This window comes from Ranitomeya variabilis, chromosome 4 (genome assembly GCF_051348905.1).
Source record: "Ranitomeya variabilis isolate aRanVar5 chromosome 4, aRanVar5.hap1, whole genome shotgun sequence".
NCBI lineage: Eukaryota > Metazoa > Chordata > Amphibia > Anura > Dendrobatidae > Ranitomeya > Ranitomeya variabilis.
The window spans coordinates 402,920,745-402,992,833 of NC_135235.1; the positions used below are offsets into that span (position 1 = coordinate 402,920,745).

A 72,089-nucleotide genomic window follows, 5' to 3' on the forward strand; every position below is an offset into this window, starting at 1 on the left:
TAAATAAGTAATATAAAGTGATCTAAAAAAATATACAGTATATCCCAATTATACAAAAGGTATAAGTGATCAGTAATTATTAGTTATATATAATGAAAATATAAATATACAGTATAAAATATATATAATATAATAAGGATAATACTAATTAGGACAATATATGTGATTATATATGTGATCACTATATGTGATCACTATATACTATGTATACTATATGTGATCACTATATGTGATGTGAAAAAAAAATAAAAAAAAAAAAAATATATATATATATATATATATATATATATATATATATATATATATATGCGTAAAGTGCCGATAGTGCTTAAAGATAGACATCAGTTAAAAAAAAAAAAAAAATTATAAAAAATAAATAATATAATGTAGGCAAAATTTCCTAATACTAAAACTGTACCATCAAATAAATGATAATGCATTGTATAATATAATATTTTAAATCTAATTTTGAACATGAACGTATCCAAAGTACCATCCATATCCGAAGGAGTTGGGTCACCGAAGACATCTTCAGATGCCAAGTCTTTGAAATGGTAGAAGAGTATAATACGAGCAAGACACAAGGTAAGGTATATAAGGCACTGTAATCTATAGATAATAAAATAGATATTGTTAAAATACAATTAAAAACAACAAGAAAAAATATATATTTACACCTAACTATTAACTGATAAATTACCTGATTTTCTGTGGGTGGTTGTCTTTGCAACTTTGTTCCCATCCATTTTTTGTTATGTATTTTTATGTGTTTCAACATTAATAAAATTATATCTTTTTACTTTGGTGTAAGCTTCCCTATTTTGTAGGTTATTACAGTTCTTTCAAGTTGGAGCTGTTAGCGTTGGTATGGGCTATGACTGAGAGATTTGTGGAATATCTGGCTCTGAAGTGCTGGTGAGGACAGATAACAACCAGCTTGCGCACCTGGAGAATGCAAGACTGGGGGCCTTGGAACAGCGGTGGGTAGCCAGTATGGTGAAATTCCGTTATCAAATCGCCTACAGGAGGGGAGCAGAAAATACCCACGCCGATGCCCTGTCCCGGAGGAAGAGTACCCGACCCGAGCGGGACAGAGATGAATAGCTAGAGGATGAAGAGGTCCCTAGATTTTGGAGTTCCACCAGGACGGTGATGGCAACACAGGGACAGATACATACCCCAGCCCAAGATGACATACTGGGACGAACTGGAGATGAGTGGGTTCAGCTTCAACAGGGAGATGGTGAACTGGCTTTACTAAGACGATGTGTGGCTTCTCAGAGACTACCAATCTCTTCGGAAAGTGGGACCTTGTCCCCGGAGGCGTTGCGGATCGTACGACAGTGGGAACAACTATGAATGAAGAACGGCTTGTTGTATTGAAAAGCACAACTGCGGACCGAGCCGGATGTGTCCTGGCAAGTCATCGTTCCAACAACGTCACTATCTGAAATTGCCGTTGCTGCACATGAGCAAGGAGCCCACTTCGGTCCAGAGAAAACCTTCCAATGGCTACAACGGTTCATCTTCCATCCTCAGTTGAAGGTGAATGTGCCGGTGAATGTGTGGAAAGTGCCGAACATGTGAGCTGGCTAAGCCGCCAGAACAGAAGGCTCCCATTCAGTCTATTATAACCTCCGCTCCTCTGGAATTCCTGACAATAGACTATCTGACCATCGGCCTGGCCCATCAGGGCTTCAAACACTGCCTGGTAATGGTGGATAATTTTACAAAGTTCGCCGTGGTGACTCCGACATGGGATCAGACAGCAGAGTCCGCTGCATATGCAATATGTAAGAACTTCATTCAACCCTATGGGTGTCCGAAGAGAATTCACTCTGATCAGGGAGCTTGTTTCTTGGGAAAAGTAATGGATAAATTGCACCGTCTGTACCAGATTGACAAATCCCACACCACACCGTACCACCCTCAAGGTAATGGTGCATGTGAACGATTCAACCGTACACTGATCCAGATGTTAAGGACTCTAGAGGAAGATCGGAAGGCCTGGTGGCCAGAATACGTCTCGGAACTGGTGTGGGTGTACAATAATCGATTACACCGAACCACGTGATATACACCTTATTCCCTTCTGTTCGGCAGAGACGGAAAAGGAATCACCGAGTTGGCATTGGACCCAGAAGAGGACTACCCAAGAATTGGGAACCTTGATACCTGGAGCGCTCCCGATAACCAGCTGTTCGGCACCGCAGCTGGATGTGTCACGGCTGTGTGACAGTCCCAACACATGCATAGAGAGCCTGTTTGTTAATCTAATAATTAGATTTAGGAAAGACTCAAAGATTCAGGATGAAAACCTTTGCTGATATCAGTTGTGTGATTAGTTGAAAACAAAATTACATATCAACAGACAATGGGAGCCAAGATCATTAACCAATTGTTTGCTGGTCTCCAAGTCACCCCGAAAATCATGGTAAAAAAATTTAAATTAGAGGTGTATCTAATTTACTTGAATTTCAAGAGAGCAAACTCATCATTTGACTCAGTGGTGTGTATGGCCTCACATGCTCATGACGATGGATGGGTATCCTATAGGATCTCCTCATAGACTTGAAACAGGGTATCAGTGGCTCCTGGCCAGCCTGTGAAGCAACTTGGTGATGTGCATTCTTATATGATGTCCCAGAAGTTCTCAAATGGATTTAGGTCTAGGAAACTTGAGGGTCAGTCAATGGCATCAATGCCTTCATCATCCGGGAACCTTGTATACACACTAGGGACATGAGGCAGGTCATTAACCTGTAATCTGAACTCAGGGCCCAGTGTCAGGTCTGATAATAATGCCTCTGAGAATTTCATTCCAGCTCCTTTCACATGGAGGTTTGGGTGACCCGCTAAACCAGTCATACTCGATTTTGCAGACAGCATAATATTCACCTCTTTTTCTTCAGACTCGTTCCCATCTATCATATGCTCTCACCAGGGGCCCGACATGCCAGTTCTGGTGTTTTTTTTTTGGCAAGTGAGGCTCCAATAAAGTTTTGAGCAGATGTTTCAGTCCAGGACATCAAGCCTTCAAAACACGCTCATAGAACTGGTTTCTAACAGTTTCAATCAAACACTTGCACACCAGTAGCTCACTGAAGGTCAGTCTGTAGGACTTTGGTGATGCTCCTCACGCAAATGAGCATATACCAGACTGGCTGCTTGGTTGATGCCATTCAATCGCCCACACCAGTCACTGCCTGAAAACCACTCACTATTTTGGGGTTGTGGTCTCTAATGCACCCGCTGTCACTTTCAGAAAGTGAAATTGAATCACGATCGTTTATGCTTCCTAACTGGACAGACTGATTCCCCTGACGTGTACGAGACCGGAGGCTACACTGTTATGTGCAGGCATTCTAAGTCTTCGTTGCTGCTCCCGGTGCCTATAATTGTCTACAGCCAACATAACCGCTCTGCCAGAGCCGAAAACAGGAGTCCTGAGCTCACTGATTGACTGCAGCGCTGCTGACTTGATGACAGCACTGCAGTCAATATCATACGCCAGGAGCAGTGATGGACCACAGCGCTCTTCCCAGGGAGGCAGAGTAAAGCATAGTTTGTTTTTTTAATATACAAATTGCACCTGTGAGGGGGGAGGTTCTGAAAAAGGAAAACCCCTTTAAATAGTTTTGAGCAGTGTGTACTCCCTGCAGGCTTTCCTCACTGTATATAACAAGGTAGGACACATTATGTGTACCAAGAGCTCATTACACACAATTCCACGGGTTTTTGAGATGGAGCTGGGCCTCCTTGGTGGGCCGCAAAGGTTGCACACGTAGTATGTCCGCCCCAGCACATAATGTACTCTGACTGCACTGTCCCCCAGTGAAGTATATCTACAGTATCTACAGGGAGCACAGTAGAATTTTCAGAAAACTGTATTTTTGACAACCCATGCTCCCTTTAAGCCCCAATCTGTACATGAACACATTTTATGTAAAAAAAAAAACCAAAACCCTTAAACTATTGAAAACTGGATGAAATGTAGATAATTTTAAAATTTAAATGGGATTTTTCTTTAGTTTGATGTAATTAAGCGTTTGCGTATTGAAACCAAAGTACAAAGTCTATAGTGGCTGCCATGTTGCTGTAGCCTTGCAGCTGCCTCTTCTGACCACTAGAGGGAGCACTGTCCACACACGACGTCATGTGTGTAGAAAAGCTGAACTGTCAGGTAACCAGTGAGGGGTGCCGGGTGTCTCCGGGTGGTCGCCGGGTGTCTCCGGGTGGTCAATGCGAAATCTGTCATTTTACGGAAGCTCTAGGAGGGACTGGAGTACAACACATCCATAGCCCCTCTCAACTGACAGTGCCAAAGATCACATGACTCCTCCCAGAATCCTCTGCACCAACTGTTACTTCCGTGTTCTAAGCTCACATCTACTGGAGCAAAGGACTGAGCTGAATGATAACAAAAGGTACAAAAACCTGTAATATAGTGTATAATGTGCACTGCTGTGTAATAACCTGTACTATAGTGTACACTGCTGTGTAATAACCTGGAATATAGTGTACACTGCTGTGTAATAACCTGTACTATAGTGTACACTGCTGTGTAATAACCTGGAATATAGTGTACACTGCTGTGTAATAACCTGTACTATAGTGTACACTGCTGTGTAATAACCTGGAATATAGTGTACACTGCTGTGTAATAACCTGTACTATAGTGTACACTGCTGTGTAATAACCTGGAATATAGTGTACACTGCTGTGTAATAACCTGTACTATAGTGTACACTGCTGTGTAATAACCTGGAATATAGTGTACACTGCTGTGTAATAACCTGGAATATAGTGTACATTGCTGTGTAATAACCTGTAACATAGTGTGCACTGCTGTGTAATAACCTGTACTATAGTGTACACTGCTGTGTAATAACCTGGAATATAGTGTACACTGCTGTGTAATAACCTGTACTATAGTGTACACTGCTGTGTAATAACCTGGAATATAGTGTACACTGCTGTGTAATAACCTGGAATATAGTGTACATTGCTGTGTAATAACCTGTAACATAGTGTGCACTGCTGTGTAATAACCTGTACTATAGTGTATACTGCTGTGTAATAACCTGTAATATAGTGTACACTGCTGTGTAATAACCTGGGATATAGTGTACACTGCTGTGTAATAACCTGGAATATAGTGTACACTGCTGTGTAATAACCTGGAATATAGTGTACACTGCTGTGTAATAACCTGGAATATAGTGTATACTGCTGTGTAATAACCTGGGATATAGTGTACATTGCTGTGTAATAACCTGGAATATAGTGTACATTGCTGTGTAATAACCTGTAACATAGTGTACACTGCTGTGTAATAACCTGTACTATAGTGTATACTGCTGTGTAATAACCTGTAATATAGTGTACACTGCTGTGTAATAACCTGGGATATAGTGTACACTGCTGTGTAATAACCTGGAATATAGTGTACACTGCTGTGTAATAACCTGTAACATAGTGTATACTGCTGTGTAATAACCTGTACTATAGTGTATACTGCTGTGTAATAACCTGGAATATAGTGTACACTGCTGTGTAATAACCTGGAATATAGTGTACACTGCTGTGTAATAACCTGGAATATAGTGTACATTGCTGTGTAATAACCTGTAACATAGTGTATACTGCTGTGTAATAACCTGGAATATAGTGTACATTGCTGTGTAATAACCTGGAATATAGTGTACATTGCTGTGTAATAACCTGTAACATAGTGTGCACTGCTGTGTAATAACCTGTACTATAGTGTATACTGCTGTGTAATAACCTGTAATATAGTGTACACTGCTGTGTAATAACCTGGGATATAGTGTACACTGCTGTGTAATAACCTGGAATATAGTGTACACTGCTGTGTAATAACCTGGAATATAGTGTACACTGCTGTGTAATAACCTGGAATATAGTGTATACTGCTGTGTAATAACCTGGGATATAGTGTACATTGCTGTGTAATAACCTGGAATATAGTGTACATTGCTGTGTAATAACCTGTAACATAGTGTACACTGCTGTGTAATAACCTGTACTATAGTGTATACTGCTGTGTAATAACCTGTAATATAGTGTACACTGCTGTGTAATAACCTGGAATATAGTGTACACTGCTGTGTAATAACCTGGAATATAGTGTACACTGCTGTGTAATAACCTGGAATATAGTGTACATTGCTGTGTAATAACCTGTAACATAGTGTATACTGCTGTGTAATAACCTGGAATATAGTGTACATTGCTGTGTAATAACCTGGAATATAGTGTACATTGCTGTGTAATAACCTGTAACATAGTGTATACTGCTGTGTAATAACCTGTACTATAGTGTACACTGCTGTGTAATAACCTGGAATATAGTGTATACTGCTGTGTAATAACCTGGAATATAGTGTATACTGCTGTGTAATCTGCTGTGTAATAACCTGGAATATAGTGTACACTGCTGTGTAATAACCTGGAATATAGTGTACACTGCTGTGTAATAACCTGGAATATAGTGTACATTGCTGTGTAATAACCTGTAACATAGTGTATACTGCTGTGTAATAACCTGTACTATAGTGTACACTGCTGTGTAATAACCTGGAATATAGTGTACACTGCTGTGTAATAACCTGTACTATAGTGTACACTGCTGTGTAATAACCTGGAATATAGTGTACACTGCTGTGTAATAACCTGGAATATAGTGTACACTGCTGTGTAATAACCTGGGATATAGTGTACATTGCTGTGTAATAACCTGGAATATAGTGTACATTGCTGTGTAATAACCTGTAACATAGTGTGCACTGCTGTGTAATAACCTGTACTATAGTGTATACTGCTGTGTAATAACCTGTAATATAGTGTACACTGCTGTGTAATAACCTGGGATATAGTGTACACTGCTGTGTAATAACCTGGAATATAGTGTACACTGCTGTGTAATAACCTGTAACATAGTGTATACTGCTGTGTAATAACCTGTACTATAGTGTATACTGCTGTGTAATAACCTGTAACATAGTGTATACTGCTGTGTAATAACCTGGAATATAGTGTACATTGCTGTGTAATAACCTGGAATATAGTGTACATTGCTGTGTAATAACCTGTAACATAGTGTATACTGCTGTGTAATAACCTGTACTATAGTGTACACTGCTGTGTAATAACCTGGAATATAGTGTATACTGCTGTGTAATAACCTGGAATATAGTGTATACTGCTGTGTAATCTGCTGTGTAATAACCTGGAATATAGTGTACACTGCTGTGTAATAACCTGGAATATAGTGTACACTGCTGTGTAATAACCTGGAATATAGTGTACATTGCTGTGTAATAACCTGTAACATAGTGTATACTGCTGTGTAATAACCTGTACTATAGTGTACACTGCTGTGTAATAACCTGGAATATAGTGTATACTGCTGTGTAATAACCTGGAATATAGTGTATACTGCTGTGTAATCTGCTGTGTAATAACCTGGAATATAGTGTACACTGCTGTGTAATAACCTGGAATATAGTGTACACTGCTGTGTAATAACCTGGAATATAGTGTACATTGCTGTGTAATAACCTGTAACATAGTGTATACTGCTGTGTAATAACCTGTACTATAGTGTACACTGCTGTGTAATAACCTGGAATATAGTGTACACTGCTGTGTAATAACCTGGAATATAGTGTATACTGCTGTGTAATCTGCTGTGTAATAACCTGGAATATAGTGTACACTGCTGTGTAATAACCTGGAATATAGTGTACACTGCTGTGTAATAACCTGGAATATATTGTATACTGCTGTGTAATAACCTGGAATATAGTGTACACTGCTGTGTAATAACCTGGAATATAGTGTACACTGCTGTGTAATAACCTGGAATATAGTGTATACTGCTGTGTAATAACCTGGAATATAGTGTATACTGCTGTGTAATAACCTGGAATATAGTGTACACTGCTGTGTAATAACCTGGAATATAGTGTACACTGCTGTGTAATAACCTGGAATATAGTGTACACTGCTGTGTAATAACCTGGAATATAGTGTACACTGCTGTGTAATAACCTGGAATATAGTGTACACAGTTGTGTAGTAACCTGTAATATAGTGTACATTGCTGTGTAATAACCTGTAATATAGTGTATAATGTACACTGCTGTGTAATAACCTGTAATATAGTGTACGCTATTGTGTAATAACCTGTAATATAGTGTACTCTATTGTGTAATAACCTGTAATATAGTGTACACAGCTATGTGATGATCCATAATACACTCGATGTAATAACTTATAAGTAATATGTAAACTGTACACTTCAGTGCAATAGTCCCTACTATGATATCCAGTATGTGCCACAGTGTAATAATATCCATATTACATTGTACAATATACGGTATGTGGAATGATAAATATGTTCTGGTATGTAGTATATGCTGCTGTGTAATATAATATAGGCTGTATATACCTATGGTGCTGAGTAATAATCTGAAATGATCCAGTTTTCACCATGTGTAATATTAATCCATCATATATGCTAGTACCCTCTGTTTTACATAGTATATGTGATGTTACATAGGTTCTGGTGTATAGTATACACTGCTGTGTAATAACATGTTATATGCCATATACTCCTCCTCACCAAGAAGGAAAAGTTGTGGAGATACGGAAATCGCAGGATGGATACACATGTTACTTATGTACAAATGGTGAAAAATGGAAACAACATTTTCAAAACATCTGGCTTTATTTAGTATGGAGTATGAGCACAACACGCAGAGATACACGCACACACCTGGACATCATATCAGTGAGGTTATTAAAGGGAACCTGTTGGCATGATTTTGTAATGTAGCATAAAGACATGGCTATAGTGGTGCTGTAATACTGATTATAATGACTCCTTCGGTGAAGAAATCCGCTTTTTGCTTCTTCTGTAATCACCATGAGAAGTTTTCATCTAATGCGCTTTTGGTGCACAGGGCCGGACTGTGCACTGGTCTTCTCCGCCTACCACCTGTGTTTCATCGACAGGTCACTGATTTCCCAGTCACCTGCCTCCTGTTAGATATCCTGCTCTCATACTCGGTGCTGATTATTGATATTTATATCATATCAGGAACGTGTGTATTCATTCTGTGAAGTCCATAATTCCACAACGTTTCCTGCTTGATGTTGCAGGTTCAGTGATCAGGAGTTTATATAGTTTAACGAGTCTGCAGTGCGCCATATAGTATATATCATGCCTAATAACCCATCATTATGCAGTACATGGCAGTATATTATATATATTCTATCTAATATGATTAATATGTTCATGGATATTGTATGCACGGTTATGCCATATATGAGTATACGTTTCCATATAACCCATAATATGCTGTATAGTATGTGTCTGTGTAATCCTCCGCCACATGCCATATACTATATACTGCTATGTTATAACCTGTTACATTAGGTACGTGTTATGTAATATTGAGTGGTTTGTGATGTATAGTTTCACAGATGCAAATGTCAAATATTTGCCCAGTATCCATACATATTAAAATCACTCCACCTTTATTGGTATCTTTTGAAAATAGATGAGCTTAAGGCTGAATTCAGATGTCCGATATTTATGGTCCATGTTCGGAGCAGACACGCGTCTCCTGGCCCTTATGTTATTTGCAGTATCTCAAATTTGTAATACTGAGTAGTACATAATGACGAAAGCTTCTTATTTATGCATGGAAATATTACTTTATCTTATAACGATTCCAAACTTAAAGGGAATCTGTCAGTAGGATCAGCCCTCCTAAGCCATTTATATGGGCATGTAGGTCCTAGGAAGCTGAATAATATGATTCCTTGATTTCTGTGATCCAGTGTCTTATTCCAGAGAAATCCACATCGTTCTTTGTATGTAAATGAGCTGCTAAGACCTATGGGCTGGACATAGATCTCCCTGAGAATCTGCCTCCAGAGCTTATTTTATATGAAAGGGGGCATTACCAGTGTGAGACATGTAATGACTGCTCTCAGCTCTCCACATGTCAAATGCAGAGCTGTGTGTGATTATAACTAACCCAGTAAAGCAGAGCTGAGCTTTGTCTCATTACAAACATATCCCTGTTTCCAGCAATGTGTCACTTACTGGCTTGCATGCTGATATTTTGATATAGCTACTGTTTTCTCTGCTGCACACCCAGCAGTAAGCTGAGCTCTTTGTTACCCCGCCCCCACCACTGATGCAGCTTCCTGTGTACGCTGTACATGTATAGAAAGCTGCTAATCAATGGTGGGGGCGGGGTTATACAGAGCAGGACGACTACATGGCAAGTGACATCTAGTCCTCTACTAATAATCTCCCGCTGATAAAACATTGATTTTTTTTGAAGCACACAACCCAGTAAGTGATGCATCGCTGGAATCAGGGTCTCAGCCACTACATCATGCTGCTCTCAGATTAAGTAGCAAAAACCTGCTGACAGATTCCCTTTAAAATAAGCTCTGGTTGCAGATTCTCAGGCAGATCAGTGTTTCGGCCATAGATCATAACAGCTCATTTACATATAAGAAAAAAGTGGCTATCTCTGGAATAAGACAATATGAAGGAATCATTTTATTCAGCTTCCTATGACCTACATGCACATTTAGAAGGACTGATCCTAATGAGATTCCCTTTAAATAGACAACTGAGGCCATTCTAAACCAATATTACATCATACACTAAATATAAGTAGAATACAGTGGGCTTCATTGTCGGAGCCTGTATTCATGGTGGTCCGAGTCCCCTGCGGGCTGTTTGAGGGTTACTGGTGTATGTGCTCTGCTTGGTCATAGGAGCAGAACAACTATAAATGTTAGCCGCGAGATCAGTCTCATGACAGACCCTAGTGGCACCAGACGGACTCCATTGACTATGATGTGATCAGGTTTCGATCATGGTGTCTATCCATTTACCAAGCAATATACTGTATTGTATTTTTACTCTTCGCCACGACAGCACCCCACTGGAGAGAGGGATCCGCCCCGCAGGAACAGGAAACCTACAGAGAAATAAAAGGGGGCGGTCCGCCTCTCCTGCTCAGTTTAGGTTTCCTGTTCCTGCGGGAACAACAGGATTGCTATGAAGAAAATACCTGGGCATGCACGCCGCCTGTGCGGTATCTTTAAGAACGGCAGGGGCTGCAGTCCAGAGGCAGCGTCGGGGGAGATCCGTTTGACGGCTCCCTCCTCGTCTGACAGAAGCCCGGATGATGACCAGGTCCGGGTGAGGCCGCCTGGCATCATTTCCGAAATGGGTGGCGGAAGCAAGCGCCAGAGTCCTCGCTGATCAGGTGAGGACAGCGTTCCGGAAGTAAGTCCGAGGCAAAATCCCGGACTGCGCATGCGCTGACCGCCACCAATGATTTACCCGGAAGTATAGGTTTGAACTTCTGGGGCATCCAGGCTGCGGCCAGCGGCGGGGGGAGGCGCGGCCTTCGCGCATGCGCAATGCCGCAAAAAAAAAAACGCCCTATATAAATCAAACGGGCACCATTATTTGGCGATGCAAGATGTCATCCCCAGGTGCCATGGACCCTGAAACAGGAGACCAAGTACCCCCCCTCCAAGGATCGTCCCAGCAAAGGATCTTCAGACACCGGTTATAAGAGCGGCTCAGTGGTTAGATCCAGGACAGGATCTCGGGCTTCTGATCCGGTATTAATAGCTTCACTGGGTGAGTGTGAGTAAACTCTACCTATTAAGCTAATGCTATCTCCCCTCTCTCTCTCTTCCTCCTTCTCTCGTCAGCGCACCACGGGTCAGGTTAAAAAGCGACAAAAAACAAAACATAGGGAGTGCGCCTTATGTAGCCAGCCCCTACCCGACTCATACCCCAAAAAACTCTGCAAGGGCTATGTCCCAAGATAAACCTCATAAAACCAAACCCACAACACCCTCGTCGGATTCAGATAGTGACCAGGCTGTATGTTCAGACGCCTCCCTATCGTCATCATCATCATCTGAAATTGAGGGACGTTCTTGTTTCCCGGTGGAAAGTGTGGACAATTTAGTGAAATCAATATGAGACACTATGGGGTGTGAGGAGACAAAAGGTGCACAAACCACGCAAGACATAATGTTTGCGGGTTTGGCAGAGAGAAAAAGGAGATGTTTTCCAGTCATACCGGCAGTAAAAGCATTAATAGGAAGGGAGTGGGAAAAGCAGGATCAGAGAAGCTTTCTACCCTCAGCGTCAAAACGAAAATATCCGTTTAGTGACGAGGAGCTTCTTACATGGACTAAAGTCCCTAAGGTTGACGCAGCTGTAGCCTCTACCTCGAAGCAGTCAACCTTACCTGTAGAAGATGCGGGTCTGCTCTCTGACCCTCTGGATCGCAAAGCCGAGTCCTCCCTAAAAAGATCCTGGGAGGCAACTACAGGAATATTTAAGCCGGCAGTAGCAAGCACTTGCACAGCCAGATCGATGCTCATCTGGATCGATCAGTTGGACCAACAGATTGAGAATAAGATCTCAAGAGAAAAATTACGGGCAGCTATCCCCTTGATACGGGGCGCAGCAGCCTTTATGGCAGATGCATCCGCGGACTCTCTTCGGTTAGCGGCAAGATCTGCAGGTCTGGTTAACAACGCAAGGCGTGCATTATGGATGAAAAGCTGGAAAGGCGATGCGCAATCAAAATCTAAAATATGCGCGATCCCATGTGAGGGTGAGTTCCTCTTTGGCAAAGCTCTAGACGACATACTAAAAAAAGCAAAAGACAGGAAAAAAGCTTTTCCTGACTCTTCTATTCCCTTTTATAGGAGAGCCTTTAAAAGAAGACAAAAAGAGAAATGATCCAGCTGGAGGTGGAGGCAGTTCAAACTTTGTGAGACTATATTAGACAACTAAACCGATAGATAGTTCTTCAAAATGAAAAATCTTTACATAGCAAACACCTGGCAAACCAGTGAGGAGGATCAACGCGTTTCAACTATGAAGTCTTACTCATGATCAGATGAGATCATGAGTAAGACTTCATAGTTGAAACGCGTTGATCCTCCTCACTGGTGTGCCAGGTGTTTGCTATGTAAAGATTTTTCATTTTGAAGAACTATCTATCGGTTTAGTTGTCTAATAAAGTCTCACAAAGTTTGAACTGCCTCCACCTCCAGCTGGATCATTTCTGTTTTTGTCTTCATTTGCTGTGGGCGCTCACCCTGAACCGTGCTGGGCGTTGGCAGGTCTGGGGATTTCGTCCAAGACCGGTAAGCTGACTATATTCCTTTTTTCTTTTGTTAGCCTTTAAAAGAAGGCCGTTCGGCAAGAGAAGGCAAACAGACAGATCGACAACATGGAACACTAAAGAGGATAAACAGAGAGGTACCATGTTCAGAAGAAACAATCCCCCAAAAGATAACAAGTACTGATGATATACCAGTTGGGGGTAGACTAAAATTTTTCGCCCCCCAGTGGGAAAAAATAACATCTAGTTCGTGGGTTTTAAATATCGTCCGAGATGGAATTAAATTACAATTCTCTCGTGTTCCCCACGGATCATATATTGTAACATCTCTCAGCTCGCCTGCACAACAACAGGCTCTGGAGCTTGAGATTCAAACCCTGTTAGCAAAACGGGTTTTGATTCCGGTTCCTGGAGGACAGGAAGGTAGGGGATTCTACTCCCCCTTATTCCTGATTTCCAAACCAGACGGTTCATTCAGGACAATCATTAACCTTAAAAAACTCAATTCCTTTATCGAAAATCATACGTTCAAGATGGAATCCATTAGATCCACTATAAAACTCTTATTTCCAAACTGTATGATGGTGGGCATTGATTTAAAAGATGCTTATTATCATCTACCTATCCATAGCAGATACCAAGAATTCTTCAGGGTAGCAATGACAATCAACGGCAAGGTTCGTCATTACCAGTACACAGCCATGCCCTTCGGCCTTTCTACAGCGCCAAGGATCTTCACCAAGATAATGCTAGAGGTGATGGCCTATGTTCGCCAAAAAGAAACATTAATTGTACCCTACCTGGATGACTTTTTGGACATAGGAAATTCTGTTACTCAATGTGCTGACCGCCTAGCTCACGCAATTTCCTCTCTACAGGACCTAGGGTGGATAATCAATACCAACAAATCCAGGCTTACTCCACTTTCCCGTCAAGCATTCTTGGGTTTCCAGCTAGATTCCATAACCCAAAAGTGTCTTCTGCCTCAGGTAAAGATACTACTTATCAGACACAAAGTCCTAGCTGCTGTAAATAGTCCATGTATATCCCTAAGACAAGCTATGTCATTGCTGGGATCCCTGATTTCTTCTATACCTGCTGTAAAATGGGCTCAGTATCATACCCGAAGGCTGCAACACCAGATTTTACAGGAAGAAAGACGGTTATTGGGTCACCTGAATGCAAAAATAACCTTGTCACAGGAGGTTTTAACTTCCTTAACGTGGTGGCTGGATTCAGATCATTTAGCGAGTGGTGTTCCTTGGGTAATAGCACCATCTCATACCATAACCACTGACGCCAGTCCTCATGGATGGGGCGCTCATATGGGAAATGATTTTTGCCAAGGGTCATGGGACTTGGAGGAACGCTACAACTCATCTAACCTTAAAGAACTAGATGCAGTAAAATACGCCTTATCCCATTTTCTCCCACAGCTTCGAGGGAAAGACGTCAGAATCCTGTCCGACAACACCACCACGGTGGCGTATCTAAACAGGCAAGGAGGCACTCGATCAGAGACTCTGATGTCTTCTGCTGGGCAAATTTTGGATCTAGCGGAAAGTCACCTGGCATCCCTTACTGCGCTCCACATAAGAGGGGAAAGCAACCAGCAGGCAGACTTCCTGAGTCGGCACACCTTGAGACAGGGAGAGTGGTGCCTAAACCATCATATTTTTCAGGACATAGTGTCCCTATGGGGTCGTCCCCAGATAGATCTCTTTGCCACGAGAAAAAACAAAAAAGTTCAGAGATTCGCCTCTTTATCTCCAGCAGATCATCCGGACATTCTGGACGCTCTCCAAGCCCCTTGGCAGTTCAGTCTGGCATATGCCTTTCCCCCGATCATATTACTACCACAGGTCATACGCAAAATCAGAGAAGAAGGAGCGAGAATTATACTGATAGCTCCATTCTGGCCCAAGAGACCATGGTTCTCATGGCTGCAAACTATGTCGGTCTCAGACCCTTGGGTCCTCCCCTCCACACCCAGTCTTCTCTTCCAGGGACCGTTTTTCCACCCTCAGGTGGACAATCTCCATCTGTCGGCCTGGAATTTGAGAGGCAGATGCTAAGATCGAGAGGATTCTCGGGGGGTTTGATTGACACACTTCTCCAGAGTAGAAAACCTTCCACCACAAAAATTTATACGAGAATATGGAAGAAATTCTTACAATTCCATACATCTACCAACACATCAGAAATTCCGATACAATCTATCCTGGAATTTCTTCAAAAAGGGAGAGAACTAGGTTTAACTGTAAACACCTTAAAGGTTCATGTTTCAGCACTAGGAGCCCTCTATGGCCATAACATCGCGGGGGATAGATGGGTATCCAGATTTATCACAGCCTGCGAAAGAATAAATCCAGTTAACATACCTAGGATTCCACCCTGGGATTTAAATTTAGTTTTACAAGCCCTAACAGACTCTCCATTCGAGCCAATAGACTCAATACCCATTAGATGTCTATCACTAAAAATGGCCCTCTTGGTAGCACTGACTTCAGCTAGGAGAATCAGTGACATCCAAGCACTCTCTATAGATCCACCTTTTTTGTTAACTTTTCAGGATAAGTTGATCCTTAAACCAGACCCTTCCTACCTTCCCAAAGTAGCAAAAAAATTCCATAGGTCACAAGAAATAATCTTGCCCACTTTCTTCAGTAATCCCTCCACTCCTGAAGAACAGAAATATCACACTCTAGACGTTAAGAGTAGTGTTAAAATACATTGAAAGGACCAGCAGCTGGCGACAGTGTAGGGCTCTGTTTATTTCCTTCCAGGGTCACAAGAAGGGTCACGGAGTAACAAAAAGCACCTTATCCCGGTGGATCAGAGAGTCTATCAGACTGGCTTATTCCGCGAGGAAAGAAAACCCTCCGGAAGGCATAACAGCACACTCTACCAGAGCGATGGCATCCTCCTGGGCAGAGAGGGGAGACGTCCCGATCGAAACTATATGTAAGGCGGCAACTTGGTCAAATCCTTCTACATTCTATAACCACTATAGGCTAGACCTATCGTCAACTTGTGACCTAGACTTTGGCAGGACTTTCCTCAGCACGGTGGTCCCCTCCCTAGGTGATGGTCTCTGAAAGATCTCCAGTGGGGTGCTGTCGTGGCGAAGAGTAAAAAGCCGGATTACTCACCGGTAATGCTCTTTTAGTGAGTCCACGACAGCACCCTCTTACATCCCTCCCTAGATTAATATAGTATATACTATTGAGTAAAAATTATTTTAATTATAAGCAAATAAGTTTGAAAAATGAAATAAATGGTATTTGCCTAATACTGGCGGTCCTCCGGGTACTCTGAAATTAAACTGAGGAGGAGAGGCGGACCACCCCCTTTTATTTCTCTGTAGGTTTCCTGTTCCTGCAGGGCGGATCCCTCTCTCCAGTGGGGTGCTGTCGTGGACTCACTAAAAGAGCATTACCGGTGAGTAATCCGGCTTTTTAGCCTGATCTGATCAGAGCTTAAATTGGGTACAATTCACCGATGTACAAAATGTTTAATATAGGAGTAATAAGAGCAGATGGTGACGGGGAAAGGAAGACGAAAGCTCGTGAATAATTCATGTGCATTTGATCTAATATGTACTCTGTGATGTGGACACATAACTACTTGTGTCCATATAAAATGCATTTATGTCACTGAAAAGTCTGATGGTGTGAGTGGGTTTGGGGAAAGAGCTAGATTTTGGTTTTTTTTAATATTTATGATTGTTTTTCTTTGACATTTTTACTGTGTGATCTTCTCCCAGAGGATTGCTGGGAAGACACAGATTATGTCCACCCTGCATGCTCCTCTCCTCCAGACACATCGTAGTTGCCTGTATGCAGACAGACAACTTCCTGCAGTCCTGGTCTATTTGCTTCAAATATATGGGACAACTTTGGGGGACATTTTGTATATATTTTGTGCTAAAAATATTTTTTGCAATTAGATTTCTTTCTTTTCCACCATTTGACTGTTAAGACCATTTTTCACCCTGCACCGCAATGCATGGACTAGCCGCGGCTCTCCTGACTCAAGCGTGACAGCTTCATTTATTTTATGAGGCTGTCACGCTCAGGTCGGGAGAGCCGCAGCTAGTCCGTGCATTGCGATCCGATCTCAGACCAATTTACACAGATCTCAGAATGCGCCCTTAAGCTGACTTCATAGATTTGTGTCTCCCTGACCTGAACTCGACATATATGCCTATGAGGCCGTCCGATCCGATGGGTGTCGCGTTCCGGTCCGGGGCCTCCCATCTTCATAGGATGACGTCCTCTTCTGGTCTTCACGCTACGGCTCCGGCGCAGGTGTACTTTGTCTGCCCTGTTGAGGGCACAGCAAAGTACTGCAGTGCGCAGGCGCCGGGAAAGGTCAGAGAGACCCGGCACCTGCGCATTGCAGTACTTTGCCCTCAACAGGGCAGACAAAGTACGCCTGCACCGGAGCCGCACCGTGAAGACAAGAAGACGACGTCATCATAAGAAGATGGGAGGCCCCAGACCACGACGCCCATCGGACTGGACCGCGACCGCCCCTGGGTGAGTATAATCTAACCTCTTTTTCTCATCTTTCAGGATGCATCGGTGGCTTATCTACAACATTACAGAATGCTGTAGATAAGCCCCTGATGCTGGTGGGTTTAGCTCATCTTCGATTTTGGGGGTGACAGGTTCACTTTAAAAGATCCCTTCTTGGCAACACGTCCTGTGTAAACAGGACTCGCGCTTCTGAAAACATTGACAGCCTATGCCCACTGGACTATCTAAATAACTTTTGCCTGCCAGGGTCTCATTCATAATGTCGCTTTAAGTAGACTGTGAACGGGCACTCCAGTGCCTTCGTCGTGTGTGTTGAAACATTATATTGCTTATGTCATATATTCCTGCACCATTTCACATCTGTGCTAACATCTGAGTTTCTACTCGGGTAATATTCCTCTGCTGATTCCCCCATGGTCCCTGCATGTCTTACAGTGAGGACATCCTTTATTTTGGAACATACTGTACTCATATTAATTTTTTTTTTAAGTTCTGGAAAACTCCTTTAAGGGAATATTCTTACAATCCCTAAATATTTCTTACCGATTGTTGAGGTCTGACATTTGGGAGCAATCCCCCCATTAATGCCTAGAAAAGGGTTTTGCCTCCCCGGAACAGCAATGTGCCATGCTTCTCAAATGCAATATAAAACAATCAAAATGTCTTCTATACCTCCAATTACACTGTGTGCAGAATTATTAGGCAAGTTGTATTTTGATCACATGATACTTTTCATACATGTTGTCCTACTCCAAGCTGTTCAGGCGTGAGAACCAACTACCAATTAAGTAAATCAGGTGATGTGCATCTCTGTAATGAGGAGGGATGTTGTCTAATGACATCAAATCCCTATATAAGGTGTGCTTAATTATTAGGCAACTTCCTTTCCTTTGGCAAAATGGGTCAGAAGAGAGATTTGACAGGCTCTGAAAAGTCCAAAATTGTGAGATGTCTTGCAGAGGGATGCAGCAGTCTTGAAATTGCCAAACTTTTGAAGCGTGATCACCGAACAATCAAGCGTTTGATGGCAAATAGCCATCAGGGTCGCAAGAAGCGTGCTGGGAAAGAAAGGCGCAAAATAACTTCCCATGAATTGAGGAAAATCAAGCGTAAAGCTGCCAAGATGCCATTTGCCACCAGTTTTGCAATATTTCAGAGCTGCAACATTACTGGAGTAACAAAAAACACAAGGTGTGCGATACTCAGAGACATGGCCAAGGTAAGGAAGGCCGAAAAACGACCACCTTTGAACAAGAAACATAAGATAAAACATCAAGACTGGGCCAAGAAATATCTTAAGGCTGACTTTTCAAGGTTTTATGGACTGATGAAATGAGAGTGTCTCTTGATGGACCAGATGGATGGGCCAGAGGCTGGATCAGTAAAGGGCAGAAAGCTCCACTCCGACTCAGACGCCAGCAAGGTGGAGGTGGGGTACTGGTATGGGCTGGTATCATCAAAGATGAACTTGTGGGACCTTTTCGGGTTGAGGATGGAGTGAAGCTCAACTCCCAGACCTACTGCCAGTTTCTGGAAGACAACTTCTTCAAGCAGTGGTACAGGAAGAAGTCGGTATCATTCAAGAAAAACATGATTTTCATGCAGGACAATGCTCCATCACATGCCTCCAACTACTCCACAGCGTGGCTGGCCAGTAAAGGTCTCAAAGAAGAAAAAATAATGACATGGCCCCCTTGTTCACCTGATATGAACCCTATAGAGAACCTGTGGTCCCTCATAAAATGTGAGATCTACAGGGAGGGAAAACAGTCCACCTCTCGGAACAGTGTCTGGGAGGCTGTGGTGGCTGCTGCACACAATGTTGATCATAAACAGATCAAGCAACTGACAGAATCTATGGATGGAAGGCTGCTGAGTGTCATCATAAAGAAAGGTGGCTATATTGGTCACTAATTTTGGGGTGGTTTTGTTTGTGCATGTCAGAAATGTTTATTTCTAAATGTTGTGCAGTTATATTGGTTTACCTGGTGAAAATAAACAAGTGAGATGGGAATATATTTGTTTTTTTTTTTTAAGTTGCCTAATAATTCTGCACAGTAATAGTTACCTGCACAAACAGATATCCTCCTAAGATAGCCAAATCTAAAAACACCCCACTCCAACTTCCAAAAATATTAAGGTTTGATGTTTATGAGTCTTTTGGGTTGATTGAGAACATAGTTGTTGATAAATAATAAAAATAATCCTCTAAAATACAACTTGCCTAATAATTCTGCACACAGTGTAGTGTCAATAAAAATGTCAACTCACCACATGAAAAACAAGCTTTCACACATATGTAAAAAAAAACAAAAAATGTCAATAAAAACTGTCTCTAAATATTCACCTACGAGTCTGAGCCGCTTAGAGAGAGATTCAAAACTAGAGGTGCAACTCAGTCCATTAGCCACGTCGGTAATCTGTGACTGCTGGATGGGAGCCATGAGAACTGCCACGTATATGACGGCATTCATGGCTCTTCTTTAGATTAGCCAGCGTGGCATGACATCTTCATTGTGGCATGATACAAGATACGTTGCGAGGCCAGCTAATCAAAAGAAGATCTGTTTTGTCGTCAAGTATTAGGTGATGTAGATAGAGAGGAACTCTTGAGGCTGGCTTTCTCAGGGAAAATGAGTAAAGGGTTCTCACTCCAAATTTGATCTATAAAATCTGGGATGGGGCAAGGACATTCTCCGTATCAAGGGAGTCACAAACTATTCCCCTCTGTGGCACAATCCTAAATGAAGTGAAATAGCTAAACTAGAGGGCTTCGGTGAGAGGGACCCCAATAATACGTGATGGATCAATCCAAAGTTTTGATCAGATTCGCTTTGGGTTTGTTCCACATAGTTCTATCAGTATTTGCAGCTTTGTCATGCCTTCCAGACACAAATTAAGAATACTAAGGTAGATATCACTAATCACTATATCTTAGATTTAATCGCTACATTCTCTAATACAAAGGGCCTTATTTCCTCTATTTATAGGCTATTATTACCCTTGTATCTAGATAAGCATCCCATGTTGGTGAGATCAAAGTGGGAAGCAGAGCTTGGCCCATAACTGAAGAACAATTGGCAGAAATACTAGAAACAACCCTTATGCTATCTTTATCTGCGTCCCAGAGAATGTCCCAAATTTTCCTTATCCGCAGGGTATATAAGACACCTAATATATTGTTTAAAATTGGGGCTCGGACTGAAGACTCATGTCTGAGATGCGGTACGAATGGGGCCCATCTGATATATATGCTATGGGAATGTGTTGATATACGCCACTACTGGGTGGGGGTGACCTCTCTGATTGAACAAGTATTCGGGATACACATACAACTTGATTCTAGAGTGTGCATACTGGGCCTTCTGGGGGTGGGGGTAGATTTAAGATCCCCCTGTGACTACCGCCATTCTGGGAATGCTGTTTCTGGCCAGGAATTTGTTAACATTGCACTGGTTAGACCGTAATTCCCCAACATTGGAGGAATTGAAAGCTAAAATTAATAATACCATATGCCTGAAGAGAGGTACTTACAGTACATTAAAAGGAGCTCAATAAAAAAGTTTATAAATATATGGGAACGGTGGCTGGTAACCCCTGGGGTGGCATCTGCGGACCTACTCACAATAACTGTACTAGACCGGTTGGCTATTTGGGCTTTTTAAATATTGTATGTTGAGGACATATAAATACCAATTATTTTCTGTTCGTAAACATCTTGTTAGTGAATATACAACCTATACTAGTTCTGTATAATTGCTGTATATAATAGTGTGTCACCAGGCTTTGGGAAAATCTTAATTTGGACAAAATTGATAACTCTGGCATGGAATACCTTGGCAGATATAGGGCTATGTAAACTTTAAGGGTTAAACTTGTTTATTGTGTTTGTACTATAATGTATGTACAGCCAAACAGGAAAAATTGAGAGGATAGCGGCACACCACTGATGAAAAAAAAACTTTATTCAAGCATAGCAAGCCATATTAAAAACATGAAAAGCCTTACGTGTTTTCAGGTGCATGCAGCACCCTAAGTCATAGGATCATGCTGCATGCACCGGAAATGCGTAAGGCTTTTCATGTTTTTAATATGGCTTGCTATACTTGAATAAAGTTTTTTTTTCATCAGTGGTGTGCCGCTATCCTCTCAATTTTTCCTGTTTGGCTGTGCTCACTAGCCGTGCGAGCACCCACCTGCCTTCTGATTTGGCTCTACCCATCTGGTGCTGCATGTGGATCCCGTTGAAGCTCCAAGACCTCCTTCTCCTGTATAATGTATGTAATTGTTTATGAAATTGAATGATCAATAAAAATTATCTGATTTAAAAAAAAAAAAAAAAATGTCGGTTACACTTTAAAGAGGTACTCCCTTCTTCCCTTCTTAGCAAGCTATCATTCATTTAAAGGATAGGTGATAACTTGCTGATCGCTGTGGGCTCTCCCCAATCCAAAGAACAGCCCTCTGAAGTCACAGCCTCACTTGAAGTGATGGTCATGCACGTGCCTCACTGTTCCATTGTCTATGGGACTGCTGGGCATAGTTGAGCGCTATTCAGCTACGTCTGACAGACCCATATAGGCTATGTGCACAAGCTGCGGAATGGTGTGCTGATTTTTCCGCACTGATTTTGGTAAATCCTCAGGTAAACCGCACTGCGGATTTATCGCGTTTTTTGTGCGGATTCCACCTGCGGTTTTACACCTGTGGATTCCTATTGAGGAGCAGGTGTAAACCGCAGCGGAATCCGCACAAAGAATTGACATGCTGCGGAATATAAACCGCTGCGTTGCCACGCGATTTTTTCCTCAGCATGTGCACTGCGGATTTTGTTTTCTATAGGTTTACATGGTACTGTACACCTCATAGAAAACTGCTGCGGATCTGCAGCGTCAAATCCGCTGCGGATCCGCAGCAAAATCCACAGGGTGTGCATTTAGTCATACACTAAAACTGGAATGGTGGCAGGAATGTACAACAGGACATTGCATAGAGACCCCATTCTCAGGTTTGGTGGACATATCGGCAATTAGCAAGTTATCATCTTTTATTTGGATAGGTAAATAGCCAGGATGGGATAACACAAGTCCAGCTACAGGCTGACTATGTAGATTGGTATTCTGCATATTCATGGTAACCTGGAATTTATGCATTTTACTCTAGTAGATTTTGTTCTGTATTATATGGTTAGTATCCAGTGTATGTTTTAGTAGAGAAGAATAGTGATGAGCGATTGTACTCGTTACTCGGGTTTCCCCGAGCACGCTCAGGTGGTCTCCGAGTATTTGTGACTGCTCAGAGACTTAGTTTTTGTCGCTGCAGCTGCATGATTTGCTACTGCTAGACAACCTGAGTACATGTGGGGGTTGCCTGTTAGGGAATTCCCACATGTATTCAGCCTGTCTAGGAGATCACCCGAGCATGCAGGGGGAAACCCTAGTAACGAGTATACTCGCTCTTCACTAGAGAAGAAGGTAATACAGGTGCTAACTTCATACTTTTTTTCCTTTCTTTTTAGTAAATCTTCTTTATTGTCTACTTCATGATGGTGACCAGAATGGAGGTCACAAGTGAGGTGACAGAAGTTATATTAAATATCACCTTGGAAATCATCCATCTGCTAACCGGAGAGGTGAGGGTTTCCGGAAAAAAGTCACATGAGCACATGATTATTAATAAAACAAAGTAGTAGTAGAACAACCATGGCACTCAAATAGCCCTACAGTTAAGGGTAGAATTTTAGCATTAGCAGTCTGCTTATGAATCTACAAAACATTTTAGGATACAATCTGTGACCAAGGTCTGGGATAGATCAAAATGTTGGCTATTCTTATTTTTACCATATCCTGGCTTGCCAATAAAATTCAAACTTTAGCTGCTTGTCTACTTGAGTGCCGTGGTTCTTCTACTATTGTCTGGAGGGTCAATCCATACCACTGAGTACCGCCATTGGAAAGTTATGAATGTTAACAATATAGAGTAGAGATATGACTGGAAAGATGAGGCATTCTGGGAATGTATATAGTGATGTTTTACATAGCCTCTCTACATACACAGGATTGTGCAGTAGTGAGAAAGGCATCTGGAGAGTGTGTGACCTCCAGCAACTATCCGAATATAGCAAGAGGATGGCACATGGCACAGAAGCCTATCATAGAGAAGCCTCTGCCTCATTCACTGATCAATGTTAAGAACAATGAGCAGAAGATCCTAGAACTCACCAACAAGATCATTGAGCTGCTGACCAGAGAGGTGAGTGCTGCTGGGAATATTGGGACATTATACAGTAACACAAGAGGTAATGTTTCCAAATAATGATTGTTTCTTTATGTATCAGGTTCCTATAAGATGTCAGGATGTTTCTGTCCATTTCTCCATGGAGGAGTGGGAGTACATAGAAGGACACAAGGATCTGTACAAAGACATCATGATGGAGGACCACAAGCCACTAACAATATTAGGTAATCATACCCCACTCCACCTAACCATCTGTTTTTTTTTCCACTTAGGCTTGTTCCACAAAATGCTTCGCCACGTGGGAGGACTTTATGTAAATTTTCATGAAAGTGAGGGTTTCTTGAGTGTTCCTAGGTGATTGGGGACATGGTTTAAGAGCTTACCTTGACTTGCCATTACAAAGTTGAGAGGTATGAGTATGAAGTTATTTTTACCTAGTGTCCAGAATATAGCTTAGGAGAGTGTCACGCACAGTGTGGGAAGACTAAGTGCAACATGAGGGGAAAGGGGGCCCAAACACTAAGGAAGCAGGGAGTGGAGACCCCTAGGCAGCTCTAACATCACCCTGTCTGCCCTAAACGTCCCTATATAGGTTCTACACCTATCACCGAGCAGGAACCTAATCCCTGCCTGACCCTTAGCAATAGGCCCTGGTTAGGGAGAGGATGTGATGCCAACTAGTCAGTCCCCACTACAACTAAAGACAGGTTAGACGAACAAGGGGAATAGTTATCTTGAGCAGATTCAGAGAGGTGACAACAGACGTCCTCCAACAGCACCAGAGAGGAAGATAGCCGACTGCTATAGTTCTGTAATGGGGGCCAGGGTGATAGCCGTACCGAGGGATTGCTGCTGCTTCCTCATCACAGCCCGACGCTCCGCTACAGAAATATCATGTCCATTTTGTGGTGTGTCAAGTAGTTCACCCACCTGTGAGTCAGAATCCTTTACAGCATACAGGGCTCCAATCTGTCACAGACACACACAAATATTATCAAAGTCCCAATTCATTTTCAATAAAACTTTACTCAATTCGTGCATCTTCACAACACATGACTTAATCCAACAATCTTCAAAAGACATAAGAACTCCTCCTGCACTTTCCGTTGTCTTTTCCTTCAGCTTATCTTCTAGCACCATGGCTTCCAGACCCGCAGTTCCCTGGGAATTCCAGCTTTCTGATACTAGGTGCTCCCCGTCCACTTTCCCCCATCCTGAGCGAAAAATCAGGTTGCCTCTGCAATTCCTGTTCAGACCGTAAGTCCCGGACGTCACAGGAGGTAACCCACAGACAAGCCACCGACCCTTCCAGACTGCCTCGCTTTTCACGTGCTTTAAGATCTAACATCTCCAGACCTGCTCCGCCCCCTTTCTCAACTGTCACTACTCTGACTGAAACCAGTTCTCAACACAATCTAATCTCCTACTCTACAGTGCCCCCTTAACGCTGACCCACAACCACACTGCCATAACCCTTACCAATGCTGACTTACCACTGCAACTTACTGTCCCTATTCCTGTCCCTAACACACAGATATCAGAACAGTGTCAGCCATTATCATATTAAACAGTGTCAACTATCATAAACTACACAGGGCACACAGCAAACACAAAACATACCCAGTTTCATTAGGTAGGCATGCACAGGAATGCAGGGCTCAAACTAGCCGCCTACACACCCCCTTACAGTTCCAAGCCTTCACAAGGGAGAAATATGAATATTACCGGCGATTCACAGAAGCCGACTGGGAGTCTATAAACACCCAGGTCCAGGTGTATCAATTAGAGCCGGAGGGAGGTTGACACTGGGTCCAAGAGTCAGAAGGATTAACCCCTTCACCCCCAAGGGTGGTTTGCACGTTAATGACCAGGCCAATTTTTACAATTCTGACCACTGTCCCTTTATGAGGTTATAACTCTGGAACGCTTCAACGGATCTTGGCGATTCTGACATTGTTTTCTCGTGACATATTGTACTTCATGATAGTGATAAAATTTATTCGATATAATTTGCATTTATTTGTGAAAAAAACGAATATTTGGCGAAAATTTTGAAAATTTCGCAATTTTCCAACTTTGAATTTTTATGCCCTTAAATCACAGACATATGTCACGCAAAATACTTAATAAGTAACATTTCCCACATGTCTACTTTACATCAGCACAATTTTGGAACCAAATTTTTTTTTTTGTGACGGAGTTATAAGGGTTAAAATTTGACCAGCAATTTCTCATTTTTACAACACCATTTTTTTTTAGGGACCACATCTCATTTGAAGTCATTTTGAGGGGTCTATATGATAGAAAATACCCAAATGTGACACCATTCTAAAAACTGCACCCCTCAAGGTACTCAAAACCACTTTCAAGAAGTTTATTAACCCTTCAGGTGTTTCACAGAAATTTTTGGAATGTTTAAATAAAAATGAACATTTAACTTTTTTTCACAAAAAAATTATGTCAGCTCCAATTTGTTTTATTTTACCAAGGGTAACAGGAGAAAATAGACCCCAAAATTTGTTGTACAATTTGTCCTGAGTACGCTGATACCCCATATGTGGGTGTAAACCATTGTTTGGGCGCAGGGCAGAGCTCGGAAGGGAAGGAGCGCCATTTGACTTTTCAATGCAAAATTGACTGGAATTGAGATGGGACGCCATGTTGCGTTTGGAGAGCCCCTGATGTGCCTAAACATTGAAACCCCCCACAAGTGACACCATTTTGGAAAGTAGACCCCTTAAGGAACTTATCTAGATGTGTGGTGAGCACTTTGACCCAACAAGTGCTTCACAGAAGTTTATAATGCAGAGCCGTAAAAATAAAAAATCATATTTTTTCACAAAAATGATCTTTTCGCCCCCATTTTTTTATTTCCCCAAGGGTAAGAGGAGAAATTAGACCACAAAAGTTGTTGTGCAATTTGTCCTGAGTACGACGATACCCCATATGTGGGGGTAAACCACTGTTTGGGCGCATAGCAGAGCTCGGAAGGGAAGGAGCGCTATTTTACTTTTCAATGCAAAATTGACTGGAATTAAGATGGGATGCCATGTTGCGTTTGAAGAGCCCCTGATGTGCCTAAACATTAAAAACCCCCACAAGTGACACCATTTTGGAAAGTAGACCCCCTAAGGAACTTATCTAGATGTGTTTTGAGAGCTTTGAACCCCCAAGTGTTTCACTACAGTTTATAACGCAGAGCCGTGAAAATAAAAATTCTTTTTTTGTTCACAAAAATGATTTTTTAGCCCCCAGTTTTGTATTTTCACAAGGGTATCAGGATAAATTGGACCCCAAAAGTTGTTGTCCAATTTGTCCTGAGTACGCTGATACCCCATATGTGGGGGGGGGGGAACTACTGTTTGGGCGCATGACAGAGCTCGGAAGGGAAGGAGCGCCATTTGGAATGCAGACTTAAATGGATTGGTCTGCAGGCGTCACGTTGCATTTGCAGAGCGCCTGATGTACCCAAACAGTACAAACCCCCCACAAGTGACCCCATATTGGAAACTAGACCCCCCCAAGGAACTTATCTAGATGTGTTGTGAGAACTTTGAACCCCCAAGTGTTTCACTACAGTTTACAACGCAGAGCCGTGAAAATAAAAAATCTTTTTTTTCCCACAAAACTTATTTTTTGGCCCCCGGTTTTGTATTTTCCCAAGGGTAGCAGGAGAAATTGGACCCCAAAAGATGATGTCCAATTTGTCCTGAGTACGCTGATACCCCATATGTTGGGGTAAACCCCTGTTTGGGCACACGGGAGAGCTCTGAAGGGAAGGAGCACTGTTTTCCTTTTTCAACGCAGAATTGGCTGGAATTCAGATCGGATGCCATGTCCCGTTTGGAGAGCCCCTGATGTGCCTAAACAGTGGAAACCCCCCAATTATAACTGAAACCCTAATCCAAACACACCCCTTACCCTAATCCCAACAGTAACCCTAACCACTCCTCTAACCCAGACACACCAACCCTATTCCCAACCATAAATGTAATCCAAACCCTAACCCTATCTTTAGCCCCAACCCTAACTGTAGCCCCAACCCTAGCCCTAACCCTAGCCCTATCACTAGCCCTAACACTAGCCGTAACACTAGCCCTAACCCTAGCCCTAACCCTAGCCCCAACCCTAGCCCTAACTCTAGCCACAACCCTAGCCCTAACCCTAGCCCCAACCCTAGCCCTAACCCTAGCCCTAACCCTTGCCCTAACCCTAGCCCTAACTCTAGTCCTAACTCTAGCCCTAACCCTAATGGCAAAATGGAAATAAATACATTTTTTAATTTTTTTATTTTTCCCTAACTAAGGGGGTGATGAAGGGGGGTTTGATTTACTTTTATAGCGGGTTATTTAGCGGATTTTTATGATTGGCAGCCGTCACACACTGAAAGACGCTTTTCATTGCAAAAAATATTTTTTGCGTTACCACATTTTGAGAGCTGTAATTTTTCCATATTTGAGTCCACAGAGTCATGTGAGATCTTGTTTTTTGCGGGACGAGTTGACGTTTTTATTGGTTACATTTTCGGACACGTGACATTTTTTGATCGCTTTTTATTCCGATTTTTGTGAGGTAGAGTGATCAAAAACCAGCTATTCATGAATTTCTTTTGGGGGAGGCGTTTATACCGTTCCGCATTTGGTAAAATTGATAAAGCAGTTTTATTCGTCGGGTCAGTACGATTACAGCGATACCTCATTTATATCATTTTTATGTTTTGGCGCTTTTATACGATAAAAACTATTTTATAGAGAAAATAATTATTTTGGTATAGCTTTATTCTCAGGACTATAACTTTTTTATTTTTTTGCTGATGATGCTGTATGGCAGCTCGTTTTTTGCGGGACAAGATGACGTTTTCAGCGGTACCATGGTTATTTATATCAGTCTTTTTGATCGCGTGTTATTCCACTTTTTGTTCGGCGGTATGATAATAAAGCGTTGTTTTTTGCCTCGTTTTTTTTTTTTTTTTTTTTTTCTTACGGTGTTTACTGAAGGGGTTAACTAGTGGGGCAGTTTTATAGGTTGGGTCGTTACGGACGCGGCGATACTAAATATGTGTACTTTTATTGTTGTTTTTATTTTATTTAGCTAAAGAAATGTATTTATGGGAATAATATATATATTTTTTTTCTTTATTTAGGATATTTTTTTTATTTTTTTTTTACACACATGTGGGGAATTTTTTTTTTACTTTTTTACTTTGTCCCAGGGGGGGACATCACAGATCATTGATCTGGCAGTGTGCACAGCACTCTGTCAGATCGACGATCTGCTGTGCAGGGCTGCAGGCTTACCAGCGCCTGCTCTGAGCAGGCACTCGGTAAGCCACCTCCCTCCCTGCAGGACCCGGATGCCGCGGCCATCTTGGATCCGGGACCTGCGGCGAGGAGGGAGGTAGGAGACCCTCGGAGCAACGCGATCACATCGCGTTGCTCCGGGGGTCTCAGGGAAGCCCGCAGGGAGCCCCCTCTGTTGTGAAATTGGATTTTGGGCTCCCCCGGTGGCCACTGGTGGAATTGAACTGGTGTGCATCATCCCCTCTGTTCACCTGCTTCCATCAGGATGTGGGAGTCGCTATTTAACCTTGCTCCTCTGTCACTTCCATGCCGGTCAACATTGTAATCAGAAGCCTTTCTGTGCATGTTCCTGCTGCTAGACAACTCCCAGTTAAGTTGGACTTTAGTCCTCGTTTGTTTTTGCATTTTGTTCCAGTTCACAGCTGTAGTTTCGTTTCTGTGTCTGGAAAGCTCTTGTGATCTGGAATTGCCACTCTGATGTTATGAGTTAATGCTAGAGTCTTAAAGTAATTTCAGGATGGTATTTTGATAGGGTTTTCAGCTGACCATGAAAGTGCCCTTTCTGTCTTCCTGCTATCTAGTAAGCGGACCTCAATTTTGCTAAAACCTATTTTCATACTACGTTTGTCATTTCATCTAAAATCACCGCCAATATATGTGGGGGGCCTCTGTCTGCCTATCGGGGAAATTTCTCTAGAGGTGAGCCAGGACTATATTTTCCTCTGCCAGGATTAGTTAGTCCTCCGGCCGGCGCTGGGCGTCTAGGAATAAAAAACGTAGGCTACGCTACCCGGCTACTGTTAGTTGTGCGGCAGGTTTAGTTCATGGTCAGTTTAGTTTCCATCCTTCCAAGAGCTAGTACTTATGTTTGCTGGGCTATGTTCTCTTGCCATTGAGAACCATAACAGTTTGACCGGCCAAAAAGGGTTAAATTAATTGACAGAGAAAGGAGAGAAAAGAGAAGTCTGCTGAAGATTTTTTTTTTTTTTTTTTTTCCCTTCCCTTCAGTTCTGAGTGTGCTTGTAATTGAATCTCTTGCTAGTCTGCCTATATTGCAGCCTTTCTCTCTCTCTCTCTCCTTCTAATCCTGGAATGGCTCTGTGTTCACCTGTTTAAAATGGATATTCAGAGTTTAGCTGCAGGTTTGAATAATCTCACCACGAAAGTTCAAAATTTACAAGATTTTGTTGTTCATGTTCCTATATCTGAACCTAGAATTCCTTTGCCTGAATTTTTCTCGGGGAATAGATCTTGCTTTCAAAATTTCAAAAATAATTGCAAGTTGTTTTTGTCCCTGAAATCTCGCTCTGCTGGAGATCCTGCTCAGCAGGTCAGGATTGTGATTTCCTTGCTCCGGGGCGACCCTCAGGATTGGGCTTTTGCATTGGCTCCAGGGGATCCTGCGTTGCTCAATGTGGATGCGTTTTTTCTGGCCTTGGGGTTGCTTTATGAGGAACCTCAGTTAGAGCTTCAGGCGGAAAAGGCCTTGATGTCCCTATCTCAGGGGCAAGACGAAGCTGAAATATACTGCCAGAAATTCCGTAAATGGGCTGTGCTTACTCAGTGGAATGAGTGCGCCCTGGCGGCGAATTTCAGAGAGGGTCTCTCTGATGCCATTAAGGATGTTATGGTGGGGTTCCCTGTGCCTGCGGGTCTGAATGAGTCCATGACAATGGCTATCCAGATCGATAGGCGTCTGCGGGAGCGCAAACCTGTGCACCATTTGGCGGTGTCTACTGAGAAGACGCCAGAGAATATGCAATGTGATAGAATTCTGTCCAGAAGTGAACGGCAGAATTTAAGACGAAAAAATGGGCTGTGCTTCTATTGCGGTGATTCAACTCATGTTATATCAGCATGCTCTAAGCGTACTAAGAAGCTTGATAAGTCTGTTTCAATTGGCACTTTACAGTCTAAGTTTATTTTATCTGTGACCCTGATTTGTTCTTTATCATCTATTACCGCGGATGCCTATGTCGACTCTGGCGCCGCTTTGAGTCTTATGGATTGGTCCTTTGCCAAACGCTGTGGGTATGATTTGGAGCCTCTTGAAACTCCTATACCCCTGAAGGGGATTGACTCCACCCCATTGGCTAGTAATAAACCACAATACTGGACACAAGTAACTATGCGGATTAATCCGGATCATCAGGAGACTATTCGCTTTCTTGTGCTGTATAACCTACATGATGTGTTGGTGCTTGGATTGCCATGGCTGCAATCTCATAACCCAGTCCTTGACTGGAAAGCTATGTCTGTGTTAAGCTGGGGATGTAAGGGGACGCATGGGGACGTACCTGTGGTTTCCATTTCATCATCTATTCCCTCTGAGATTCCTGAATTTTTGACTGAATATCGTGACGTTTTTGAAGAACCTAAGCTTGGTTCATTACCTCCGCACCGGGAGTGCGATTGTGCCATAGATTTGATTCCGGGTAGTAAATACCCTAAGGGTCGTTTATTTAATCTGTCTGTGCCTGAACATGCTGCTATGCGAGAATATATAAAGGAGTCCTTGGAAAAGGGACATATTCGTCCTTCGTCATCTCCCTTAGGAGCCGGTTTTTTCTTTGTGGCTAAGAAAGATGGCTCTTTGAGACCGTGTATTGATTATCGGCTTTTGAATAAAATCACGGTTAAATATCAATATCCGTTGCCACTGCTGACTGATTTGTTTGCTCGCATAAAGGGGGCCAAGTGGTTCTCTAAGATAGATCTCCGTGGGGCGTATAATTTGGTGCGAATTAAGCAGGGGGATGAGTGGAAGACCGCATTTAATACGCCCGAGGGCCACTTTGAGTATTTGGTGATGCCTTTTGGTTTTTCAAATGCCCCTTCAGTCTTTCAGTCCTTTATGCATGACATTTTCCGTGATTATTTGGATAAATTTATGATTGTGTATCTGGATGATATTTTGATTTTTTCGGATGACTGGGACTCTCATGTCCAGCAGGTCAGGAGGGTTTTTCAGGTTTTGCGGTCTAATTCCTTGTGTGTGAAGGGTTCTAAGTGCGTTTTTGGGGTTCAAAAGATTTCCTTTTTGGGATATATTTTTTCCCCCTCTTCCATCGAGATGGATCCTGTCAAGGTTCAGGCTATTTGTGATTGGACGCAACCCTCTTCTCTTAAGAGTCTTCAGAAATTTTTGGGCTTTGCTAACTTTTATCGTCGATTTATTGCTGGTTTTTCTGATGTTGTTAAACCATTGACTGATTTGACTAAGAAGGGTGCTGATGTTGCTGATTGGTCCCCTGCTGCTGTGGAGGCCTTTCGGGAGCTTAAGCGCCGCTTTTCTTCCGCCCCTGTGTTGCGTCAGCCTGATGTTGCTCTTCCTTTTCAGGTTGAGGTTGACGCTTCTGAAATCGGAGCTGGGGCAGTTTTGTCGCAGAGAAGTTCCGATTGTTCCGTGATGAGACCTTGTGCCTTTTTCTCGCGTAAATTTTCGCCCGCCGAGCGGAATTATGATGTTGGGAATCGGGAGCTTTTGGCCATGAAGTGGGCTTTTGAGGAGTGGCGTCATTGGCTTGAGGGGGCTAGACATCAGGTGGTGGTATTGACTGACCACAAAAATCTAATTTATCTTGAGTCCGCCAGACGCCTGAATCCTAGACAGGCGCGCTGGTCGTTGTTTTTCTCTCGGTTTAATTTTGTGGTGTCCTACCTGCCGGGTTCTAAGAATGTTAAGGCGGATGCCCTTTCTAGGAGTTTTGAGCCTGACTCCCCTGGTAACTCTGAACCTACAGGTATCCTTAAGGATGGAGTGATATTGTCTGCCGTTTCTCCAGACCTGCGGCGGGCCTTGCAGGAGTTTCAGGCGGATAGACCTGATCGTTGCCCACCTGGTAGACTGTTTGTTCCTGATGATTGGACCAGTAAAGTCATTTCTGAGGTTCATTCTTCTGCGTTGACAGGTCATCCTGGAATCTTTGGTACCAGGGATTTGGTGGCAAGGTCCTTCTGGTGGCCTTCCCTGTCTCGAGATGTGCGAGGCTTTGTGCAGTCTTGTGACGTTTGTGCTCGGGCCAAGCCTTGTTGTTCTCGGGCTAGTGGATTGTTGTTGCCCTTGCCTATCCCGAAGAGGCCCTGGACGCACATCTCGATGGATTTTATTTCGGATCTTCCTGTTTCTCAGAAGATGTCTGTCATCTGGGTGGTGTGTGACCGTTTCTCTAAGATGGTCCATTTGGTTCCCCTGCCTAAGTTGCCTTCTTCTTCCGAGTTGGTTCCTCTGTTTTTTCAAAATGTGGTCCGTTTGCATGGTATTCCGGAGAATATCGTTTCTGACAGAGGAACCCAATTCGTGTCTAGATTTTGGCGAGCATTCTGTGCTAGGATGGGCATAGATTTGTCTTTCTCGTCTGCTTTCCATCCTCAGACTAATGGCCAGACCGAGCGGACGAATCAGACCTTGGAGACATATTTGAGGTGTTTTGTGTCTGCAGATCAGGATGATTGGGTTGCTTTTTTGCCTTTAGCGGAGTTTGCCCTCAATAATCGGGCCAGCTCTGCCACCTTGGTGTCTCCTTTTTTCTGTAATTCGGGGTTTCATCCTCGATTTTCTTCTGGTCAGGTGGAATCTTCGGATTGTCCTGGAGTGGATGCTGTGGTGGAGAGGTTGCATCAGATTTGGGGGCAGGTAGTGGACAATTTGAAGTTGTCCCAGGAGAAGACTCAGCTTTTTGCCAACCGCCGGCGTCGGGTTGGGCCTCGGCTTTGTGTTGGGGACTTGGTGTGGTTGTCTTCTCGTTTTGTCCCTATGAGGGTTTCTTCTCCTAAGTTTAAGCCTCGGTTCATCGGTCCGTACAAGATATTGGAGATTCTTAACCCTGTGTCCTTCCGTTTGGACCTCCCTGCATCTTTTTCTATTCATAATGTTTTTCATCGGTCATTGTTGTGCAGGTATGAGGTACCGGTTGTGCCTTCCGTTGAGCCTCCTGCTCCGGTGTTGGTTGAGGGCGAGTTGGAGTACGTTGTGGAAAAAATCTTGGACTCCCGTGTTTCCAGACGGAAACTCCAGTATCTGGTCAAATGGAAGGGATACGGTCAGGAGGATAATTCTTGGGTGACTGCCTCTGATGTTCATGCCTCCGATCTGGTCCGTGCCTTTCATAGGGCTCATCCTGATCGCCCTGGTGGTTCTGGTGAGGGTTCGGTGCCCCCTCCTTGAGGGGGGGGTACTGTTGTGAAATTGGATTTTGGGCTCCCCCGGTGGCCACTGGTGGAATTGAACTGGTGTGCATCATCCCCTCTGTTCACCTGCTTCCATCAGGATGTGGGAGTCGCTATTTAACCTTGCTCCTCTGTCACTTCCATGCCGGTCAACATTGTAATCAGAAGCCTTTCTGTGCATGTTCCTGCTGCTAGACAACTCCCAGTTAAGTTGGACTTTAGTCCTCGTTTGTTTTTGCATTTTGTTCCAGTTCACAGCTGTAGTTTCGTTTCTGTGTCTGGAAAGCTCTTGTGATCTGGAATTGCCACTCTGATGTTATGAGTTAATGCTAGAGTCTTAAAGTAATTTCAGGATGGTATTTTGATAGGGTTTTCAGCTGACCATGAAAGTGCCCTTTCTGTCTTCCTGCTATCTAGTAAGCGGACCTCAATTTTGCTAAAACCTATTTTCATACTACGTTTGTCATTTCATCTAAAATCACCGCCAATATATGTGGGGGGCCTCTGTCTGCCTATCGGGGAAATTTCTCTAGAGGTGAGCCAGGACTATATTTTCCTCTGCCAGGATTAGTTAGTCCTCCGGCCGGCGCTGGGCGTCTAGGAATAAAAAACGTAGGCTACGCTACCCGGCTACTGTTAGTTGTGCGGCAGGTTTAGTTCATGGTCAGTTTAGTTTCCATCCTTCCAAGAGCTAGTACTTATGTTTGCTGGGCTATGTTCTCTTGCCATTGAGAACCATAACACCCCTCCCTGCGCGATGCTTCCCTATACCGCCGGCACACCGCGATCATGTTTGATCGCGGTGTGCCGGGGGTTAATGTGCCGGGGGCGGTCCGTGACCGCTCCTGGCACATAGTGCCGGATGTCAGCTGCGATAGTCAGCTGACACCCGGCCGCGATCGGCCGCGCTCCCCCCGTGAGCGCGGCCGATCGGCTATGATGTACTATCCCGTCGAGGGTCAGATAGGCCCAGGTCACCTCGACGGGATAGTACGTCTAAGGTCACAGAGGGGTTAAGAAGGCGTCTGCAAAGCCAAATGCAGTGACCTTCTGCAGCCAGATGAAAAGCGACTCTGCAGCATCTGACACACCCATGGCAGAAAGTAGTCATAATATTAAACATTGCTAGAAGTCTCCTTGTGGCCTTATTCCCCCTGTGGTCAGATTTTCTGCTTCTACCTTCTAGCATTACATGCAATTCTCAAAGCCGCATAGTGACCACCTATACAATTTAACCCCTTCATGACCCAGCCTATTTTGACCTTAATGACCTGGCCGTTTTTTGCAATTCTGACCAGTGTCTCTTTATGAGGTAATAACTCAGGAACGCTTCAACGGATCCTAGCGGTTCTGAGATTGTTTTTTCGTGACATATTGGGCTTCATGTTAGTGGTAAATTTAGTTCGATAATTTTTGCGTTTATTTGTGAAAAAAATGGAAATTTGTCGAAAATTTTGAAAATTTTGCAATTTTCAAATTTTGAATTTTTATTCTGATAAACGAGAGAGTTATGTGACACAAAATAGTTAATAAATAACATTACCCACATGTCTACTTTACATCAGCACAATTTTGGAAACAACATTTTTTTTTTTTGCTAGGAAGTTATAAGGGTTAAAATTTGACCAGCGATTTCTCATTTTTACAATGAAATTTACAAAACCATTTTTTTTAGGGACCACCTCACATTTGAAGTCAAATTGAGGGGTCTATATGGCTGAAAATACCCAAAAGTGACACCATTCTAAAAACTGCACCCCTCAAGGTACTCAAAACCACATTCAAGAAGTTTATTAACCCTTCAGGTGCTTCACAGCAGCAGAAGCAATATGGAAGGAAAAAATGAACATTTAACTTTTTAGTCACAAAAATGATTTTTAGCAAAAAAATTTTTATTTTCCCAAAGGTAAAAAGAGAAACTGGACCCCAAAAGTTATTGTAAAATTTGTCCTGAGTACGCCGATACCCCATATGTGGGGGGGAACCACTGTTTGGGCGCACGACAGGGCTCGGAAGGGAAGGAGCGCCATTTGACTTTTTCAATGAAAAATTGGTTCCAATCTTTAGCGGACACCATGTCGCGTTTGGAAAGCCCCTGTGTGCCTAAACATTGGAGCTCCCCCACAAGTGACCCCATTTTGGAAACTAGACCCCCCCAAGGAACTTATCTAGATGCATAGTGAGCACTTTGAACTCCCTGGTGCTTCACAAATTGATACATAAAAATGAAAAAGTACTTTATTTTCACAAAAAAATTCTTTTAGCCTCAATTTTTTCATTTTCACATGGGCAACAGGATAAAATGGATCCTAAAATGTGTTGGGCAATTTCTCCTGAGTACACCGATACCTCATATGTGGTCACAAACCACTGTTTGTGCACACGAGAAGGCTCGGAAGGGAAGGAGCACCATTTGACTTTTTGAATGAAAAATTAGCTCTAATCGGTAGCAGACACCATGTCGCGTTTGGAGAGCCCCTGTGTGCCTAAACATTGGAGCTCCCCCACATGTGACCCCATTTTGGAAACTAGACCTCCCATGGAACTAATCTAGATGTGCGGTGTCCACTTTAAACCCCCAAGTGCTTCACAGAAGTTTATAACGCAGAGCCGTGAAAATAAAAAATCATTTTTCTTACCTCAAAAATGATGTTTTAGCAAGCAATTTTTTATTTTCACAAGGGTAACAGGAGAAATTGGACCCCAATAGTTGTTGCCCAGTTTGTCCTAAGTACACTGATACCCCATATGTGGGGGTAAACCACGGTTTGGGCACACGTCGGAGCTCGGAATGGAAGTAGTGACTTTTGAAATGCAGATTTTGATGGAATGGTCTGCCGGCGTCACGTTGCGTTTGCAGAGCCCCTGATGCCCTGATGTGCCTAAACAGTAGAAACCCCCCATAAGTGACCCCATTTTGGAAACTAGACCCCCCAAGGAACTTATCTAGATATGTGGTGAGCACTTTGAACCCCCAAGTGCTTCACAGAAGTTTACAACGCAGAGCCGTGAAAATAAAAAATCATTTTTCTTTCCTCAAAAATGATGTTTTAGCAAGCAATTTTTTATTTTCACAAGGGTAACAGGAGAAATTGGACCCCAATAGTTGTTGCCCAGTTTGTCCTGAGTACGCTGATACCCCATATGTGGGGGGGAACCACTGTTTGGGCGCACGTCAGGGCTCGGAAGGGAGGGAGCACCATTTGACTTTTTGAACGCAAGATTGGCTGGAATCAATGGTGACGCTATGTTGCATTTGGAGACCCCTGATGTGCCTAAACAGTGGAAACCCCTCAATTCTAACCCCAACACCCCTATCCCTAATCCTAACTCTAGCCATAACCCTAACCACAACACTAACCACTAACCACAACACTAACCACAACACTAACCCCAACACACCCCTAACCCTAATCCCAACCCTATCCCTAATCTTAACCCTAACCACAACTTTAACCCCAACACACCCCTAACCATAACCCTAACCACAAGCCTAATTTTATCCCTATTTCCAACCCTAGCCCTAATTCCAACCTTAACCCTAAGGCTATGTGCCCACGTTGCGGATTCGTGTGAGATTTTTCCGCACCATTTTTGAAAAATCCGCAGGTAAAAGGCACTGCGTTTTACCTGCGGGTTTACTGCGGATTTCCAGTGTTTTTTGTGCGGATTTCACCTGCGAATTCTTATTTTGGAAAAGGTGTAAAACGCTGCGGAATCCGCACAAAGAATTGACATGCTGCGGAAAATACAACGCAGCGTTTCTGCGCAGTATTTTCCGCACCATGGGCACAGCGGATTTGGTTTTCCATAGGTTTACATGGTACTGTAAACCTGATGGAACACTGCTACGAATCTGCAGCGGCCAGTCCGCTGCGGATCCGCAGCCAAATCCGCACCGTGTGCACATAGCCTAATTCTAACCCTAGCTCTAACCCTAGCCCTAACTTTAGCCCCAACCCTAGCCCTAAATTTAGCCCCAACCCTAAATCTAAATTTAGCCCCAACTCCTCTAGCTGCCGGCCGGCAGATCATGGCGGGCGCACTGCGCATGCACCCGCCATTTTCTTACCGGATGAAGAAGCCGGCGGGCAGGATTAGACGCAGGAGGACCCAGGGACACCAGTAAGTATAACAGGGTCCCCGAATCCCCCTATTTCTCTGTCCTCTGATGTGTGATCACATCAGAGGACAGAGAATGACACACCGCTTTTTTTTGCGGTCGCCGGTAAACATTTAATTAAACAGTTAATCGCAAAACAGGGGTCGGTAAAAACCGACCCCGATCATGTTCTTTGGGGTCTCGGCTACCCCGGCAGCCGAGACCCCAAAGATCTTCCAGGTGCCGGCCGGCGGGTGCACTGCACATGCGCCCGCCATTTTTTGGCCGGAACAAGATGGCGGCGCCCATCGGGAGCCATGAGGAGCACCGGGGGAGACAGGTGAGTATCGGGGGGCTATCGGGGACTCCATTTCTCTGTCCTCTGATGTGCGATCACATCGGAGGACAGAGAAATTAAATGGGAAATCGTGTTTTTGGGTTTTTTTGCGACCGCCGGTAAACGGTTAATTACCGGCGATTGCAACCCGGGGGTCGGTAAAAAAACCCCGAAGCATGTTCTCTGGGGTCTCGGCTACCCCCGGTAACCGAGACCTCAGAGAAAATCCGACTCTGGGGGGCGCTATTCACTTTTTCCACAGCTCCGTTATTTAACGGCGCTGTGGTTTAAGTACCCTTACCTGCCGCCGTTAAAAGGCGTATCGGCGGTCGTTAAGGGGTTAAAACACTTCAGGATTAAACATAAATTAAATAGTTTTTTTATTTTATTTTACAGGTTGCACTCATGACAACTCATCATCACATAAAGACGGTTCTTGTTTCTCTACCCATCCTAATGACTTTATTTGGAGCCATTCAAGAAATGAGATGAAGAGTTCCATAAAAAATATAACCAAAGTTTCATGTGATAGAAGAACTTTAAAATACATCAGCAATTATGCACCCATAAATGCAGCGGAAAATCAATTTACTGTGGAGGAACCTGTCTCGTGTATTGAACGAACCCTTATAGACACTATTGTTTCTTCACCCATAGATCATACACAAAAGTATCCTTCTACAAATATTATGGATGAATCCGTCTCATGTAATGGAGGGACCCTGGGAGACTTTAATGTTTCTTCACCCATCGATGATACACAATATCCTACAAATATTATGGATGAATCAGTACCATATAATGGAAAAGCCCTCAGAGACATTATTTCTTCAGCTTCAAATGATACACAGTACTCTACACATAATATGGATAAATCTGATTCATGTAAAGGAGGAAATCTCCAAGATGTTTCTTCACCCACAGATGGTACACAATATCTATCTATACATATGGATGACCCAGTCCCAAATAATGAAGATTCTCTCGGAGACATTGTTTTTTTACCCACAGGTGATACACAATATGCACCTACACATATTATGAAGGAACCAGTCTTATCTGATGAAGAAAACATTACAGATCCTGATATTCCTATACCTTCTGATAATACACAATTATGTCCTTCTTTTCATGTAAAAGAGGAACCCATGTCAGATGATGAAGATTTCATGGCATCAAACAGTTATACATCCACAGACTATTTACATTATCACTCTGCTGATATTAAGGAGGAACTAATCTCATCAGGTGAAGAAAACTTCACAGACTTCAATATTTATACACCCTCAGATCATAAACAATATCCAGCTCCTCAAATTAAAGAGGAACAGGAAACCTGCAATGACCCCAACAGATATACACCCACCAATCGATATGCCTTTATTAAAGAGGAACCAGACTCCTATGATGGTGGAAACATCACCCATCCTCAGATTTATACACCCAGAGTCCATGAACATAATACATTAAATCATGTTAAAGAGGAACCAGTCTCATGTGAAGTTGGAAACATTTCATACCCCAACCATTATGTACCCACATACGCACAACAATATCCATCTGCACATATTAAGGTTGAACCAGTGTTATCTGATGTAAGAGACTTCACACACCTCAGCCATTACCGTACACAATATCAATCTTCACTTATTAAGGAGGAACCAGTGTCATGTCATGGCAATACCAATTGTCAATTTGCTCAGCCGCATGAAGAAACAATTTCCAGTCAGTTGGGATACCTTAAAGAGACTGATTTGTACAGCTCTACAGAAAAATGTCCGCCTACTTCTTTTAAGGATACATGTGCTGACCAACATTCGCCATCTTTAGTTCACCCAGATGTAAAACCAGAAGACTCATCACCCACGAAGGTTATAGTACTAGCTCACTTAGTAGACATCAATGAGACTAAACCAGGTAGCACAAGTATATTCAGATATCGTTCTAGGTCATTAAAAATTCCTGAAGAAGGTAAAACATTTGGTGACATTTCCAATCTTACAAAATATTCAAGGGCTCACTCCAAAAAGAAGACCCTTCAATGTTCAGAATGTGGACAATATTTTTTAAGGAAGCTGCAACTTGAAGCCCATCTAAGAATGCACACAATGCAGAAGTCATTTCAGTGTTCAGAATGTGGAAAATACTTTTATGATGCTAAACTATTGGATCGAAAGAAACACCCTGGAGAAGTCAAATTTCAGTGTCCTGTTTGTAGGGAACGTTGTGACACTAAACTAAATCTTCTTACCGATGAGAAAAATCAAAAAGGAGATAAACCATTCCAATGTCTTGAATGCGGCAAAAGTTTTAGCATCTACTATCAACTCTATGTTCATAAAAAGACTCATACAGAAGACTTCTAATATTGGTGATCTTCTGAAAGAATGGACAAACCTTAGCTGGACGTTCCACACGGGTATCAAACCATGTGAATGTTCAGAATGTGAGAAAGATTTCAGAAATAATTATCTAGAAAGTCCTCACCAGTCAACTCGCAGAAGACCACCTGGTACTGCCTAAAATTCGGGAAAGACCCAAGGTCGAAAGGATCAAAGGATCTATAAGGAAGATGTTTTAGTCTTTGTGGGCTTCCATCCACAACAGAAGTCACAATGCTCTGCTGGATCTGTCATATGTTGGTGTGATATCAGTTGTTCATGGGAAAAATACCTCTTTCCATTTTGAAATGTAGGACTGTGTGTGCAGTGGGAACTATATATATTAAAACTCTGTACTGTGCCCACTGGTATCTGAAAATGGCCTTGTTGTGATCAGTAAACACTATACAAAGCTTAGTTTTGAACTGTTAAGTGAAGTCCATTATATAGATTTCTTCTTTACAATATGGTATTAAATAACTTCATATTGTATTTTTTTTAAGTATGTCTAATCCTCCTTTCCTTTCATCACAAACTATGTCTAATCCTCCTTTACTTTTATCACAGGGTTACTAGGTTACTATTCTAATTTGTGGAATTTAATGTTTATAGTAAACTAAACCCTTATGGGAAATGCAACTGTATTGGAAATACTGTATATGATTTTGATATGGCCAACATTGTCTTCAATTCAATAAGAATTGGGTAGCCGACATGCTTTTAAGCTGGGCCTCATGGTTGCACCTGGTGTCTGTGGTGCTATGTTTCTGGCACTGTGTTTTCAGCATATACTGTATGCCATATTCATCAAAACCTCTTTGAGACAGCTGAAAAAAAATTACAGTGAAAAATTATGTTTAGAACAGTAATCCTAATCCCCCAATATATTATGGTCATATAATTACTGAGGTGGAGTACTCCAAACAATATATCCAAAACAAAAGAAAACAGAGTAGCAAGAAACCCACCAGATAAATAAATAAGTAGATTTTATTGAATAATCACATATAAAATCAGATTTGACATAGTACAAATACATATAAGAAAAAGGAGCGGACATGAAAGTAGGCAAGGAAGAAACTGTGGGTCAAAATAGGACTTAGACAAGCAGGAAAAAGAATAATTACATTAAGTGTGCACAGTAAAAACATAAGCTGGCAGATGCTGTGGATGGTTGTAGGATATACAGTACAGACCAAAAGTTTGGACACACCTCATTTAAAGATTTTTCTGTATTTTCATGACTATGAAAATTGTAAATTCACACTGAAGGCATCAAAACTATGAATTAACACATGTGGAATTATATACATAGCAAAAAATTGTGAAACAACTGAAAATATGTCTTATATTCTAGGTTCTTCAAAGTAGCCACCTTTTGATGACTGCTTTGCACACTCTTGGCATTCTCTTGATGAGCTTCAAGAGGTAGTCACCGGGAATGGTTTTCACTTCACAGGGGTGCCCTTTCAGGTTTAATAAGTGGGATTTCTTGCCTTATAAATGAGGTTGGGACCATCAGTGGTGTTGAGCAAAAGACTGGTGGATACACAGCTGATAGTCCTACTGAATACACTGTTAGAATTTGTATTATGGCAAGAAAAAAGCAGCTAAGTAAAGAAAAACGAATGGCCATCATTACTTTAAGAAATGAAGGTCAGTCAGTCCGAAAAATTGGGAAAACTTTGAAAGTGTCCCCAAGTGCAGTGGCAAAAACCATCAAGCGCTACAAAGAAACTGGCTCACATGAGGACCGCCCCAGGAAAGGAAGACCAAGAGTCACCTCTGCTTCTGAGGATAAGTTTATCCGAGTCACCAGCCTCAGAAATCGCAGGTTAACAGCAGCTCAGATTAGAGACCAGGTCAATGCCACACAGAGTTCTAGCAGCCGACACATCTCTACAACAACTGTTAAGAGGAGACATTGTGCAGCAGGCCTTCATGGTAAAATAGCTGCTAGGAAACCACTGCTAAGGACAGGCAACAAGCAGAAGAGACTTGTTTGGGCTAAAGAACACAAGGAATGGACATTAGTGGAAATCTGCTTTGGTCTGATGAGTCCAAATTTGAGATATTTGGTTCCAACCACCGTGTCTTTGTGCGATGCAGAAAAGGTGAACGAATGGACTCTAAATGCCTGGTTCCCACCGTGAAGCATGGAGGTGTGTGGGGGTGCTTTGCTGGTGACACTGTTGGGGATGTATTCAAAATTGAAAGCATACTGAACCAGCATGGCTACCACAGCATCTTGCAGCGGCATGCTATTCCATCCGATTTGCGTTTAATTGGACTATCATTTATTTTTCAACAGGACAATGACCCCAAACACACCTCCAGGCTGTGAAAGGGCTATTTGACCAAGAAGGAGAGTGATGGGGTGCTACGCCAGATGACCTGGCCTCCACAGTCACCAGACCTGAACCCAATCGAGATGGTTTGGGGTGAGCTGGACCGCAGAGTGAAGGCAAAAGGGCCAACAAGTGCTAAGCATCTTTGGGAACTCCTTCAAGATTGTTGGAAGACCACCTCTTCAAGCTCATCAAGAGAATGCCAAGAGTGTGCAATTAGTCATCAAAGCAAAGGTGGCTACTTTGAAGAACCTAGAATATAAGACATATTTTCAGTTGTTTCACACTTTTTTGTTAAGTATATAATTCCACATGTTATAATTCATAGTTTTGATGCCTTCAGTGTGAATTTACAATTTTCAGTCATGAAAATACAGAAAAATCTTTAAATGAGGTGTCCAAACTTTTGGTCTGTACTGTACGTATATATCAACATAATGTAAAGTCATAAAATAAAGTACCCGATTACTCATAGTGGGTCTAGCCTAGAAATAGGCTTCCCTGCGACCCCTGGCTCGCGTTTCGCGCACTTGATTTATCAAAGGGGGATAAAGCAAGCACATGAAACGCGCTTCAAGGGATTTACTGTGCACACTTACTGTGATTATTCTTTTCCCTGCTTGTCCAAGTCCTATTTTGACCCACAGTTTGTTTCATCCTTGCCTACCTTCATGTCTCCTCCTTTTCCCTAATATGTATTTGTGTTATGTCAAATCTGATTTTATATGTGATTATTCAATAAATTCTACTTACGGTATTTATTATTTGATGGGTTTCTTGCTACTCTTTTTTCTTTTGTTTTGAAATTTGCTGCAGTGTAGCTTTTGTCTGCATGCAACAGCACATTGTGTGGCTTTATCCTAAGAAAATTAAAAATGAATCACAGAAAAAGCTCATCCATTGATGAATCACCCTTTTTTTTATAATTGTTAGAAATATTTCACTAGACATTTATTTTTAGCCACATAATATAATAACATACCAGAACTGACAATATAATATGACCATATTTCCAAGGAAAAACTCAATATAATTATAAGATATACATAGAGAAACCAAGAGCTTTTAAATTCCAACGGTATAATACCATAATATATCTATTTTGTAAAAAGAATAATCACTGATGTCAAGCGAATAACTGTCAATAATATTTTTATTAATGCTACAAAACACAAACAAGACATGAAAAAAGTGCATACAATAAAAAACAGTACAGAGAAAAAGGTTACTGGATAGGTCTAATGAACGATAATGCAAACTGGCAGGGGTAAGCAATCCACATAAAGGGAGGCACTCAACAATAAAATATATACCCAGCGATAATGTGTTATAAGCTGGATGACACAATGACATGCATATACAAAAGGGAGTTGCCAAGAAGTAACCCTAATGTGAATGGGCAAAACAAACGTCCCAGATCACAGGAAACACATATGCCACATGGCATACCGTATATTATAATATACTGTTTCCTGTGATCTGGGACGTTTGTTTTGCCCATTCACATTAGGGTTACTTCTTGGCAACTCCCTTTTGTATATGCATGTCATTGTGTCATCCAGCTTATAACACATTATCGCTGGGTATATATTTTATTGTTGAGTGCCTCCCTTTATGTGGATTGCTTACCCCTGCCAGTTTGCATTATCGTTCATTAGACCTATCCAGTAACCTTTTTCTCTGTACTGTTTTTTATTGTATGCACTTTTTTCATGTCTTGTTTGTGTTTTGTAGCATTAATAAAAATATTATTGACAGTTATTCGCTTGACATCAGTGATTATTCTTTTTACAAAATAGATATATTATGGTATTATACCGTTGGAATTTAAAAGCTCTTGGTTTCTCTATGTATATCTTATATTTATTTTTAGCCACGTATATTACCAATTTGGAAAAAATGTGTGACATAGACTTTAGAAAACTACGATCACCACCACTGTAAATATTATTCTAACTGGATTGAATATTGTGATTGGCTCCATGGCTATTTCCTGAGATAAGAGGACTGGTTTGCTGTAATTTCTCTTATTGGGGAAACCTACGAGAAAGCTGCCCATGTGGCTGGTAGGATGCCAGGATTGTAATAATGGCATTCATTTTCAATGCACAGGGTGGACTTTTCCTGACCTACAACCCAAATCCCCAAAGAGATCGGATGCTGTGTAAAATGTAAGGAGAACAAAAATGCAATAATTTGGAAATCTCTTTTAGCCATGTATTATTCAGAACAAAATATCGAACAGAGATCAGAAGATGAAAGATAATTTTCCATGTACCGTAATTTGAAAAAATTAACTCAGTTAAGAAATTGAGAGCAGGAATACTTCTCGCAAATAGTTGGAGCAAGGTTTCCAAAAGCATGGAAAAGTAGGTGGTACTAATGAAAAAAGCTAGAGGGACAACTTTCATCTATGTCACAAGAGCATGTATAAAAACAGCATGTTGAAGTGGCAGAATCTCTAGGAATCAAAGATGATCAGAGTTTCACCATTTTCTGGAGAACTGCATCTAAAAATTATGGAACAATTTCAGAAAAAATTTCCTCAATGTAAAATTGCAAAGACTTTGAATATCTCACCATCGACAGTGAATAATGTCAGCAAGAGATTCTGAAGAAATCCGAGTGCACAAGAAATAAGGCCAACAGTCCATATTAGTTGCTCATGATCTACGAGATGTGTTGCTGCCATCAATATTTAAACTTGATAATTTTTTAAAATGAAATGGGAAAAAATCTCTTACTTTCACCTTCTGATCCATGTGCTATGTATTGCTATCAATAAAATATAGCTATAAGAGATTTCCAAATCATTGTATTCTTGTTTTCTGTACATTCAATCTGTATAAATTTGAATTCTTATTGGATGAAGCAGATCAGGTGATGTGTAATTGTGTAAAAAGGGAGATTTTGGCTTAAGGATAGATATTACCACTGTTTATCAAGGTGTGCAGAGTTATTAGGCAGCTTGTTGTTTGTCAGGCAAAATTGTACAAAAAGAGATTTAACTGACTCTAAAAATAAAACAAGGTTGCTTACCAGTAGCCATTTTTTCCAGAACCCATGACGGCACACCTGAATGAGGGATTTGCCCACCACACCAAATGACAGGAAACCTGAAATAAAAGGACGGCACCTCTCCCCAAATCAGTTGGGTTACAGAGCATGAGAGGACATCCAAACAGATTATACACATAACCTCCACCACATAAAAAAAAACACCCAATCTATAGTGCACACCCATATTGTGAGAAAAAGGGGGAGGAATACACGGGTGCTGTCATGGGTTTTGAAAAAACGGCTATCGGTAAGTAACCTTTTTTCCCTTCCCCCATGATAGCACACCTGAGAGATTTCTGGAGAATTTAAAAACCTTAGGTAGGAACCACTGCTTACAGCACCCATCTATCAAAAGTTAAGTCAGAAGAGGAGGATAGATCCAGTCTAAAGAAAGTAGTTGTTGAGGACTAGTTAGTGGCCTTACAAATCGATACTCAATCGATACCTCCGATTTCTCTGCCCAGGAGTTCGCCATGGGTCTCGTGGAGTGATCATTGAGGCCATCAGGAACTGGAGCACCACTAGCAGAGTAGGCTAAACTAATGGCCTCCCTGATCCACCTTGCAATGGTACTTTTGGATACCTCGTATCCCTCCTTGCTAGCCTCAAAGGCTGCAAACAGGGACTGGGCTTTCCTCCACTGACTGGGCATAAGCATATCCTGAAACAGTGTTATTCTAACATTTAGACTGTGAAATTTCTCCTCCCCTGGATTCCTAGGGTTCTCACAAAAGGAGGACAGGATAATTTCTTGACTCCTATGAAACTTTAAGACTAACTTAGGAAGATAAGCCGGATCAAGTTTCAGTATAACCCTATCCTCATACAGTACAGACCAAAAGTTTTGACACACCTTCTCATTTAAAGATTTTTCTGTATTTTCATGACTGAAAACTGTAAATTCACACTGAAGGCATCAAAACTATGAATTAACACATGTGGAATTATATACTTAACCAAAAAGTGTGAAACAACTGAAAATATGTCTTATATTCTAGGTTCTTCAAAGTAGCCACATTTTCCTTGATGACTGCTTTGCACACTCACTCTTGTCATTCTCTTGATGAGAATGAGAGTCCTCCTTAGTATTCTCTGCCCCCTTTATGTGCAGTGCAGTTAGGGACAAAAGGTGTTGCTCTGCTAGTTGAAAGAGTTTGCCGCTTCCATTATTGGAAAAAAATTCCCTTCATTTTTGTTCATCTGGGTTCTCACACAAAACCTGCTTTATCAGGCCCAAGATCTTTGACTCTAGAGGCTGTTCTTCCACTGAATTCCTAGGGGGTGTCACTACAAAGGTTTGAGGCAGCAGATGATAAAATTATATTCTCAGGCCTTTTCTTAGGGTACCGTTACACTAAACGATTTACCAACGATCACGACCAGCGATACGACCTGGCCGTGATCGTTGGTAAGTCGTTGTGTGGTCGCTGGAGAGCTGTCACACAGACAGCTCTCCAGCGAACAACGGTGCCAAAGTCCCCGGGTAACCAGGGTAAACATCGGGTTACTAAGCGCAGGGCCGCGCTTAGTAACCCGATGTTTACCCTGGTTACCATTGTAAATGTAAAAAAAAAAAAACACTGTGAGCGCCGGCCGTAAAGTAAAAGCAGAGCACAGCGGTGACGTCACCGCTGTGCTGTGCTTTACGGCCGGCACTGACACAGTCAGTGCGGGAAGCAGACGGCGAGGGACCTAACGGACATCGGAATGTAAGTATGTAGTGGTTTTTTTTTTTTACATTTACAATGGTAACCAGGGTAAACATCAGGTTACTAAGGGCGGCCCTGCACTTAGTAACCCGATGTTTACCCTGGTTACAAGCTAACACATCGCTGGATCGGTGTCACACACACCGATCCAGCGATGACAGCGGGAGATCTTTTTGGGAAAAACACGGATCCTGCAAATGTGCTCGCAGGATGCGTTTTTTACCCATAGACTTGTATTAGTGACGGATCGCGACGGATGGTCACACGTCGCGTCCGTTGTGCAACGGATCCGTCGTGTTTTGGCGGACCGTTGGCACAAAAAAAGTTCAAGTGAACTTTTTTTGTCCATCGCGTCCGCCATTTTCTACCGCGCATGCGCCGCCAAAACTCCGCCCCCTCCTCCCCGGACTTCAGAATGGGCAGCGGATGCGTTGAAGAACTGCATCCGCTGCCCACGTCGTGCACAAATTTCACAACGTGCGTTGGTACGTAGGCCCGACGCATAGCGACGGACCCGTACCGACGCAAGTGTGAAAGAGGCCTTAATGAGCGTTTAATTTAGTAAAAAAAAGGCGTGGGCTCCCACGCAATTTTCTGCACCAGAGGGGGAAAGCCGACGGCCGGGGGCCAATATTTGTAGCCTGCTATGAATATCAGCCCTCAGCTGTCTGCGTAGCCTTTACTGGCTATTAAAATAGGGGGACCCCCCAAACAAATGACGTGGGGTCACCCTATATTTTATAGCCAGAAAGGCTACGCAGACAGCTGCGGGCTGATATTCATAGCCTAGAGAGGGCCATAGATATTGGTCCCCCCCGGCTACAAATACCAGTCCGCAGCTGCCCCAGAAATGGTGCATCTGTAAGATGCGACAATTCCGGCACTTAGCCCCTCTCTTCCCACTCCCGTGTAGCGGTGGGATATGGGGTAATAAGGGGTTAATGTCACCTTGCTATTGTAAGGTGACATTAAGCCGGGTTAATAACGGAGAGGCGTCAATAAGACGCCTATCCAATATTAATCCAATACTAGTAAAGGGTTAATAAAACACACACATTAGGAAAAAAGTATTTTAATATTCTTAATTTAACCATAATTACCATACTTCAGCGCCTGCAAAAAACTTAAAATAAACCGTATACTACCTGTCCGCCGTAGTCCAATTAATAACGAGTGACAGGAGACAGGAGACTATGGCTCCTGCAGTGCATCACTGAGCGGTTACTATAGTTCAATGTCTCACTTTATGGCAATTGCTGCGTGGGAAAACTTCTCACACAGCAATGCCATAAGTGAGACTAGGGACTAGTTTCTCACAGGGGCGTAGGAATGCATTGTGAGGAATACATTGCGGAAGGATACCTTCCATCATTATATTCCTGGAGCCCCTGGAGAGCGGTCGCATCAGCTGATGCTCCTGCTCTCCACGGGAGATCGTCATTGGACACTCGTTTTAATTGGATTTCTGCGGATCAGGGAGTATAGTGTTTGTTTATTATTTTAAGATTTTTTACAGATGACACTGGGTTTTGGGATCAAGGTGACAAGTGATGGTGAGTATGTAATCTATGTTATATGTACTGTATGTCTATATGTATGTTGTATGTACTGTATGTTGCATGTCGTTGCATGGTGCATGTCATCGCATGGTGCATGTTGTCGCAAGCTGCACGTCGTCACATGCTGCATGTCATTGCATGTTGCATGTTGTCGCATGTTGCATGTCATCGCATGTTGCATGTCATATGTTGCATGTCGTCGCATGTTGTCACATGTCGCATGTCATCGCATGGTGCATGTCACATGTTGCATGTCGCATGGTGCATGTCGTCACATGTCATCGCATGGTGCATGTCACATGTTGCATGTCGTCGCATGTTGCATGTCGTATGTTGCATTTCGCCGCATGGTGCATGTCACATGGTGCATGCCGTCGCATGCTGCATGTCATCGCATGTCGCATGGTGCATGTCGTCGCATGTTGTATGTCATTGCATGTCATCGCATGTCGTATGTTGCATGTCGCATGTTGTCACATGTCGCATGTTGTCACATGTTGCATGATGTCACATGTTACATGTCACATGGTGTGTGTTGTATGTATGTATGTACTGTATATGTGTTTTTTTTTTTACATTCAACACATTAGCCGGATGATAGGACTACTACTGTCCCATCATTGGCTAATGTGTCACTCACTGTCACTGTAGCAGGCAGGGCCCGATGGGACATGTAGTCCCATCGGACGATGCCTGCACACAGAGACACACAGCAATGACCCCCCCCCCTCCCCGCAGCAGACCCCAGCACCGCCCGCACATCCCGGCAGCGGCACGTAGACCCCTGGCGCCGGCACATCCCGGCGCCGGCACGCAGGCCTACGCACTCGCAGATCACATCCTGTTCGGACGTACACATCCCTGCCTAGCCCCACCCGCCCCCAGCACAGCCCCGCCGCCCCCAGCATAGCCCCGCCCACAGCCCAGTCACTCTTGATGAGTGACTGCTGACTGTGAGGCTGGGTCACGCCTGCTGCTGATGTGACATCAATTTCCAGAGTCTGGAAATTGACGTGACGTCAGCGGAAATAAGCGGCGGCTGCAGCCTGGGGGTCACGTGACCCGGACTCAGCCGCCGGAATAGCGCCGCTCACAGGCGAAAACGGCAATGAAAGGTATTTGCACAATTCATTAGGGGTCCCGGGGGGATACATGGGGGGGTTAATTGAAAGTTGTGGACAACCCCTTTAAGGGTGACAGATTCGGAGGCTGTTCTGGAATAAGTAAAGCATCCTCTATGGACACCGAGGAGTCCTGAGACACTGCTCCTATGGCTGGGAGCAGAGTGTCTCAGGACTCGTGCCACTTGGAACGGCTGCCCCCTTTACTGTGACCACGCTGATAGTTGCTGCTGCCGTCTCTGATCCTCCATAGTAGTCAGGGAGGAGAGGTTGAGCTGGAGCATAGGAGCCATCCTTGTGGACTGTTCCCCTTTTAAATTGGGATCCACAGTGGTGCCTTCCGCCTCCGCTCCCTCCAGGCAATTGCCCTTCCCATTCCCCCCACGAGAGCCAACCCGGATGCGCTATATCATGATGTGCCGCTGCCAGCGATGCTCCTTTAGGACGCCACCATTTTTTTTTGCCGCGCTCCCTGTGATGTCATTCAGGCACACCACGTGCATCCTGGCCTCCCCATCACTGAGCGGACAGCAGGGAGAGCGGCGCAGCGGTCTGAGACATGCCATGCATGTCCATCTCTGCTGCCCACACGTACACTATAGCCTCCTTTGCACCCGTGAACGACGCTTCTGGGACCCTAAAGGCGGCACCACAGGCATGTAGCCTGCTTTTTTGGACACCGAGACAGGGCTGAGTAAGAACTTTCCGTTTCTGTCTTCATTGCGGATTTCAGCATGAAGTTCCCATCAAGGACAGGAAACAAACTGATGCAGAGGAGAGGTGCCGACCTTTTATTGCATTAACTTTCCTGTCCTTGGGTGGATCTCTTATGTGTGCTGTCATGGGTGAATGGAAAAAACTGATACAAGTCTCACAGAGAGATGTAGATATTAAGATATTAGAACGCGGTTACAGAACCATCAAAAGTTTTGTTGCAAATAGTCGACAGGGTAGCAAAAAAACATGATTAAAAAAATGCCCATTGACTGCCAAAGATTTGAGAACAATTAAACATAAAGTGACCAAGAACACATTATCCTCCAGTGTGATCATATTCCAGAACTGCAATCTCCCTGGAGTGCCAAGAAGCATAAGGTGTTCAGTGCTCAGAGGCATGGCCAAGCTAAGAACCTCTTAAACCCGACCAGCACTGAAAATATGCAAAAGTTGAAACGTTAAGACTGAGCTAAGAAATATCTGAAGACCGTGTTCTCAAAGGTTTTATCGACTGATGAGATGATAGTAACTATTGAAGGACCAGTTGGATGGTTGTCTGCCGTCTCCATTCACTGAGCCACTGGAGATCCTGTTGCTGTCCAGGTGCTGATTTGCTTATTATCAATCCTTTCTTACAGCAGGTGTTTTTTATTTACTATTTGGCCTATCCTATTACTCTGCAGGGCCTTCAATTTAAACCTCACTGCTTCCTCTATTCCCTTCTGGTGATAGCTTACAACTACCCAGTTTGGTGATGGTGACAGTTGGTGTTTACGTTAGGAGTTTTCTGTGTGGTTTTTGTAGTGTGTGTATTTCCTTATCCTCTCCAATTTGGTTGGTCGCTCCTACTGGTCCCTCTTTTTACTCTTTGTTGTTGCTTTAGTGTTCTTGTATGATTGCAGTTTCCTTTTATCACAGTCTGTTTCCCCTGTTTGTCTGGTTTGTGTTATCCATTTCTTGTCAGTCCCATACCTCCCTTGGTGGGAGACAGATTAGTTCAGTGTGCATTCAGGAGCATACTAAGTTTGGAGACCCAGGCCTCTCTACCTTCAAGAGTTCCCCTGGGACAGGGATAGTCAGGACCCCAAGCTCCAGGGACAGTTGCAGGTCCCTCCCCCTTCAGACTGGCACATCCACTTGACTCGGGCGCTAGCAAGGTGGAGGTGGGGGCATTTCTTTGGGCTGGTATTATTAAAGATGAGCTAGGTGGACCTTTTTGAGTTGAAGTTTGACTCAAAATCAACTCTCAAACCTACTGCCAGTTTTTAGAAGACACTTTCTTCAAGCAGTGGTACCGAAAAAAGTCTGCATCTTTAAAGAAAACCATGATTTTTATTCCATACAATGCTCAATCGCAGCATCAAAGTACTCAACTGCTTGGCTGCCAGTAATGATATAAAGATGAAAGAATAATAACACGGCCCATCCTTACCTCACCTGGACTTTATTCAGAACATGTAGGCCCTACTTATATGGGAGATTTACGATGAAAGAAAACAATACACCCCTCTGACCAGTATCTGGGAGGCTGTGGTTGGTGCTGGCCAAAAACGTGATCATTGAGAAACTGACATACTCCATGGATGGAAGGCTTATGACGTTTTTTTAAAGACATGCAGCTATATTGCTCACTTTAGATAGATACCCCTGTGATATATAATTAGTGCCTTGCTTATGTACGTTAGTGTACATGTATTAAGCTAATAAATAAATAAATGAATGAAAAATTACCTTAATTTCCCCTAGCCAGCAATCGTTTCCTAGCCTAAAATTACCAGCTAGCACCCACCCCAAAAGTGGCGCATCACATTAGATGCACCAATTCTGGCGCTTCACCTTTTCTTTTCCCGATTACTGTGGTGCGCTGGCAATCAAGGTTATGGGTCTTGGGTTTGATGATAGCTGTCATTTGTCAAAAATCCCAGCTGGCATCAAGCCATGGTGTTAGTAATGGAGAGTTGTCTATCAGACACCCCCATTACTAACCCAGTAATCAAAAAACACACAAAAAAGAAACTTTATTTGAATAAACACTTTCCCCGTTTCCCCAATTTATAAAAAACAAACCCATGCAGGTCCGACATAGTCCACAAATGGAAACCATAAAAACATAAAAATAGAGTAATAAAAACAAGACTCTGTCCCTCGTTTACCAATTAGAAAAAAATGTTCCCACACAGGTCCGACCTAGTCCAACATCTCCCACGACGTTCCTCGAATCCGGCGACTGCTACTAACAGTAACGTTACTGACATTACTGCTCTTCAGTCGCTGTGTACTGATCTCCCCACTCATCAGAATCACCGGCTCACGCTGTGCTCAGCAAGACCCGGCGACTGAATAGCCGTAACGTTACTGCTATTCACAGTCCCCAGGGCCAGATTCAGGAACGTCGTGGGAATCGCTGGACTGCGTTGGCCTGTGTGGGAACATTTTTTCTAATAGGTAAACGAGGGACAGTGTCTTGTTTTTATTTCTTTTATGATTTTCAGGCTTTCTTTTGTGGATAAGTCAGATTCCCTGGACTACGTCGGACTTCCATGTATTTTTTTTTTCTTATAAATTGGTAAACCACTTTATTCAAATAAAGTATTTTTTGTGTGTGTTTTGGTTTTTTGATTACTGGGTTAGTAATGGGGGTGTCTGATAGATACTTCTCCATTAGTAACACCAGGGCTTGATGCCAACTTTGATTTTTCCCAAATTACAGCTGACATCAAACCCAAGCCCCATTACCGTGATTGCACTGGTGCGTTGGCAATCGGGAAGAGCAAAGGTGACGTACCAGATTTGGCACATCTAAGGTGATGTGCCACTTCTGAGACGATTGCAGGCTGGTATTTTTAGGTTGTGAAGCGCCCAATAACCATGGACATTTCCAGTTTGATAATATCGGCTCACAGCTGTCTGCTTTTACCTCTGCTGGTTATTAAAAATGTGGGGATCCCCACATCATTTTTTTCCATTTAATTTATTATTTCTTTATTAACTTAATACATATGCAGTAAGCAAAACACGCAGGGATAAATTATATATCTCACTGATATCTATCTAGTGATCTACCCCATATCTCTATCTTTGCACATCTTTAACACCTAAACATCTGTCATTTCTATTCTGCATTCTATTCTGGTATGTGTCACATGGATGGTGGACATGGATGTCACAGTTTATGTGCACGTGTGAGGTACATATTATCATCCGTGCTGCCGGGAAAATATGGACATGTCTAAGTGTGGGTCACATGAAAACACGGAGGTGTGTGGAACACCTAAGATTTTAATATGTGTGTGCGTATGTACTTGTCTGCGGTACATATGAAAACGAACATGAGAAGGGGGCCTAAGAAAGACAAAACCACTCTTTTACTTCCTTAATTATTCAGGTTTCTTAATCTGGTAGAATGACCGACAGCACTGTAATTGTTCACTAATAAAAGTAAGCATCAAAAATACAAATTACCTAATAATTGTGCACAACTTGTATATCTCTGATCACATTGCTTCCAAGCTTTTTGTTGAGAATATATGTCAGGAACATTTTCAAACATATGGGAATTCAGGGCCCATAGGCAAACATATGTGGCATGAAAAGGAAAAATATAGAGGGGTGAAAGTCATACCTAGTAGCAATTGCAATAAAGATTACTGCAGTGTTTTTTTATTCAGTGCTGGAGAAGTGTAACAAACATAAGCTCCTTGACCCTATATTATACACTACAAATGATCTCAATTCCTCCCAGCAGCTTTGGGCTTTCAGTCATAGAAGCATAGACAATGCAGCCTCAGTTGCCACTTAGTGCATAGTGAGCGGCGGCTGAAACCATGCCCTGGCACTGACTGACAGCGCACACTGCTTTAGAGAAGGCTGTCAGTCAGTGTCGTGGTGTGTTTACAGCCCCCTTTCACTGAGTTCTGACTGAAACCGCGCCTCTATAACTGAAAGCCCGAGGCTGCCAAAATAAATACAGTTCATGTCCTCCCAGCAGGGGGCGATCAGTGCAGGCGCTGGGCAGTTTTAAGGTACCGTCACATTTAGCGACGCTGCAGCGATCTAGACCAGGGGTCCCCAACTCCAGTCCTCAAGGCCCACCAACAGGTCATGTTTTCAGGATTTCCTTAGTCTTGCCCAGGTGATAATTGCATCACCTGTGCAATACAAAGGAAATCCTGAAAACATGATCTGTTGGTGGGCCTTGAGGACTGGAGTTGGGGAACACTGATCTAGACAACGATGCCGATCGCTGCAGCATCGCTGTGTGGTTGCTGGAGAGCTGTCACACAGACAGCTCTCCAGCGACCAACAATGCCGAAGTCCCCGGGTAACCAGGGTAAACATCGGGTTACTAAGCGCAGGGCCGCGCTTAGTAACCCGATGTTTACCCTGGTTACCAGTGTAAATGTAAAAAAACCCAAACACTACATACTTGCATTCCGGTGTCTGTCGCGTCCCCTGGCGTCCGCTTCCCTGCACTGTGTCAGCGCCGGCCCTAAAGCACAGCGGTGACCTCACCGCTGTGCTCTGCTTTACGGCCAGCCGGCGCTGACACAGTGCAGGGAAGCAGAACGCCAGGGGACCCGACAGACATCAGAAGGTGAGTATGTACTGTTTGGTTTTTTTTACATTTACACTGGTAACCAGGGTAAATATTGGGTTACTAAGCGCGGCCCTGCGCTTAGTAACCCGATGTTTACCCTGGTTACCAGTGAAGACATCGCTGGATCGGTGTCACACACACCGATTCAGCGATGTCAGCGGGAGATCCAGCGACGAAATAAGGTGCTGGCCTTCTAGCTCCGACCAACGATGTCACAGCAGGATCCTGATCGCTACTGCATGTCAAACACAACGATAACGCTATCCAGGACGCTGCAACGTCACGGATCGCTAGCGATATCGTTGTTAAGTTGTTCAGTGTGAAGGTACCTTTAGTGTTGTGAATTCTGTTGTGGGTTCTGCTCTTAGGCTCCCTCCGGTGGTTATAAGTGGTAGTGCTGCTGTTTGTCCTTCACAACAGTCATCAGCTGCTTCCACTTTGGACGGGGCTATTTAGTCTGGCTCCTTCCTTTAGTGAGTGCCAGTTGTCCATTGTTTTCTAGGGATCCACATCTCTGCTTGGTTTCTCCTTCTGGATTGTCCAAATCATCAAAGATAAGTCCTGGCTCTGTTTTTGCAGTCCACATGCGGTGGACTTATAGTTTAGTGAATTGCTATGTTTTTTCTTGTCCTGCTTGGTCTGTGTAAGGATTTATTCAGTCAAGTTGGAAGCTCTGGAGTCACAGAGTTACCCTCCATGCCTTTAGTTAGGTGTGGAGATTTTTGTATCCTCTGTGGTGGATTTTTGTAGAATTTTAATACTGACCGCACAGTACTCTGTCCTGTCTTTTCTTTCTAGGTAGCGTGGCCTCCTTTGCTAAATTCTGCTTTTCAGTCTGCGTTTGTAATTTCCCTCTCCTCTCACAGTCAATATTTGTGGGGGGCTGTCTTTTCTTTGGGAATTTTCTCTGAGGCAAGATAGTATTCCTGTTTCTTTCTTTAGGGGTAATTAGTCCTCTGGCCGTGACGAGGTGTCTAGGGAGTAACAGGAACACTCCACGGCTACTTCTAGTTGCGGTGTTAAGTTCAGGGTCTGCGGTCAGTATAGAGGCCACCTACTCCAGAGCTCGTCCATGCTGCTCCTAGGCCACCAGATCATAACACTTTAGAATGCTATTAACCTGCAAATTAATCCATTATCTTCAGGCTAATATTGTTTTTTTTTACATGACACGTTCCCTTTAACCACTTTGCCCCGAGCCTGTTTAATCCTTCTTGATAACGACAAATTTTACAAGTCTGACCAGATTCACTTTATGTGGTAATAACTCTGAAATACTTCAATGGCTTCCAGTGTTTCTGAGATTGCTTTTTCATGACACATTGTACTTTGTTAGTGGTAAATTTAGGCTGAATTTTTTTTCTTTCATTTCTGAAAATATCGTAATTTTTGTGACAATTTAGCAATTTTTACATTTTGAATTTTTATATCCTTAAACCACTTATTCATGCTGTACAAAATAATTTATAAATAACATATCTACTTTACATCTGCATCGTTTTTTAAACATTTTTTTTTGTTAGGAAGTTAGATGGGTTAAAAGTTTACCAGCAATTTCTCATTTTAACCAATAAAATTTACAAAACTGGCTTTTTTTAGGAACCACATCACGTTTGAAGTGATTCTGAGGGGCCTATATGTCAGAAAATACTGAAAAGTGACACCATTTTAAAAACTGCACCCCTGGTACTCAAAACCACATTCAAGAAGTTTATTAACCCTTTTGGTGCTTCACAGGAATTAAAGCAATGTGGAAGGAAAAAACAAACATTTACATTTTTTCCACAAAAATTTTTATTTAGCCAAAAATTTAGCATTTTTACAAGGGTGACAGGAGAAAATGAGTTGTACGATTTGTTGTTCAATTTGTCCTGAGTACACCAACACTCCATACATGAAGGAAACACCGGATTACGTACCGGTAATGCTCTTTTATAGAGCCACGACAGCACCCACTTGAGAGAGGGGATCCGCCCCTTAGGAACAGGAAACCCTATGGAGAGAATAAAAGGGGCGGTCCCCCTCGCTCCCACAGTTGGGTTACAGAGAATGAGAGGAACCGCCCACCAGTATTAGTAGGCAATCCAATATCATCGTTTATCTTTAGTTAACATAAGTATAGCTAACTACAAGAACCATTCACCCTTATCAGTGCTCATATATAAAATTTACTTATTAGGGAGGGAAGTGAAGGGGTGCTGTCGTGGCTTTATAAAAGAGCATTACCGGTACGTAATCCGGTGTTTTCTCTTCGCCACGACAGCACCCACTTGAGAGACTTACAGAGATAGTCATTTGGGAGGGATCACCGTGTTAAGAACAGATCTACCGAAAGACAAGTCAGATGAGGAAGACAAGTCCAATCTATAGTGAGTATAGAAGGTAGTAGGAGAAGACCAGGTTGCGGCCTTACATATCAGTTCTATTGGAACCTCCGCTCTCTCAGCCCAGGATGAAGACATCGCACGGGTAGAGTGTTCTTTTACAGTCTCGGGCGGATTCTCCCCTTTGCTGAATAGGCCAGACAAATTGCGTCCGAAATCCATCGAGACAACGTGTTCTTCGTGACACCAGAACCTTTCTTGTGGCCCTGGAAGGAAACAAAGAGAGCCCTGCTCTTCCTCCAGGGGCTAGTTCTGTCTAGGTAAGCTATTACTGCTCTTTTAACATCTAAAGTATGGTACCTTTCCTCTTCCTGATTTGTGGGATTACTATAGAAGGAAGGAAGGAAGATCTCTTGGGATCTGTGAAACTTGGTCCGTACTTTAGGTACGTAAGAAGGGTCTGTTTTTAAGACAATCCTATCCTGGAAAATTGACAGAAAGGAAGGATCTATCGATAACGTCTGAATATCGCCTACTCTTCTGGCTGATACTAAAGCAACAAGGAAAGCTGTTTTAAGAGTAACATACTTTATATGGGCTGAGTGTATAGGCTCGAATGGTCCCCCTGTTAGGGCCTCTAGAACTAGATTAAGATCCCATGGTGGTATGTGGGGAATCTGGATTGGTTCTGCCCGTTGGCATGCTGAGATGAACCGTGCTACCCATCTGTCTCCTGCAATATTGTGACTATACAGAGCTCCTAGAGCAGAAACCTGCACTTTTAGTGTACTGACCGATAAGCCTAAGTCACGTCCTTTCTGAAGAAATTCTAAAATTGCAGAAATAGGAATTTCTTCTGATAGAGCTGCAGGGTAGAAAGTTAGAATTTTTTTCCCCATATTCTCACATATATGGTTGTTGTAGACCTCTCTCTACTAAGTAGAAGGGTATCAATCAATCAATCTCTCTGAAAACCCCCTTAGTTTTAATAGTTGCCTTTCAAACACCAGGCTGTCAACCGTAGGCCCTTCACATGATGGTGGTTGAAGGGACCCTGAGAGAGAAGGTCCTGAGTCTCTGGAAGGATCCATGGATCTGCAAGCGACATGGCCCTGAGGCACGAAAAACATGGCCTCTTGGGCCAGAATGGTGCTATTAGGATTATGCTCGCTTTGTCTTCCCTTATCTTCCTGATTACGGTCGGAAGGAGTATTAATGGAGGGAAGGCATAAGCTTGTCGGAATGTCCATGGAACTTGGAGAGCATTTAGGATATCTGGGTTGTCGGACAGGAACAATGAAGCGAACTTTTTGACCTGTCTGTTGCCTCTTGTTTCAAACAGGTCTATGTCGGGGGTGCCCCCCCTCTTGGCTATCATCTTGAAGGTATGCCGACTGAGTTCCCACTCTCCTTGGTGGAGAGTGACGGCTGAGGAAATCTGCCTTCGAATTTTCCACTCCTCTGACATGCAATGTCGACCAAGACCGGAGATGTATCTCGGCCATAGATAGGATCTTGTCTGTTTTAGACATGAGAGTTCCCGATTGGGTTCCTCCTTGATGGTTTATATATGCAACGGATATCATGTTGTCTGACAGTATCCTTGTGTGAGTTCCGTGTAACTGTGGAAGGAATTTACATATGGCATGATAAACTGCTTTCAGCTCTCTTTCATTAAAGGAATCCTTCGACTCACTAAGAGACCATTGGCTCTGAACTATCTGGTCTTCCAAATGTGCTCCCCAACCAGTAGGACTGGCGTCAGAAAAAAATTATTCTTGAAGGTTTAATCACCCAGGGGACTCCACCGATCAGATGGTCTGGTTCTAACCACCAGTGGAGAGACTAACACATTTAATGGGAGGCAGAGGCGACTACTCAAATGGCCTTGCAATTTTTCATCTTCCCGTAAAATTGTGTATTGTAACCGCCTAGCGTGAAACTGAGCCCATGCAACCGCCGGAATATATGATGTAAAGGAACCCAAAAGAGACATACCTTCTCTAAGGGAAATTACCGGGTTATTAATAACTGATTGTACTTTCTTTTTTATTTTTAACTGTTTGGATTCTGGGAGGAAGCATCGCTGACATTCAGAGTCTAGGATAAGACCCAGAAATGTCTGACGGGTTGTTGGAGATAATCTGGATTTTTCCCAGTTAATTAACCATCCCATTTCCTGTAGAGATGAGATCGTATCAGATAGGGGCTGTTCACATTGTGAGGGGGAGTTTCTTACCACCAGAAGGTCATCTAAATATGGAACTATGAGGGTATCTTTTAATCTTAAAAACGACATTACTTCCGACATTAGAAAAGACTCCGGGAACTATTGACAGTCCGAAGGGCATTGCTGTGTATTGAAAATGACGTATTTGCCCCTTGATCATGATTGCTACACGCAGATATTGCTGATGTTCAATATAAATTGGTAGATGGTAATATGCATCTTTTAGGTCGAGGACTGCCATAAAGCACCCAGGGAATAGAAGTTTTACTGTGGACCTAATTGATTCCGTCTTGGAGGTTTGATTTACTAGAAAGAGATTCAATTTTTTTTTTTTTTTTTAAGATTTATTATAGCCCTATATGATCCGTCAGGCTTTGGGATCAAAAATAAAGGGGAGTAAAAACCTTTTCCCCTCTGATGGAACGGAACTTCCACTAATACTCTCTTGGATAGGAGATGAATTATTTCCTGTTCCAAAAATTGTTGTTGGGCTTCAGACTTTAAAGAAGTCAATAGGAATGAGTCCGGAGGGACTCGGGCAAACTTTAATTTTAAGTCTAAAGTTATGAGGCTAGTTGCCCAGGAGTTATATGTAACTGCACACCATTGTGTGGTGAAAAAGGACAATCTGCCACCTACTGGCAAATCTGCACTAACGCGGTTTGTCTTCCATTTTAAATGGACGTTTCCCGAAAAAGGTGCCTCTTTGTTTGTTATCTCTATTGGCCCAGCGGTCTTGGTTTTTAAAATCCCTTTTATTAAGGATGGGTCTTCGGAATGCTCTCCTATAAGATGGAAAAAGCTATTAGGGAATCCCTTTTCTCTTTCACCCGCCTTAGTTAGAATCTCATCTAACTTTGTACCAAAAAGGTACTCACCCTGGCATGGAAGGCCACATAATTTGATTTTTGTTTGGGCGTCTCCCTTCCAACCTTTTTAGCCACAGGGTGCGACGGGCCGCGTTAGTGAGGCCTGCTGACTTGGCAGCCAACCTGATAGAGTCTGCAGATGAGTCCGCTAAAAATGCTGTAGCGCCTCTAATTAGGGTTAAAGAGATCAGTTTTTCTCTAGACAGGCCCCCTTTTTAGACCTTCCTCCAGGTCATTAAGCCAGACTAACATGGACTTTGCCGTACATGTAGCTGATATAGCCGGTTTGAATGCCCCAGTACATGATTCCCATGCCCGTTTTAACAAAGAGTCAGCTTTGCGATCTAGGGGGTCTTGTAAGGAACCAGAATCTTCCACAGGCAGCAAGGATTCTTTGGACATAGATGCCACCGCTGCGTCTACCTTCGGGGCTTTAACCCACACAGACATGTCCTCATCCTTAAAGGGATAACGCCTCTTTGATGACGATGGTAATCCTCTCTGCCCCTGACTCTCCCATTCTTTCTTAACCAGATCTTTGATTGGTGTTATTACGGGAAAGGTAGGCCTTTTCTTTTCTGACAATCCTGCGATCATTATATCTTGCGGTGTCCTAAGGTCTTTACTTTCTTTTATACCCACGGTGTTAAATACAGACCTGACAAGATTATCTATACTGTCTGTAGGAAAGCACATATCTTGCTCCCCTTTCGAGGAATTATATTCCAGGGACACATCCGTATCTTCCTTATCAGAAGAATGATCTGATCTTGGAGAATTATACTTCCTGCTCTTAGTTTCAGGAATACTTTCTGAACTACGGAACGCTCGTAACTCGTCCCTGATCACTCTCAATACAGACATAACACATTTTCTTTGTGTAATTATCCGGGAGGGGCTGGGTACATAAGGCACATTGTCTGTGCTTCGATTTTGATCTTTTTGTCTAGGGTATATAAATAAGAGGGGCCATGATTAGCTTAATAGGGAGGGTACACACTCACCCCAGTGAAGCAGATGGTCAAGGTACCGGCCGTAGAGGAGGAGATGCAAGCACAGGCTGAGATGAAGATCGGTCAGATCTCTTCTCTTTTGTGCTCTTTGAGGAGGAATTTCGTCCGCTGCATGCGCTGCTGCGAGGGAAGTTAGCTGTGACGTCTGAAAGCACCGCTGAGTCCTGAGGTGGCGTCGCCATGCTTGGACGCCGAGGAATCAGAGCCGGCGTCATTCAATGCTGGGCGCAGCCATCTTCTTCCTGTTGAACCCGGAAGTCCTCACCACTTCCGGGTCGCGGCCATCTTGGATCTCGTGCGCACTGCCCGGCGTCATCTCTCCTCTGCTCTCGCCCTGGACGCTTCCATATCACCTCCAGGGGAGCCAAATGGCAGCTACACACTCGCGCATATCGCTAGCAGCAGCGTCGCGCATCGGAGCATGAATATCTGCCGCAGGCCCGCTGATGCGTCCTCCTGCCCATGATCCATGTGACCTCCTGCCCTGGCCTCACGGAGCCTGCCAGCAGAGGGGGGAAAACTGACACCAGGACCCCCGACGCTGCTTCCAGCACTGGAGCCCCTGCCGTCCTCACAGGTAAACCGCACAGGCGGCATCCAGGCTAGGTATCCTCTTCTCCATGGGTTCCCTTAGGAACAGGAAACCAACTGTGGGAGCGAGGGGGACCGCCCCTTTTATTCTCTCCATAGGGTTTCCTGTTCCTAAGGGGCGGATCCCCTCTCTCAAGTGGGTGCTGTCGTGGCGAAGAGAAAAACTACTGTTTGGGTGCACGGCAGGCAGGACCACCATCGGGGCATTACTGCCCTTACTGGCGTATAGGTCCCAATGAGCAGAAGGGGCCCGCAGCGGGCCCCCACTGTTCTGCTCACCGGGCCCGAGCGGCAGGATCCGGCCGCTTCAGCAACTGATGGCGTGTCCTCCGACGCACAATCAGTTAAAATCTGTTGCCGTGCTGGAGATTCCTCCCGCACGGCAATAGTTTACCACTGCAAGCCAATCACAGGCTGGCAGCTGACGTCAGCGCTCACGTTGTCAACGTATGACATCACTGTCATACGCCGAAACGATGCTGCGCGCCTCATCTGAATTGGAGAGGGTCACCGCTGGAGCTCGGCCAGGTAAGGAAAAGCTTTTTTTTTTTGTAAAGCTGCGGTATGGGGCATAATATACAGCTATGGGGCTGAATTATACTATGAGGTGAGGGGAGGAAGGAATTATACTATTATGGATGATTATGAGGCAATATGGAGAGATAAGGGGGAATTATGGAGAAATATGAGGCAGAATGGGAGGACACGTGGGGTCCAGAATATGGGATATTATTATTGTTAGGGCTAATTAAAGGATATGTTTGAGGATACTGGATATCAGTGTGGGGGAGGAGAGGTCCTGTTACTTTTCAAGGCAGCACGGTCGCATTTTTCTTCATCTGGCATAGTATAGAGGTTGGGGAATGTGCCTAGATAACTTATTTTCTGCAGTACTGGCTGGAAGGAGTGATGGCGGTGTGCGCTGGATGAAGATGTAAAGCAAAGGTGAAGGACTTCAACTAGAGACATCACCGGTGAGTCAGTGTCTTACCTGTATACTGACACTATACAGTATACACTATATACAGAGCTCCTGTACAGTTGTGCTCAACAGTTTACATACCCCAAATTTTTGCTTTCTTGGCCTTTTTTCAGAGAATATGAACGATAACACCAAAACTTTTTTTTCCACTCATGGTTAGTGGTTGGGTGAAGAGTGGGCAGCTTTATCATCTGAGAAAATAAAGAACCTCATCCACAACTACCACAAAAGACGTCAAGCTGTCATTGATGTTAGAGGGGGCAATACACGGTATTAAGAAATGGGTAAGTAATTCGACAATGGCTTCACCCAACCACTAACCATGAGTGGAGAAAAAGTTTTGGTGTTATTCATATTCTCTGAAAAAATGCCAAGAAATCAAAAATTCTGTCGGGGTATGTAAACTTTTGAGCACAACTGTATATAATGTCACCGGTGATCACAGTATATTGCCTGTACACTAACACTGTATACTAAGTACAGATCTCCTGTGTATAATGGCATTTATGGTGATATCAGTATTGTGGTTTTTTTTTATTAATGATCAGTATTGTATTTGGTCACTATGTTGTGGTACTATGTGATCTGGTCATGTTGTGGTGGTATTTGTTCCTTGTATGTGCTATTATTTGGTCACTGTGGTGGTAATATGTGGTCTGACGTGTGGTGGTATTTGTTCCTTGTATGTAGTATTATTCGGTCACTATGTGGTAGTAATATGCAGTCTGGTCATGGTGTGGTGGTTTTTGTTCCTTGTTTGTGATATTATTGGTCATTTTAAAAATTGAAAAATAAAAATATACAGAAATTGTATTGTATATTTTAACAAATGATTAATAGGTTACAGTAGAGTAGGGCCAAAAGAGTCTACCTTGTCATGGTGGCTGATTAAAGAATATTTTGGCGAAAACAAAAGCTGCTGGCTATGTATGTTATCTGGTGATTGGAACTGTGTGTGATTGGTGAGGATGTGGTGCAGAAGTGGAGTTTTTCCAAGAGAGGGCGGTGGACGGTTCGAGGGGTGGAGGCGGAGCTGGGGTGGAGCCTGTGCAGACTCTCAAGGGGGCCCTGAAAATTTTGCCAGTATGGGTCCCTGAAATTCCTAGTGGCAGCCCTGACGGCATGGCTTGGAAGGGAAAGAGCACCATTTGCTTTTAGGAGCACAAAATCGGCAGGAATAGATAGCGGATGCCATGTCGTGTTTGCAGAGCACCTGATGTTCCTAAACAGTGAAACCTTCACACAAAAGTGACCCCATTTTGGAAAATACACCCCTAAAGGAACATGTCTAGAGGTGTAGTGTGCACTTTGAAGCAACAGGCGCTTCACCGAATTTTATAACGTTGAGCTGTGTAAATGAAAAAATGCATTTTACCAGCAAAAATTTTGCTTTAGCCCCAAATTTCACAAGGGTAACAGGAGAGAATGGACCATACAATTTCTTGTGAAATTTGTCCTGAGTACATCGATACCTTATATGTGGTGGAAAACTACCGTTTGGGTGCACGTGTCAGAAGGGAAGGAGCACCAATTGAATTCTATTTTGGCTGGAATAGATTGCGGATGCAATGTCACATTTGAAGAGCCCCTGACGTGCCAAAACAGCAAAAAAAAACATACGTAACCTCATTTTGGAAACTATGCCTCTTGAGGAATTCATCTATCGGTGTAGCGAGCATTTTTAACCCTCAACCGATTCACATAATTGTATAACATTGGGCTCAGTCAATGGAAAATTACAATTGTTTCCACTAAAATGTTACTTTGGCTTCAAGTTTTCAAGTTTGAAAAGGGATAATAGGAGAAAATGCAACACAATTTCTCCTGAGTATGGCAACAGAGAAACTCTGGTGTAAACGCTCAGCGCAGGATAAATGTGCACCAAGCCTAAGGCTACTTTCACACTAGCGTCGGGAACAACCCGTCGCTGTGCGTCGGGCCGACGTTCCCGACGCTAGCGTGGTCTCCGCCGCACAACGGGGGCAGCGGATGCATTTTTCCCACGCATCCGCTGCCCCATTGTGAGGTGCGGGGAAGTGCGGGGAGGTGGGGGCGGAGTTCCGGCCGCGCATGCGCGGTCGGAAAAAGCGGACCGTCGGGAGCAAAAAACGTTACATGTAACGTTTTTTTCTCCCGACGGTCCGCTACCACACGCCCAAGCGTTGCAAAACGGACGCGACGTTTGGCAATGCGTCGCAAATGCGTCACTAATGTTAGTCTATGACGAAAAAACGTATCCAGCAAGAACTTTTGCTGGATGCGTATTTTCGGCAAAACGACGCATTTGCGACGTATTGCAGTTAACACTAGTGTGAAAGTAGCCTAAGGCACCTTTCACATGTCCGTGTCTCCGTTACATGTGTGACAGTTTTCACACATACCGGAGACACATACACCCATTCAAATGAATGGGTCTGTGCACATGTCAGTGTGTTTCCACGGACTGTGTGTCCATGGGCAAAACACGCTGACATGCCCGTTTTATACCATCAGCACGGACGGCGAAACGTCGTGCACACGGAGAACACACATTGATGTCCTCCGTGTGACACGCATCGGCACCAGGAATAAAGCACTAGTGTAAGCGCTGTTCCCCGGCGGCTGGTGCTGAAGCCGGCTCTCATCATTCTCCCCTGCTCTGCCAGCGAGCAGAGGAGAATGATGAGCATTATATTAAAGTCCGAACAATAGCAGGTGGGGACTCTTACTCCCATCATCCGACACCTGCTGTCGCTAATAATAGTGACAGTAGGTGCGGATGATTGGGGTATTCCACAGCTGTCGTCTGCGATCGTTCGAAAATAAATTAATGAAAAACCTGACGTGGGTTCTCCCCTATTTTATTGAACCAACCAGACAAAACTCACAGCTGGGGGCTGCAACCCCCAGCTGTCAGCTTCTGCAATGTTGCCTATCAAGAATAGAGGGCTCCCCATGCTGTTTTTTTTATTATTTAAATAAATAATTTAAAAAAAGGCATGGGGTCCCCCCATTTTTGACAACCAACCTTGCTAAAGCTCACAGCTGGGGGCTGCTATTCTCAGGCTGGTAAGGGGCCATTGATATAGGCCCCCCAGCCTAAAAACAGTTTCCTCCAAATGGAGGAAAGTGCAGCAAAAATATTATCTAGATAAAAAATGCGTAATGGACATGGTCTATAACATGAATATAACTATCACTATGGATATACAGTTCCATGTCCAAAAAAAAGTACACTATAATTAACAGTAAGTTATATCCCTAATATTACACACCCATATGGAGCTAAATATCAGTCACCAGGACTGGGGGCTCTATTTTTTTTGTCCTGGTGACTGCTATTTGACTCCATTGGGTTAGAGTGCATTCTGTTAATTATAGCGTACGGGAGTATTGCTACATATTAATTCTTTGGAGCGGCATTAATATCCACCCCATTTTTTGGGCCTTAAGGTGGACCTTTTGCAAAAATGTACCTAGTGAATCTTTTGCTATTCACGGCATATAATAGTCTGCAAGGTCATAAATGAACCCAAGGTAACCTCTAAGCAACTAAAGGCCTCTCTAACATTAGCTAATATTAATGTTCAGGAAAAAACTGAACAACAATTATGTGCATGGCAGGGCTGCAAGGAGAAATCTACTACCCTCCAAAAAGAACATTGCTGTACATCTGCAGTTTGCTAAAGATCACCTCAATACGCCAGATTATTGGAGTAATATTTTGTGAATAGATAAGTCCAAAATAGAAAATTTTATAGTAATTGAGAAGCGTGATGTTTGGAGAATGTACAATACTGCATTACAACATAAAATCTCATACCATCTGTGAAACACGGTGGTAGCAGTATCATGGTTTCAACCTGATTTGCTGCATCTTGGCCATGACAGCTTGTTATCATTGATAGAAGAATTAATTCTGAATTTTATCAGCAAATTCTGAAGCAAAATGTCAGGACATCTGTCCATGAGCAGAATCTCAAAAGAATGTGGGTCAGTGAGTGAAAGTCCACGTGTAACAGGGTTTAAGTCGTTTGGTAGGGAGGCACGAGTTAAAATTCCTCCAAACTGATGTGCAGTGCTAATCAGTTATTGGAAACTTATAGAGGAAGTTATTGCTGCACAAGGGGATCACACCAGATACCGAAATCAAAGGTTCAAAATCTTTTTCCACTTACAGACATGTGATATTGGGTCATCTTCCCATATTTAAAAAATGACAGTGTAATTTTTTTTACTCATTTGTTTTTTTCTGTCTATTTTTAGGACTTGTGTGAAAATCTGATTTAGTTTTAGGTCAAATTTATTCAGAAATATGGAAAATTATGAAGGGTTCACAAACTTTCACATACAACTGGATATTGTAACACGGGTCAGTCTCTTTGGGCTAGGTTCTATCTGTGATTGTAGTTGTGCAAGCTTTGTATAGTACTTGTCACAATATTGCAGTAGGATTTCCAGGGACGAAGGGAACCTATTCTATCCCTCAAGCTAGGAGGACCCTACACTAATTCTGTTTCCCAGATTACTCCTGATGGTGAGGATGCTGGGGTCTTGTACCTTTCTATGCTCCTATATGCACACTTATCTGTTTCCTCCCCAACCCAGGGAGGTATGAGACAGAAGTGTATGGAATAACACCTACCTGACAGATGGAAAAACAGACAAGGATAAAAGAAAGTCACAATAATACAAATACACAAAGAAAACAACCAAGTGGGAATTAAGGGAGGAGTAGGTGAGAAATCAAATGGAAAGATGATAAGGAGAAACAAAAACCAAATCCACTGAGAAATCTCCTGAAAACAACTTCATCCTAAGGGTACTGTCACACAGTGCAATTTTGATCGCTACGACGGTACGATTTGTGACGTTCTAGCGATATCGTTACGATATCGCAGTGTCTGACACGCAGCAGCGATCAGGGACCCTGCTGAGAATCGTACGTCGTAGCAGATCGTTTGGAACTTTCTTTCGTCGCTTGATCACCCGCTGTCATCGCTGGATCGTTGTGTGTGACAGCGATCCAGCGATGCGTTCGCTGGTAACCAGGGTAAACATCGGGTAACTAAGCGCAGGGCCACGCTTAGTAACCCGATGTTTACCGTGGTTACCAGCGTAAAAGTAAAAAAAAACAAACCGTACATGCTCACCATCTGATGTCCGTCCGGTCCCTTGCCGTCCGCTTCCTGCTCTGACTGTCTGCCGGCCGGAAAGTGAGAGCAGATCACAGCGGTGACGTCACCGCTGCGCTCTGCTCTCACTGTACGGCCGGATCTGTCAGAGCAGGAAGCGGACGGCAAGAGACCGGACGGACATCAGATGGTGAGCATGTACGGTTTTTTTTTTTTTACTTTTACGCTGGTAACCACGGTAAACATTGGGTTACTAAGCGCGGCCCTGCACTTAGTAACCCGATGTTTACCCTGGTTACCCGGGGACTTCGGCATCGCTCCAGCGCCGTGATTGCAACGTGTGACCGCAGTCTACGACGCTGGAGTGATAATCATACGATCGCTGCGACGTCACGGATCGTGCCGTCGTAGCGATCAAAATTGCACTGTGTGACAGTACCCTAACTCCTAACTGTAAACTCTCCTTCAACTCCAAACCAGGAGGTGGTATGCTATCCCTAGCAAGGAAAGAAGCAAGGAGGGTTCTTAAACCTGCAGGGAGGAACAAACTCAGAGCAGCTGATACAATAAGACAGAAAACTCCAGGAGTCCAACTAAGCTAGGCAGTTTAACCCTTGCAGCAGGGCCAGCGTCACCTCCTGGCACACCCAGGAAAGTGCCGTCGCACCGAGCAAGCGGGAGGGGGGGGGGGGCACTGCCACGCTATGAGGCCCGCCCGTGAATTGTGTGGGGCAGTGCCAGCATGGACATTACCATTGAGCCCCCCACTTCCATGGTGCTTTAAATGGTTTGAAATACCTCTCCATGTTCCTCTGCAGCTCTGGTCTCAGGGCAGAGGGCGCGATGACAGTGCACCTTCTGTGTTGAGTAGTGCAAAGGATGAGAAGATGCTGATGAGACAGGAACTGCAGCCAGCAGCCCAGCAAGGAGCGAAGAGAGGTATTTCATTATTTTTATGTATGGAGTATTATATGGGGTCCATTATTCTGTATGGAGCATTATATGGGGTCCATAATTCTGTATAGAGCATTATATGGGGTCCATAATTCTGTATAGAGCATTATATGGGGCCCATTATTCTGTATGGAGCATTATATGGTGCCCATTATTCTGTATAGAGCTTTATATGGAGCCCAATATCCTGTATAGAGTATTATATGGGGCCCATTCTGTATGAAGCATTATATGAGGCGCATTATTCTGTATGGAACAATATATGGGATTCATTATTCTGTATGGCACATTATATGGGGCCCATTCTGTATGGAGCATTATATGGGGTCCACTATTCTGTATGGAGCCCATAATTCTGTATGGAGCATTGTATGGGGCTCATTCTGTATGGAGCATTACATGGGGTCCATTATTCTGAATGGTGCATTATATGGGGCCCATTCTGTATGGAGTATTATATGGGTTCCATTCTATATTGGGCATTATAGGAGGCCCATTATTCTGTATAGAGCATTATAAGGAGCCCATTATTCTGTATGGAGTGTTATATTGGGGTCTAGTATACTGCATGGAGCATTACATGGGGTCAATTATTCTGTATGGAGCACGATAGGGGGCTCATACTGTATGGAGCAATATATGGGGCTCATTATACTGAATGTAGCAATATATGGGGCACATGATACTGTATGAAGGACTATGTGGTGCCTATACTACTATATGGAGAACTATGTTGAGCCCATACTACTGCATGGAGGACTATACTCTCCAGTCTAAAATGAAAAGTCTGCAGACACTCTGACTGCAGACTCTTGAATCCCCACAGTGCACGCATGGTTTCTTAGTTAATGTAGAATTTACAGTAGATGTCACTCATGTAATGTAAGAAGTGAAATCTTTGGCATTGTACTATACCTATATTTCTCTGCCGTATCTGTGCATCTTTCGCCCAAGGCCCACAAAAACCTAGATCCAACCCTGTCTTGCAGAAACAGAGCCAAGAAAGTCAGAGCTGCTAATAGGTGATAATGATAACTTTAGGATAACCATTATCCGCCTGAACTTAATTAGGTTCAGATAACTTGAGCGTCATAGATAAAATTTACAGACAGTTCTCTACCTATTTAAAGGGACTCTGTCAGCATAGAATGACTGTTCAGACCAAGTATAGGGTCTCGGTGTACTTTTGGTATGCCCAAACAGTTCATTGCACCTTCTCTTTATCTTTGCCCTTTTCTGTATCCATAAAGCCAGAGCAGTCAATCAAAAAAGAGGGCGGATGGAGACAGAAGGAAAACAAGCAGGTGAGAAGGTGCACTGAACTGTATGGAGGGTGCACTGATCGCCTGGGCAGCACTCATAACAATCTGGCAATGACAACCACAGCGGTCTGCTGCAGACCCGGGTTGTCATGCCAACCCATCAGCGACCCGTGGTCATGTGACAGGGGCGCTGATGGACGCGCTTCTGGTGCGATCATGTTAAATGCCACTGTCGGAGATTGACGGCGGCATTTTAACGTTATCAGACAAGGGTGGATCGCGATACCACCCATGTCTGTTAGGGGCACATGTCAGGTGTTGAAATCAGCTGACATGTGCTGGAAAAGTTGCA

General features: G+C 43.3%; 1 protein-coding gene across 1 annotated transcript; it reads left to right on the forward strand.

Moving 5' to 3' along the window:
* Window positions 1-4,151: 4,151 nt before the first annotated feature.
* On the forward strand, window positions 4,152-41,789 carry LOC143764931 (uncharacterized). The gene is made up of 5 exons (XM_077251055.1): window positions 4,152-4,427; window positions 23,280-23,393; window positions 23,819-24,013; window positions 24,099-24,222; window positions 39,303-41,789. The coding sequence occupies exons 2-5, from the start codon at window positions 23,304-23,306 to the stop codon at window positions 41,270-41,272; spliced, it is 2,379 nt and encodes a 792-aa protein (XP_077107170.1). The 5' UTR covers window positions 4,152-4,427; window positions 23,280-23,303; the 3' UTR covers window positions 41,273-41,789.
* The last annotated feature ends 30,300 nt before the right edge of the window (window positions 41,790-72,089 follow it).

What these genes read in the sequence shown, in the direction of transcription:
- LOC143764931 (XM_077251055.1), top strand. Translation starts at nt 23,304, where the DNA reads ATGATGGTGACCAGAATGGAGGTCACAAGTGAGGTGACAGAAGTTATA. An exon ending in TCCATCTGCTAACCGGAGAG is followed by an intron (nt 23,394 to 23,818) that starts GTGAGGGTTTCC and finishes CTACATACACAG; the next exon opens with GATTGTGCAGTAGTGAGAAA. An exon ending in CAAGCCACTAACAATATTAG is followed by an intron (nt 24,223 to 39,302) that starts GTAATCATACCC and finishes TTTATTTTACAG; the next exon opens with GTTGCACTCATGACAACTCA.